The sequence below is a fragment of the Capricornis sumatraensis genome, chromosome 1, assembly GCF_032405125.1.
Source record: "Capricornis sumatraensis isolate serow.1 chromosome 1, serow.2, whole genome shotgun sequence".
In the NCBI taxonomy this organism is placed as follows: Eukaryota; Metazoa; Chordata; class Mammalia; order Artiodactyla; family Bovidae; genus Capricornis; species Capricornis sumatraensis.
Genome location: NC_091069.1, coordinates 61704077 through 61774744, shown reverse-complemented (window position 1 = coordinate 61774744; position 70668 = coordinate 61704077). Strand labels below are relative to the sequence as shown.

The 70668-nt window shown below is 47.6% G+C and overlaps 2 protein-coding genes and 1 pseudogene across 3 annotated transcripts; all 3 read right to left on the bottom strand.

Annotated features, from left to right (window-relative positions):
* Positions 1–3174: 3174 nt before the first annotated feature.
* Positions 3175–11391, bottom strand: LOC138075165 (sulfotransferase 1C4-like; annotated as a pseudogene).
* A 14734-nt stretch (positions 11392–26125) lies between these two features.
* Positions 26126–31061, bottom strand: LOC138080666 (sulfotransferase 1C2-like). 2 transcript variants are annotated; one of them, XM_068973558.1, is made up of 8 exons: positions 30914–31061; positions 30514–30639; positions 30148–30165; positions 29763–29860; positions 29142–29268; positions 28606–28700; positions 28279–28459; positions 26126–26238 (listed from the first exon to the last, which is right to left on the bottom strand). In XM_068973558.1, the coding sequence occupies exons 1-8, from the start codon at positions 31059–31061 to the stop codon at positions 26126–26128; spliced, it is 906 nt and encodes a 301-aa protein (XP_068829659.1). The 2 variants fall into 2 exon arrangements, with proteins under 2 accessions (XP_068829659.1, XP_068829668.1); XM_068973567.1 differs by lacking the exon at positions 30148–30165.
* A 10915-nt stretch (positions 31062–41976) lies between these two features.
* LOC138077544 (sulfotransferase 1C1) lies at positions 41977–55791 on the bottom strand. Its single transcript, XM_068969661.1, has 7 exons — positions 55620–55791; positions 52703–52831; positions 51093–51190; positions 45273–45399; positions 43868–43962; positions 42326–42506; positions 41977–42089 (listed from the first exon to the last, which is right to left on the bottom strand). Exons 1-7 carry the CDS (start codon positions 55789–55791, stop codon positions 41977–41979), a joined length of 915 nt encoding a protein of 304 aa, XP_068825762.1.
* Between the last annotated feature and the right edge of the window lie 14877 nt (positions 55792–70668).

Genomic DNA, 70668 nt, shown 5'->3' with positions numbered 1-70668 from the left:
TGGGCTGAGACAAAATCGAGGGAAGCTGAAGGGGTCACATGACTTGAAAAATTACCATGGCTGCGCAGATGTTTCCTGTTCTCCTTTAATGTTGGTCTGTCGCTAAGTCATGTCTGACCCCTTGTGACCCCATGGAGTGCAGCAATAATACTTTCTCACAAATGCAGGAGAATTAAATAAATGCTGCACTTAGTTATAAAGTCGTCCGGTGCCAAGTCTGTGTATGGCAGACATTGTTTTGGAATTCCAAGCATCTGGGGTTGGACTGGTGCTGTCCCTCAAGAGTTGTGTAAACTTACAATTATTTAATCTCTTCTGGTGTTGGAGAAGACTCTTGAGAGTCCCTTGGACTGCAAGGAGATCCAACCAGTCCATCCTAAAGGAGATCAGCCCTGGGTGTTCTTTGGAAGGAATGATGCTAAAGCTGAAACTCCAGTACTTTGGCCACCTCATGCAAAGAGTTGACTCATTGGAAAAGACTCTGATGCTGGACTGGATTGGGGGCAGGAGGAGAAGGGGATGACAGAGGATGAGATGGTTGGATGGTATTACCAACTTGATGGATGTGAGTCTGACTGAACTCCGGGAGTTGGTGATGGACAGGGAGGCCTAGTGTACTGCGATTCACAGGGTCGCAAAGAGTCAGACACGACTGAGCAACTGAACTGGCTGACTGACTGACTGAGCCCTTTTAGTCTCACAGGATTAATAGGAGAGTTGGAGCGTGTCAGTCCTCCTGCAGTCTTGGCACGCCGCCCTGTCTTCTCTGGTCCTCCCTGGTCCCTGTTTCCCGACCGCCCACTGGGCCTTTGATCCTGCGTGGGCTTTCCCTGGTTGTGGGGATCGGGGGCTACTCTCTAGTCGTGCTCTGAGGGCCTCTCACTGCGGTGGCTTCTCCTTGCAGAGCACTGGCTCCTGAGCTCAAGGACTTCAGTAGCTGCGGCTTGCGGGCTTGGTTGCTTCGCGGCATAAGGGATCTTCCCAGACCGGGGATCAAACCCACATACTCTGCATTGGCAGGCACACTCTTAACCACTGGACCACTAGGGAAGCCCCAAACATAACTTTTTATATGTGCTGAAAAGCCAAAACGTTCAGGTGACTCTATTTGATGTTTTCTTCACTGCCTTGGTCTGGAAGTGAACCCAAAGTACCCCTGGAGTTTGCCTGTCTGTGTCAAAGCACATGACAAGTACTTAACTTATGACACAGTTTTATCAAGAAGCATCCCACACAGTTAATGTGAAACATCTCAGTTTGATCTCGGTCTTCCCAGCTCTTTTTCTCTCATTCCCTCTCTCCTTTCCATGCCTCTGCCTCTAAATGGTGAATCGCATGGCTACTGACCTCTGTTGGGATGTTTACCTGTCTATATGTCTGCTGCTGCTGGTCTCACAGCAATGAGATGAGGTGGAGATTAATCGGGTGTTTGGGGCTGCTCAGTCCCCAGGCATCTCTCATTATCTCCTCAGTCACGTCTGCTGACTGGAGAGGATGTGCAGGGACTCGAGAGAGCAGTAACTGATGTCTAAGCCTGGGAGTGATGCAGCTGAGACCTCTCCTCTGGGTAGCGCTCTGCCCACCCCACCGCACCACCTGTGTGCCAGCCGGGTCCCGGGGAGCAGAGTGGGCATCCTAGGGGGACATCTCAGTGAGATGGACGCTACTCTCAGAAGCAGTATCCAGGGCCGATGTCCTGGATGTGGGGGTGGGGGGCGGGGTGTCCAGGCAAGGGAAGCTTCTTGTTCATTGCTCCTCCTCACCATCCGCTGGTCAGGAAGGAGACTGATGGATGTTCAGATGTTCAGACAGCCTGGTGACTGTCTCTGTACCCACATCTGCCGATGTTGCAATTGTCGTTACATGATCATGTGTCTTCTCTAAGAAGTCTCCTGCCTGTGGTGCTAGGAGTGCGGAAATGTGGTAGAGGCAGGCTGACCTATGCGGGGAGTGGAGAGGATGGAGGCCTGGCTCACGGCATGCCGCCATCACTGGTCCCCGCAGGGCTGCTCTCCTTCCCAGTCCCCTCCTCCACAGAGCCTGTGGTATTTAGCATGCATCTGTTGCTTCGTATGTGTTCTTGCAAAATGAATCTTTTTGGTTTGACTGTGTTTAATTCCTATAAACTATACTGGGTTATTCACTGCCTTTGCTTCCTCACATTTTCCCTCTAAGCACAGCGTTTCAAAGACATCTTCTTGTTGCCACGTGTAAATCTGTTGCTTTCAGTTGATTGCTTTGTGATCAAGATGTGCGTCCACCATATTTTACTTGTTCACACCCTCAGCACAGGGAGGCTGGAGGGATGGGGACGTGAGCATCCTGTCCCATCAGGCCCTTGTTGTGGCATGTGGGATCTTTAGCTGTTGCATCATGTGGGGTCTAGTTCCCTGAGCAGGGGTCGAACCTGTACCCCTTGTGTTGGGAGCATGGAGTCTCAGCCACTGGACCACCAAGAAAGTCACTATCATCTTTTTTTTAAGTTATGTATTTATTTATGGCTGGGCTGGGCCTTCAATGCTTCCTGCAGTCTTTCTCTAGTTGCAGTGAGCGGGGGCTTCTTTCTAATTGTGGTATGCGGGCTTCTCACTATAGTGGCTTTCTCTTGTTGCAGAGAATGGGCTTCAGGGCGCTTGTGGTAAATAATTGTGGCACATGGGCTTAGCTGCCCCATGGCATGTGGAATCTTCCCAGACCTGAGATTGAACCTTTGTTGCCTGCATTGGCAGGTGGATTCTTAACCATTGGACCACCAGGGAAGTCCAATTTTTATCATCTTCTGATGCCCTTTCCTCCCCAGCATGAATAAGGCACTCAGTACACGTTTTATCAAATGAATGGAGCTGGCATTTTTGAAGTGAAAGATTGAAAGAAATGTTTGAATTCAAAGAAAATTATAATAGAAGATAGAAAGAGGATATATAGAAGGAACAGAAGTGATACATGTGTATGAGGCAATATGTTACATGTTGTATCCTGGCATTCACCTAAAGACTGAACTCTGCAGAGGGAGAAGGAAATGATGCATATAGATGCTGGATAACTGACATCATACTGGATTCCAAAAGATGGGTCAGGAATTCAAGGCTGAAGAATGCCCAGGTCATCGTTTAAAGACCCTCGTGTCGGGTCACATGAGCCAGTGGTGGTTTTGGAAACAGATTCTCTCCTGCTTCACATAGGCTGCCTCTTACAGCGCATGTGGAACGACAGAGAGGTGTCAGCCATGTGTTTCCTATAGTCTTCATTAAACTTCTTGGTCTGAGCATCAGTGAACTGACTTTTCCAATCTCTGATGACTCCTGGCAAAAGTGGTAGACAGCACATTCAGAGACATTCTCACAAACTTGAACCACTTTGCGTGTAGGTAAGCCCGTTTCTCTCAGTACTTAAGTTAAGTTTCTGATGCAGACGCTCGCCGGTGGTCCTCCTGACGCTGAGAGAGACTCGAGGCTACAGGTGTGACTAGTACAAGTGAGGCGCCTGTGAATAGTCCTGTCCTGAGACATTCAGGCGAGGAGTAAACCAGGCCTGGTTGCCTAATGCTCCGTGTCGTGCCCTGCAGCCCTCTGACCCACCTGGCCCCCCTGAACCCCGAGTTCACCTAACTTTCTACTTAAGGTCACTGCACCTGAGTTCTCATCTTCTCCTCAGAGATCAGTGGAGGGTTGCAACCTCAAACATCTTCTGTCCTCTGACTGTATCTCAGAGGCCATGTTCAGGCCCTGTGCCTAGTTGAACACAACCAAGGATCCCCCTTCCCAACTTGAATTGTCATTGTATTAACATGTAGTTGAAACAAAGCAACAGAATCTGCAGGAATGGTAGAGTTGGTCAGCTCTATCTCATGCTTCTGCAATGGATCGCATGGACACCCGTGGTGGATTCATGTCAATGTATGGCAAAACCAATACAGTATTGTAAAGTAAAATAAAGTAAAAATAAAAATTAAAAAAAAAAACAAAAACAAACATTTAAAGCTTTAAGAATGAAAACTAGCCGGAGATTCCATACAGAGCTATTCTCTTCTGATTTCTCTGTGTCATCTGCTTCATGAAGACTTTGAGCTCTGTGTAGTGTTATTTTCATGTGAAATGTAGATCTGCTTAATTTTCTAGGGGTAATAAATTATACGGTTCTGTAATTTATCAGTTGGCTTACAAGAAAATTAGATGATTGAGTGACATCAGCAAAAAATGGTGGAGTAGGAGATGGGTGGAGAAGGCGATGGCACCCCACTCCAGCACTCTTGCCTGGAAAATCCCGTGGACGGAGGAGCCTGGTGGACTGCAGTCCATGGGGTTGCGAAGAGTCGGATATGACTGAGCGACTTCACTTTCATTTTCACTTTCATGCATTGGAGAAGGAAATGGCAACCCACTCCAGTGTTTCTGCCTGGAGAATCCCAGGGACGGGGGAGCCTCATGGGCTGCCTTCTACGGGGTCGCACAGAGTCAGACACGACTGAAGCGACTTAGCAGCAGCAGCAACAGGAGGAGATGGGTGTGTGAGTGTGTGTATGTGTGTATGTTAGTTGCTCAGTCATGTCTGACCTTTTGTGACTCCATGGACTGTAGCCTGCTAGGCTCCTCTGTCTACGGGATTTCCCAGGTGAGAATACTGGAGTGGTTGTCATTTCCTTTTCCGGGGGATCTTCCCAACCCAGGGATCAAACCTGGCTCTCCTGCATTGCAGGTGGATTCTTTACCATCTGAAGCAACAGGGAAATCTGGAGTAGGAGATATAAGCCTTCATCTCGCACAAAGAACAACCAGCCATCTGTGAGGAGAAATAGACCTGGGAAGGCTTCAGAGTCTAATTAAGAACCTAAAGCTGCACTGCTGCTGCTGCTAAGTGACTTCAGTCGTGTCCAACTCTGTGCGACCCCATAGATGGCAGCCCACTAGGCTCCCCCGTCCCTGGGATTCTCCAGGCAAGAACACTGGAGTGGGTTGCCATTTCCTTCTCCAATGCATGAAAGTGAAAAGTGAAAGGGAAGTCACTCAGTCGTGTCCGACCCTCAGCGACCCTATGGACTGTAGCCTTCCAGGCTCCTCTGTCCATGGGATTTTCCAGGCAGGAGTACTGGAATGGGGTGCCATCACCTGTGGAGCCCACATGAGGATAAGCACAGAGAGGAAGGATCACATGCTTGTGCAAGGGAATATTTTTCAGGCTTAGTGAAGATGGAAATCCTGACGCGTGTGACAACACAGGTGAGATTGGAGGACATTATACTCAGTGCAACAGCCCGGATATAGAAAGATAAATGCTGAGCAATCTCACTTATATGTGGAATCTAAGAAAATTGAACTCATAGTAACAGTAGAGTGCTGTTATTGGGGGTGTGGGAACAAGGGAGATGTGACCAAAGGTGCAAACTTTACGTGATGAATAAATTCTGGAGACTTCCTGGACAACATGGCGATTGTAAGCAGTAATTTATTGTATACTTGAAATCTGCTAAGAAAGTGGAGCTCAGTTGTTTTCACTCCCCCACCGAATAGGGTAACTATGATGGGTGTGTTGTATTATCAGCTTGGTTGTGGTGATTGTTTCTCAGTGTGTACACACGTCAAAACATCATGCTGCGTACCTTATACTCACTTTTTACTTGTCAATCATTCCTAAATGAAGCTGGGGAAAAAATCTCCACACCTAAAAAAACAGACCTTCTAACATGTACAGTATTTTGCTCTGCCTATAAATACATGTGTCTCTGGACAAATAGACAATACCTTTTTCCCAATAGAAAAAAGAACCAGGTTCATTAATGATCAAATTAGAAAATGTCTCCTCTGAGCCTTAAGTTTTTGCTTATTTTATTAAACAACATGTACTAGGAATTTTTTTTTCCATTTTCCTGAAATAATTATAACTTCATGAAGTCTGTTAAGGATGCAGCAATGTGGTCGCCTAGGATGGGCTCTGGGCTGGGAGCCGGAGGCCCTGGCTCTGGCCAGGCTCCGAGACCCACTGTGCCTCCGCGGTCATTCCTGGGTAAGTGATCTAACTAGAAGACCACCCTTCTAAGTCTGAAGGCCGATTACCTTTGCACCATCCTCCAAAATGTACCGGGAGGAGCGAGAGCTCCCTGGAGACTAGAGGCTTCACTTGAGAAAGAGTTTGGGTCAAATACGTGTTTGAAGCTCTGAGTTAAACAGAACTAAACAAGTTCCTTCTCAGAAACTTATTTATACTCAGGTGCTTCAAAGTGATGGGCTTCCCAGGCAGCGCAGTGGTAAAGAGTCCACCTGCCAGTGCAGGAGATGCTGAAGACACGGGTTCGATCCCTGGATCTGGAAGATCCCCTGGAGGAGGAAATGACAACCCACTCCAGTACTCTTGCCTGGAAAATCCCAAGACAGAGGAGCCTTGCAGGCTACAGTCCATGGGGCTGCAAGAATTGGATATGACACAGTAGGCACCATGCATGGATTCCCACTCCTCTCTGAGGGCGAGGCATAGGCTATCTCAGAAAAAGACTGAGGAACTCACTTCAGAAGACACTGTTGCCATGACTCCTGAGCCTGAAGGGTAGAAAACCACTGTGGATCAGAAAAGTTGTCTGCTGTCAGGGGGCAGACGGGGCAGGTAAACATCACCTTTTCTCATGAATGGAGACAGTTGGTGATTCATTTTGGCATCATTTCTGTGGTTGGTCATGGGGCTATTTTTCATGATGACAAACGAAGTGTTATAGACAATTTTGTCTAAAACTTCTTCTTTCAAGTTCGTCCCCAGGAATTCCATCACTTTCCTAGTTTCACATTTTGGGTCCTGTTGGGGAGAGTGGATGAGAGGTGGCTGATATATTTTTTTTTCATTTAAGGAAAAAATGCAAGCATGGTCAAACCTTAGAGAACTCAGCCCGGGATCGTAAATGTTTAAAAACCATTAAAGGGAGTGTTTTAAAACCTGTTAGTTTATGTTTAAAAGTAATTCTAATAATTTATGCTTATTAATATATGGAGATTTGTGCATGTCAAATCACTAAACATGGCCATTGAAAGTGCAGTTATAGAGACTTCCCTGGCAGTCCAGTGGCTAACAGTCCACGTTCCCAACGCAGGGGGCTGAGGTTTGATCCCTAGTCAAGGAACTAGATCCCACGTGCTGCAAGGAAGAGCTGGCATGGCCCTGGGAAGTGTCTCATCTGAGAAACTACTCACCCAGAAGCAGATAAGATGCTCTTTGGGAGGAGAGGGGTGTCTCTCAAAATAGGCATGCCGCTTTTCCTCTGAGCACGTGTGGAGCCATGTGCCTGATGACTGGACTCTGGGCCTGATGAGGACACTTGTTTGTAGAGGGGCCTTGAGAGAGACCCAGACTCTCTGGGGAAGAGGCTGCAGGTGGGGGTAGAAGTCACCCTGTAAGGGGGTCTCTGGGTCCCTGCAGGGCTCCCCTCCTCCCTGGCCACCCTGGCTGGGGTCACATGTCTGTCCCGACCCTGCTGGCCAGTCTCTTTGGCCCTCAGTCAGGCACAGGGCAGGGGGCTGGGTGGCCGAGGCTATGCTGACACCTGAGAAGGCTGAGAGTGAGGGTGAGTGGAAAGAGCGGTTGGACACCCAACCAAGCAGGAAGATGGAAAGGAGCACGGGGAGGAGGGGAGACTGGGCATGACCACCCGCAGCCAGGGCAACACTGCTCATAGGTTTATTTTACCTATAAACGTACGACGCAGGCTTTGAACTAGGATCACACGTGCGAGAGATGCTACTAATGGGAACCTTGTATTTAAAATGATAAAGCTTTAATATCATAAAAAAGCAAACCAAAATGGCTCTATTCTTCCTCACTGCTGCTGCTGCTAAGTTGCTTCAGTCGTGTCCGACTCTGTGCGACCCCATAGACGGCAGCCCACAGGCTCCCCCGTCCCTGGGATTCTCCAGGCAAGAACACTGGGGTGGGTTGCCATTTCCTTCTCCAATGCATGAAAGTGAAAAGTGAAAGTGAAGTCGCTCAGTCGTGTCTGACTCTTAGCGACCCCATGGACTGCAGCCCACCAGGCTCCTCTGTCCATGGGATTTTCCAGGCAAGAGTACTGGAGTGGGATGCCATCGCCTTCTCCGATTCTTCCTCACTAGTTCTTTCCAATTGAGATCCTTATTCTTTCCCTAGGAAATCAGAGCAGGTAACAGGGAGGTAGTGATCCTGGAAGGAGGATCCTGGAGAGACAGAGGGGGATCTTCTGGCTGAAACAGGAACTTGCGTTGGGAACATGGCAGCCGCAGGCGAGGTGGTGGAGAAGTGGGGCTGGCCTGCAAAATGCTTTGTACAGACAAAAATACATCTCACTTTTCTTAATGTCTCTCCTGGGTCTGTAACTTGGAGAAAAATGCCATGAAGCCAAGATGCAAGGACATTTCTTACTTGCAACATTTTTTCATAGAAAAGGTAGACAGTGGGGTGGCTATCCTTTTTCCTCCACCAGCCCATCACATGGTTGTACCAGGACCCTCAGACCACTGAAAGGAAAACACGAGTTTGGGCTGTGAGAAGGTGGGAGGGGAAGGCGAACTGAGTCCTCAGAACATAGACAGAGCCGCGGGCAGCGCTGGTCCGGAACAACTCTGTCGTACATTTTCTGCAGTACTTTCTTTCAGAAGCTGGTGCAATTAGACCCTCAGGCTCTGGAACCTGCTGGGTTTGGATCCCAGCTCTGACCCAGCTGTGTGACCTGGGCTAGTTACTTAACCTCTCTGAGTCTTGCTTTAAAAAAAAAAAAAATAACACAAAACTTCATCCCTGAAAGAGGGTTCTTAACAGTGCCTACATCATAAGGCAATGTTGGGGTAGGTTAATTTATTCTGGGTTTCCCGGGTGGTGCTAGTGGTAAAGAGCCTACCTGTCAATGCAGGTTGATGTAGGAGACAAGGGTTCAATCCCTGGATTGGTAAGATCTCCTGGAGGAGGGCAGGGCAACCCACTCCAGTATTTTCGCTTGGGAAATCCCACGGACAGAGGAGCCTGGCAGGTTACAGTCCAAGGGGTCACACAGAGTTGGACACGACTGAAGCGACTTAGTACACACAGCTTATTCCACAAGCCTGCTTCGTCCTTAGCTCTGCTCCAGGTACTAGGAGAGAGCAGCGGACACAGCAGGCAGAGGACCTGCTCTAGGCGTGCATCTCAGAGTGGACATAGGAGAGGAAGGTGCGGGCATGCAGCATGGTGACTCACAGAGAAAATAAACAGGGAGGAGAGGCGGGAGGTCAATGCTGGGTGAGACCCAGAAGAAGGAGGAGAGTGCTCCTGGCCTCAGGGACCAGCAGCACGCAGGCAGGGGTAGGGAGCAGGGCAGTTCAGGTGCAGCGAGATGGCTGCTGGGGCGTGGACAGAGCGAGGGGCCCGAGGACAGGGAGGGAACATGCTCAGGACCCTGAACCTGGGCTGTGAGGTTCCAGGAGGGCTCTTGTTTTCACTCTGAGTGGGCTGGGTGGGACTGGGGGCTTTGAGCAGAGGAGTGAGGTGGTCTGACTTCCCTTTTAACAGAATCCCCCCCTTTCTGTGTTGAGAAGAGCCTTGTGTTGCTGAGGGCAGCCAATGAGACACTGGGCTATTCACTGATCAGGGAAGACGTGACAGAAGCGGGAATGGAGAGGGAAAGTGAGGGTCCTGGGGGTCTTCTGAAGGTGAGGTTGGCAGGTCTGTGACTGGGCTGATTGGGAGTGTGAGGAAGGACAGGCTCAGGACAGGCTCAGGGGGTGAGGCCAGAGCCTGCTGCAAGACGTGGGGGCAGCAGTGGGGCAGGTTTGGGAGGAGAGAGGGGAGCTCAGGTTTGGACACATGGACTCCAAGGTGTGAGCCCAGTGGCTGCACTGGGGTGGGATATCCTGGGGCCCGTGAGGAGAGTGCCCCGGGAAGAGCATGGCAGCTGTGGGCGGGGACAACAGGGACCATGGATTGGGCAACACATGGAGGGCATGTGGCCACATACTAGGGGGAATGGAAGTGAGGAGACACCCAGGGGTCAGCCTGATGAGGCATCTGCAGCCAATAGACGGAAGGGACAGGCACATGGTGTGGGGGTCCACAAAGTGGTTTCTAGTTCTGTGTTTAAGGAGAAACAATGGCATGAATCGATGAGCTAAGGCATCTGAAAGTTGTTCTGGTTCTGTCAAGGGACCAATGAGACCGTAAGTACTCAATCAGTCACTTCAGTTCAGTTGCTCAGTCGTGTCCGACTCTTTGCGACCCCATGAATCGCAGCACGCCAGGCCTCCCTGTCCATCACCAACTCCTGGAGTTCACTCAGACTCACGTCCATCAAGTCAGTGATGCCATCCAGCCATCTCATCCTCTGTTGTCCCCTTTTCCTCCTGCCCCCAATCCCTCCCAGCATCAGAGTCTTTTCCAATGAGTCAACTCTTTACATGAGGTGGCCAAAGTACTGGGCTTTCAGCTTTACCATCATTCCTTCCAAAGAACACCCAGGACTGATCTCCTTCAGAATGGACTGGTTGGATCTCCTTGCAGTCCAAGGGACTCTCAAGAGTCTTCTCCAACACCACAGTTCAAAAGCATTAATTCTTCGGCACTCAGCTTTCTTCACAGTCCAACTCTCACATCCATACATGACCACTGGAAAAACCATAGCCTTGACTAGACGGACCTTTGTTGGCAAAGTAATGTCTCTGCTTTTGGAGGTTTATCCAAAAATGAAAGCAGACATTCATCTTCCCCTTGCTTCCATAATCTCATCCCTTCTGTCAAAATCTGCCTCTCCCAGGCTCTGTTTAGAGCTTGAGTTTTAGGAAGAAAGCCTGAACCAGTCTCTTTGATGGCAATGTGACTGACTAAGAACATGGTGCCCCTCCCACCCCTGGGGGATTCTCTAAAGACTGAACAGGTTAATGCATGTTGAACACTTCCCATAGGCCTAGAGGTGGAACCTGCTCTGAATAGAGCTGGCCTTCGGTGATGCTGTGTTGGCCTCATCCTGTGGAGATGTCCCTGGAAGCAGAGCCACTCACCATGGGTGGCCAGCGCCATGCTGTACCTCTTAGGGGCATCACTTGTATTCCTCCCCCCACAGACAATCAGAGCTCCTTCTGCGGGTGAATTTTATTTCCCACAGACAGACAATTTTATAGGGACCCTTATCCTCTGCAGACACGAGTGGATTCTGACTTACTTTTGCCAAACAGGAAGCTTTCAAAGTACTCTTCCCAGGTCCCCGGGTCAGGGAGTCTTTTGTTCATCCTTTGAAAATGTGAGTAGGACACCATGGTGCCCTTGGCATTCCTCGACACATAGATTATCTGGAGTGATGGGAAGAAATGAAGAAACAGTGTAAATAACAGAAGAGTAGGGGGCACTCAGCATGCATCTGTGTTCACAGCTACCAGATCCTCAAAGCCATGGACACACCTGCTCTCTTCCGCCCATCATCCAGCCGCCTATATAATCTTGTTGTTGGTGGTCAGTTGCTCAGTCGTGTCTGACTCTGTGACCCCATGGACTGTAGCCCGACAGGCTCCTCTGTCCGTGGAACTCTCCAGGCAAGAGTACTGGACCAGGTGGCCATGCCCTCCTACAGGGGAATCTTCCCAACCCAGGGATCGAACACTTACCTCCTGCATCTCCTGCATTGCAGGTGGATTCTTTACCCACTGAGCCACCTGGGAAGCCCTCCCATCAGTTGGCCAAAGTATAATCTCGTAAATGTGCAAATCTGATTGGACTGCTGTCTGTACAAATCGTTTCCATGTCTGTGTGTTGTTGTCGCGACTAAGTTTAACCGTCTCACCAGGTGTGCGGGGCCCTGTTTGCAGATCTCCCTTCTCCCCATGGCCACACCTGCCCTTTTCATGTGGGAACACCTGTTTCCAGGTGCCTCTCACCCGTCTGGGCTTCCTTGCTCAGCATGTCCTGCCCCTTTCAGCTCTCCCTCCTTTGAACGAGGTGGTCTTAACTGATGAACCTCACGAGGACAGGCCTCTTGAAATAGTACGAGGATTTGGTATGGATGTGCCCTTTGTCAGGAGCAGAGACACAACTTCCTTCATGTTGTCACCAGGGCTTGGGAGTCACTACATGTTTAAAACCCTTGATTAACTGTTGGTTTACTTAGAGTTTGCCTGGGGCCTGCATTTATTCTCGCTTTGTGGACTTCTTTGTTTTTGTTTTTTCCCATCTTCCTCCACTGCCATAAACTTTACTGGTCTGTGATTCGAAGAGTTGTCCCTGATCCAGGCCCCTCTTCTGAGTCAGAGAGTTGTGTGTCTCCACCAGAATGTCCTGCAGGCATTTCAGGTTCAAAGGCTCAAAATACAATGTCTTCACCCAGACTCAGTCTTCCTCTTTCTGTTTATGCAGGGGTCCCCAACCTCCAATCTAATGCCTTATGAGCTGAAGTGGAGCTGATGCAAAAATAATAGAAATAGGACTTCCCTGGTGGTCCAGTGGTTAAGAATCTGCCTGCCAGTGCAGGGGACATGGGTTCGATCCTTGGTCCGAGAAGATCCCACGTGCCAAAGTGCATCTAAGCCCGTGTGCTATAACAACTGAAGCCCATGCTCTCTAGAGCCCATGCTGGGCAGTGGGAGATCACTGAAGAGAGAAGCCCACACACCACAGTGAAGAGTAGCCCCTGCTCCTTGCAATTAGAGAAAGTCGGCGAACAACAGTGTAAACCCAGGGCAGCCAAAAATAAACTTTTAAAAATTTCAAAAATTCTTATTAAGAAATATAGAAATAAAATACACAATAAATGGAATGTGCTTGAATTGTCCTGAAACCACAACCCCCACCACTTCCACGGAAAAATTGTCTTTCACAAAATTGGTCCCTGGTGCTGAAAAGGCTGGGGATTGCTGGTTTACTGCATGGCCACCAACCCCATTAAAACCACAGCCATGCTGGATGCTTCTTCCTATACCTCTTTCAGAGCTCGCCCTGAGCAGCTCCCAAGGTTCTTTCCCTTCTGTCCGCCTGGAAGTTGCCTCCTCTCTGCCCGAAACTGGTACCATCACCTCCTTCTCACTGATGCCCAGCTTTCATTCTTGCCCAGCTGGGTCACCCCACGCTGCCGTGATCCCAGGAGAGCTTTCCAAAGTGAAACGGCATCATTTCGTTTGTTTAAATTCTTCAGTGGACCAAGGAGCCCGTAGAATAAAGTCCATGTGTGAGCCCGGGAGCGAGCCTGGTTCCTGCCTGCCTCTCAGGCCACATTTCTGGTCTTGCAGGAATTTAGTGCCAGAGCCCTGGTTTCTGCTTCTCTGGTGAAAAGGACACTCTTTCTCTCCATCACTCAGCGAATTCCTGTTTGCTCCCCACGACCAGCCCCTCTGTCACCCTTGTCACCTTCCTTATGAAGGAGCTCTGAGCACCCACCCTTGTGCTCCAGGAACACTTCATCTGCTTCCTCCTGGTTGGTGGTGTAATTATTCTTTATTTTTTTACCATCACCCCTGGCCCAGGCCTGGCTCTGTCTGCACTAACAGTGTATTGACAGTGTCTTCAGTCTTTTTCCTTTTCCTGGACTCCTAATCCTTGTGGGAAAGTCTTGGGTGGAGGGATGGAGGCACTGAGGGCCTGGAGAGCCAAGGGGTGTGAGATGGGGATCCTGACCAGACCATCAGAGGGCCCAGAGCCCTCCCTGCCATCCCCCCAGGAAAGGGAAGACTGGGGCTCAGCTTGGTGGTGCTGGCCCATCTGAGACTCTCCCTGCATGCTGGCATGCCTGGAGACCACGTGGGCATCAGTGGTCTCTTGGACTCTGAGAAATGAAACAAGTCCTTTGTGACCAACTCAGGATGTTTGTGAAAATCATCTGCATCCCATAGGCCTCAACATGGAAAATAGTCTTGATGTTTGCAAAGTTATTACACAACCATCTGCTTTTTAATCAGGTCTCAGAAGGACTAGAACTTGCAGGCACCCTTTGGTGCTTTAAAGAGGTAGTTTAGCAGCAAGAGAAATGGGATGAGAGGGTGGTATCTACCCTTCCTTCCTCATGGCCTTCTGCTCCCTCAGTGCCCACCACCTACGGCCATGGGCAGGCCAGCCATGCAGACGCTCAGGCAGAATTTTGTGGCTGTGGGAGGCTTGGGGTGGGTGATGTGGCTGGTGGGACCATCAGGGTCGTGGGGTCAGGAGGACCTGGGTTCACACCCATCTCAGTCCCCTTCCCCCATGGGTGTCATCAGGCAGCTCATGTAACATCTCCACCCATAGCATCGCTGAGGGGCTGGGAGTGCCATGCTGTCCCGCCTCCTGGCAGGGGCGGGTGTGCACCCACTAGCCCAGGGAAGATGGTCTCTGCCCCCACCTGCTTTGGTGTTCCCATGGACCCGCACGGGGGTGACGCAGTAGGATACGCCCCATGTTCTCACGTGCTCTCTGCCCTGACTTCACCTCCCACAAGGACAGAGGCAGCGGCTGCACCGGAAGGTGCGTCTTCAGAATCCTCAGGGAAGACATTGCCTTTGCCTAGTGGACTCCTGAAAGAGTTTTATTTTTAGGAATTGATTCTGTCAATTTTCTTCACTCATGGCTTCTGGGTTTTAGGTCATGGTCAGCCCTTTTTCACGCCTGGGTGTTGGAAACCACTCCTGTTCTCTGCTGGCACTCAGCCCCCATGGTTCACTGTGGGTAAGAGTCTGACATGGGGCCTTCCCTGGGCTCTCACTTACTGTTGAGGACCACCCCCCGTCCTTGCCCCGGCTCCTTTTCTCATCCCATCAGCCTTCAGTAATTACAGTAGAACCACCTGACACCAAACCATTGCGTGCAGAGGAGGTCTCCTGATCGCGAGGTAGGACGGGATGACCTACGACAGGCCTATGTTATGTTTTTAAATCACCGCACTAAAACAATGACGGTGAAGTTATTGAAGAGGCCACAGACATGTCTGCAGGAGGCCCTAAGATCAGACCTGAATTACTTAGAGTAACCTAAAGCACTCTCAAAATCTATCCCTGCTTATTGTTTTTCTTTAATCATACATTTTTAATTACTTTAAAAAATATCTATTTGGCTGTGTCGGGTCTTAGTTGTGGCACTCAGGATCTTTAGTTGTGGCATGTGGGATCTAGTTTCCTTACCAGGGATTGAACCCGAGCCCCCTGCACTGGGAGGGCCACTGGACCACCAGGGAAGTCTCTGTCCCCAGTAATTTTTAACCCTCATTTCTGCCCCTTTCTCCCTCAAGCACCCTGGTGTGACTCTGAGTATTTTAGAAAAAAAAGCCCAAGTTAGGCTGGGTCAAAAAAGAAAAAAGAAACACAAGATAGGACAATTAATTTGTTAATCCATTTTCTGGAGGTGAGTCCCTGGTGCTCATAACTTGGCAACACTTCATTTAACAGGGAAGTTGTGCCCCTCTGTTGGGCATCCCAGCTGGCTCAGTGATAAGGAATCCGCCTGCAATTCAGGAGACACAAGCAGACCAGGGTTTGATCCCTGGGTCAGGAAGATCCCCTGGAGGAAGGCATGGCAACCCACTCCAGTATTCTTGCCTGGAGAACCCCATGGACAGAGGAGCCTGATGGGCTGCAGTCCATGGGGTCGCAAAGAATCAGATGTGACTTAAATGACTGAGTACACACTTCATATACCATACTCACTACGTTGAATTGAGCCCGGAGGGGCCCCCAACTTCAGAGCATCTGAACCACAGTTGTCTGAGGATTTGCTGGGACTGAATGGATGCTCGAGCCCTGCCTCCTTTCCTGCCTCCTAGCACTGGCTGTTAAACCTCCCATATCTTCATATCTGACTGAGTCTGCCTCCTGAGAGAGCAGGTCTGTGATGTGGACAAAAAGGAGATGGTTTCAGAGTGAGGCTGAGGACTTAGGGTGACGAGTGGCCTTAGTTGGGGTTTGGGTCTTTACAGCAGTGAACTTAAAATGAGGTCATTATGGTGGTCCCTGATCCAGTGTGCCTGGTGTCCTCATAAAAAGGGGACATTTGGAGACAGGCATGCATGTGGGAAGAACAACCCAGGTGACCGTGAAGATGGCCCTCCATCCACAAGCTGAGGAGGTGGCGTGGGCAGTGCCTTCCCACAGTCCCTGGGGGAACCAGCTCTGGTGACACTTGATCTCTGAGCTTTGATCCCTCAGACCATGGGGTACACTTTGCTAAGTCCCTTGGGTTATGGTCTTGGTCACAGTGGCTGAAGCAGATGAAACAGTCACAGTAGCTCCAAGCTCCTCCAGGAGATCTGCCTCCTTCTAAGTTAAGCCCCACCACTGGCTTCCCATCAAGCCCCTGGCTTCCTCCAGGGCCCTAATCACGTGCTGTAATCAAGGACCTGAGTGAAGGTCTGTCCAGGGGCCCACGTCCTGCTTCAGACTGGACCCCAAGTGCCAGCAGGATAGAGACCACAGGGCACTGTGGCAGCACGCCCGGGGGTTGTCCCTGGTGTTTAGAAGAGCCTTGATAAAGCAAAAAAGATTAGCATGAATGCTCTGAGCTGAAGACTCTGCTTTTACTAGTTGTACATTTTTTTTCCTTAAAATTTTTTTTTTAAATTATGAAATATGATAATACACATTTATAGAAGACTTAGAAAATACAGAACAAAGTTACATAGAATTACACTATGTATTACAATTGTTTAAGTAGATAGGGCTTGCCTGGTAGCTCAGCTGGTAAAGAATCTACCTGCAATGCAGGAGACCTGGGTTTGATCTCTGGGTTGGGAAGATCCCCTGGAGAAGGGAAAGACGACCTACTCCAGTATTCTGGCCTGAAGAATTCCATGGACTATGTAGTCCACGGGGTTGCAAAGAGTCAGACATGACTAAGCAACTTTCACTCAAGTAGATAAGTTTTTAGCTGGGATTTCAATATCAGAAATATCACTCTCAGAAATTAATACAATGAATGTACAGAGAAGTAGAAGAATATAGTAGAAAAGCATTATGAACCAATGAGACCTAATGAAGATTTCTACAGTTTTCACACAAGAGTAGGATACAAATTCAAGTTCCCATAGACTATAAACTAGGAGACACTGAAACACATTCAGAGACCTAAGACCAGGTGCAGAAATTTCATGGTCTAAAAGTATTGAAATCATATAGAACCTGTTCTCTTATTACTGTGGAATTATGTTAGAGATCAATATCAAAAGGTATTTGAAATTAATCTACATATTTTCAAGTGAAGTGTGACATTTATGAGAGATATTTGACTAATTACTTATTTTTAATAAATCGATGGCTCTAGCTCTTTATTTTTTATTTATTTTTTTAATTCGGTTTCAAAGAACTCAGTCTTTTCTTTTCTTTTTTTTTTTAATTTTTATTTTTACTTTATTTTACTTTACAATACTGTATTGGTTTTGCCATACATTGACATGAATCCACCACGGGTGTCCATGCATTCCCAAACATGAACCCCTCTCTCACCTCCTACCTCTTTAAAATCTTTAGCATTTCATAGACAAATGTCAGATCCTCTGCCTCCTGTCTGGTTTGCAGACAAGGGCCTCCCCCGACCCCACCACCACCACTGGCCTCTGCATTGTCCACTCAGAGTAGCACCTGCCCATGCCTGCTCCCCCTTGTCCACGGCGTATCTGCTTTGGGGTAGGATTCAATGACCAGGTCGTTGGGCCTGGCTGGGAGGCCCATACTTCATCCCAGATCCTGCATGTGTCCTTCTGCAGGATAATCCCCTCGATCTGGATAGCCTCCCCTGGGGGAAGCTGGGACCATGCCGCATCCCCCATCTTTCCCACCATGTCCATCTCCATTCCCTCTGTCTGGATTTGTGCATCAGCTGCAGGCTGTGAATAGTGAGTAAAGGCAGCACCTACATGGGTGTTATATCCTTGGTGCCCTGGCACAGGCCCCACTCACCCAAGGGCTTGTGTGTCAGGCAAATAGGAGAGAACATTTGCTTGGCTCAGTACCATCCTGTGAAATAGGATCAGAATCCTGAACCCTGTGCCAGACCAGGCTTTCCTTGCAGTGAGCCTCCGTGGGCCCACCTGGACACTGTCAGGAGGGAGGAAGGGCCCTGGGGGCAGTGTGTCAGGGGGCCGCCTGTGTCCATCCCCCCGAGTTGTTTCCTGGACCTGTGGATGCCCGTGGAGGTGGAGAGTCCAGTGATATCACGGAAGGAACGTCTGCAACAGTTGTCCAGGCACCTGGAGGCATGACCCTGTGTCCTGGGGATGGGGAGAAACTGCCTCCCAGACTGAGTGGAGACAGACGTCAGGTCACCAGCTGGACAGGAGGATTCTGTCCTGGCTTCTGAGGCCAGATGAATTCTCCAGGCTCTGGTCTTGTCTGTGAATATGACAGACTGTCATATCTGAGGACTAGCACCAGATGGACTTCTAAAATTAATTTTTATTGTAGTATATGTGTGTATGTGTGCGTGCTCAGTTGTGTCTGACTCTTTGCAACCTCATGGACTGTCACGCACTAGGCGCCTCTGTCAGCGGAGTATAGCTGCTTTAAAATGTTGTGCTAGTTTCTGTCGTACAGCAAAGTGAATCGGCTCTGCACGTATGCATATATCCCCTCTTGTTTGGGTTTCTCTCCCATTTAGGTCACTACAGAACACTGACTTCCTTGTGCTCTACAGTGGGTTCTCATTAGTTGTCTATTTTAGACACAGTATCAATAGCATATATATGTCAATCCCGATCTCCCAATTCATCCCATTCCCACCTTTCCCCCTTGGTGTCCATGTGTTTATTCTCTCTATCTGTGTCTCTATTTCCCTTTTGCATGTAAGTTCATCTATACCATTTTTCTAGGTTCCACATGTATTCATTAATATATGATATTTGTTTTTCTCTGACTTTACTCTGAAGGACAGTCACTAGGTCCAATCATGTCTCTACAAATGGCACTATTTCATCCCTTTTTGTGACTGAGTAATATTCCTTTGTATATTCCTCTCCACATCTTCTTTGTCTATCCCTCTCTTGATGGACATTTAGGCTGCTTCCACGTCCTGGCTATTGTAAATAGTGCTGCAATGAACATGGCTTTTGAATTACGATTTTCATGCATCCTTTTGAATTATGGTTTTCTCTGGGTATATGCCCAGGAGTGGGATTTCTGGGTCATATTATATTTCTATTTTTAGTTTTTTTTTAAAGATATATCCATACTGTTTTCCATAGTGGCTGTATCAATTTACATTCCCACCAACAGTGTAGGAGGATTCCATTTTCTCTATACACTCTCCAACATTTATTGTTTGTAAGCTTTTTCTGGTGATGGCCATTCTGACTGGTGTGAGGTGATACCTCATTGTAGTTTTTATTTGCATTTCTCTAATAATTCCATCTAGTCAAGGCTATGGTTTTTCCTGTGGTCATGTATGGATGTGAGAGTTGGACTCTGAAGAAGGCTGAGCGCCGAAGAATTGATGCTTTTGAAGTGTGGCATTCGAAAAGACTCTTGAGAGTCCCTTGGACTGCAAGGAGATCCAACCAGTCCATTCTGAAGGAGATCAGCCCTGGGATTTCTTTGGAAGGAATGATGCTAAAGCTGAAACTCCAGTACTTTGGCCACCTCATGCAAAGAGTTGACTCATTGGAAAAGACTCTGATGCTGGGAGGGATTGGGGGCAGGAGGAGAAGGGGAAGACAGAGGATGAGATGGCTGGATGGCATCACTGACTCGATGGACGTGAGTCTGAGTGAACTCCGGGAGTTGGTGATGGACAGGGAGGCCTGGCGTGCTGCGATTCATGGGGTCGCAAAGAGTTGGACACGACTGAGCAACTGAACTGAACTGAACTGAACTGAATAATTAGTGATACTGAGCGTCTTTTCTTGTGCCTCTTGGCCATCTGTATGTCTTTGTAGAAATGTCTGCTTGGGTCTTCTGACCATTTTTTGATTTTTTTTTTGATACTGAGCTGCATGAGCTGTTGGTGTATTTCGTCAGTTGATGGGTTTGCAAATAGTTTCTCCCATTCTGAGGGCTGTCTTTTCATTTTGTTTATGGTTTCTTCTGCTGTGCAAAAGCATTAAAGTTTAATTAGGTCCCATTTGCTTATTTTTATTTTTATTTTCATTATCCTAAGCAGGGGATTGGGGAAAGATCTTGTTGTCATTTATATCAAAGTATGTCCTGCCTATATTTTCCTTTAAGAGTTTTGCGGTGTCCTTACAGATAGACTTGTAAATATCAAGGCATAATTAACAGACAGTAAGAAGCACAGAGCTTCAGCGTACAAATTGATGGATTCTCCCTCCTGCACACGTGCTGTGACCTCCCCCAGGTCAACATGCAGAGCACCTCCACCACCTGCCCTCCTTTCCGTCCAAACCCTTACCACCTGTTCTGACTTCTGTTCCCACGGGTGAGTGTCTCCCTGCAGAAACCTCCCCTTGGTTGCATCACACATTATCCTCGGTCCCTGATTGCCCCCTGGGCTCACCTTCCCCACTGCCACCTCTTTCTCTTTCCTACAGACTCTTTCTCATCCTCCATTCCACACTGGATGCCCCTACTTTGGGAAGATATCCTCTCCCCCTACCTAAGTGTTCTCCCACCTTATGGGTATGTCCTTGCATCTTTATTTTAGCTTCCAAGAAGGGTGAGTGCTACAAACAGTAAAAACCACAGAGGCAGATGACCTCTGCTTCTGAATTTTTGAAATTGGAGAAAACAAAGCAGTGAAGTAATCTCGGGGCAGGAATTTTTATAATCCAAGGAGGATAATGCAAGTATTAGGCAGTGTTTGTTTGCACCAAAGACACACAGAACCTTGCAGGGTGTTGAACAAATACCCGGGGGGGTTTGAGCCAAGTAGAGCAACAACAGGTAGAGAAGAAACTGTTTTGTGTGGTGATAAGTACTTGGAGGTAGTAATATTACATTGGTCTCATAAAGCAAGAAGCAAATCATGTCCGAGACCCAAAGAGGCTGTAGAGCCAGTTGCATAATTCTTGCCTCTGGGACAGGAAGAACACTGTTTTTCTTGGACTTTTCCGGCCATTGTGGTTTAGCTGGCTTGTCTAAACCCAAGGGTCCAGGAGCCCCAGTGTAGCTGCCATGGCCTGCAGAACGTGGGAATGTGTTTTGCGGACACGTGTGCAGGGTCACGTCCTCGCAGCAGAGGGAGAGGATTCAAGTGGGCTTGCCTGTCTCTTTCTTCACCCTTTTATGTGTTCGTGTTAGAACCCGTACACAAGGGTGGGCCTGGACTGACTTGCCTAAGAGCTGGTACACAAAGGCTCCCTGGGCGGGGCTGGGGCCTTGTGTCTGGATGGGTCTGGCCGACTTTCCTCCCCTGAAGAGGAGACTCTGTTGAGGTGTGGGACCCTCCCTGTTCACAGAAGCTTCTAAGGGCCGACTCCATGTTCCAGGCCAGGGGGACCAGTGTCATCCTGTGGAGTGGTCTGCAGGGGAGGGGAGGGGAGGGTGAGCCAGGGGGGCAAGAGAGAAAACCCTGCTGTACCCTCCAGAGTCCGCAGGTGAGAGCAGGTCCCTGGAGTGCCCTCTGGCAGATCCGAGGAGACCTGGGGCCAGGAAGCCCTATTCCTGGTTTGCACAAGCTCAGGACTTTTCTTCTTTGTTCAGTAAATAGAAGTGTTGATTCCTCCAGGTGCATCCTGGGTCCTCTAACTGTAGAGATTTGCTCAGGTCTCCTTTTTCTCCTAGCCTTTAGATCCAAGAACTCTATCTGCTTCATTCCTTCCTTAAACTCGACTTTGCCCAAATTAACTCCTTGACCTCCTGGGTTCCCCAATCCAGAAGGTCTCCAAACCTCTCCCTTTGGGCTCACGCAGGTTTCCCTGGTGGCTCACATGGTGAGCTCACAATGCAGGAGATGCAGGTTTGACCCCTGGATCAGGAAGACCCCTTGGAGAAGGAAAAGGCAACCCATTCCAGTATTCTTGCCTGGGAAATTCCATGGACAGAGGAGCCTGGAGGGCTACAGTCCACGGGGTCTCAAAGAGTTGGTCATGACTGAGCGACTGACTCTAACTAACTGGCTACATAGAGGCTGCATCACGGCTGGTCGATTATATCACTGACCACCGGTGCCTGAACTCAGTTTGCAGCCACCCCTCCCCTCCCCAGAGGTCCAGGGCTGGGCTCAAAGTTCTCACTCCTGATCACCCTTGTGTGGACTTTCCAAAAGTCAACACATTAATATAACAAAAGGCTCCTTTGCTGCTAGGAAACCCCAGGGTTTTAGGAGATCTATGCTAGGAACGAGATAAAGATCAAATATATGTATTTCTTATTATAAACCGCAACATCACAGTAGCTATGATCATGGACCCCATTTTCCAGATGAGGAAGCTGAGGCAAGAGAGTGAGGCAGTGAGCACAGGCAAGTGACCGGCAGGGTCAGCTCAGCTCTGATCTGTGGCTCCCGGGCTTGTCCAGTGCATCAGGTTACTACTCCACCATACCTCCCAACCCGGTCATGAAGACAAGCACAGGATGCCTTTCAGTTAAGGGTTATATTACCGACAGAACTAGGGTCTGTTCATCTGTCTGCCAATCTGCTGACACCAGGTTGTGGTGAAGGAAAGTGCAGGGTTTACTGTAGCAGAACATCAAGCAAGGAGAACAGGCAGCTCATCCTCAATGCCCTGGGCCTGGTCTGCTCCCACCCCTCCACCCACAGAGCACATGCTGAAACGTTGGTCCATCTGTCACCTTCTTTCTCAGAGGCTCGGGCGGTTCTCAAGGCTCTTGGATTATGAAGAGCATCTTGGGCACTGTGGTCAAGACCCATCTTCTTCTCACCTCATCTGTGGGCCCTGAGCTCAGGTTCTTCCCTCTGTCCTGGAACAGGCGTGGCACCCCCTCCACCACGAGTCTCTCCCCATGTCCCCTCCCTTGGCTTGTCCTCTTTTCCTGCTCAAGGCCATCGCTGCAGCTTCTGGGGAGGCTAAACCCTCAGACCCAACCACAGTTGGTGAGCTCTGTGCTCCGAGAACCATGGCCACCCGCCTCTCACATGTGAGGGTCCTCACTATCCTGACCTTGGTTTCACTTCCCATCCAGCGGCCTCTGGGAGGGGTCCTCCTCACCACTGTGTCATCGGCATTCACGAAGCTGCTGTCCAGTCGTGAACCAATGAAGCGTGGATGGAACTCTTTCTCAGATGAAATGTCTTCTTAAAATCACCCTTTCTGGCTGTTGACAAGTCCAGGCGTCCAGCCAGAGGACATGCTACAGCCTCCTCATCTTGGCTTGTTGCTTAAATACTCAACCCTGGGACGGGTGTTATTTCTACCTCTCTGCTCCTGTGAGCTCTCCCTAGTGAGCTGTTGAGAGCTGGTCCAATTACAGACATTGTGTTTTTACCTGCAAGTCTGCATTCTGTTAGGACCTTGGTTAGAATGTGCTCCAGTCAGCATGGGGTTTCCCTGGGGTTGTTGGAAGGGTGGATATAGAGGTGATTTGCAGGTATTTTAAAAACCTGCAGCCCATCTAAGGACTTCCCAGGTGGCTCAGTGGTAAAGAACTTGCCTACCAATGCAGGAGACCTAAGAGACATGGGTTTGATTCCTGGGTGGGGAAGATCTCCTAGAGGAAGGCGTGGCAACACACTCTAGTATTCTTGCCTGGAGAATCCCATGGACAGAGGAGCCTGGCGGAGTACAGTCCATGGGCACAAAGAGTCTGATGTGACTGAAGTGACATAGCACATGTGCATGCCCAGGTCATCTAATCTCCCAGAACAGATTTTTAGACCCTCTGATTCTCTAAGACTGAAGTCATGTGCTTGGTTCCTAGTTGTCGAGGAATAGGAACGAGTTTAACTTAACAAACAAACCACAATGCAGTTTATGGGTTGGACTGTATCTGACTCTGGAACAAATCATTTGTTTTTAAAAACCACTTCCTTCCCATATACAAATAATTATTTTCTGTATTAATCATGTGTAGAAACAAATAATAAAACATCAGTAAGAAAACATAGTCAAACTTTTATTCCACTCTGTGTATAGACTCATTCCAGTTAAAAAGAAATCACAAGTTTATTTTACTAAAACGAAAGTGTCCAGAAAAAGTTCAATTCAGACAGTGACTAAATCATAGCACTGATGTAATTTTTCATTTTCTTGATTCATTCTTGAGTTTTCAAGCAAATAACTGACTATTAGAAAAGTAAATTTCAATTTTAAAGTTATTCAAAATCAGTAAACTATTTTCTGTGTGAACAAAACTTTGAACTCACTAAACGAAAATTTTATACATAACAATTCACATCCATTTAAATTTTACCATTTTAAAATCAGAATACAAGCACAAATTCCAAGGAGTCATGCAATTGACAGAGGTGAGCAAATAGGTTCTGCGTCTCTGTCTTTAAACCAACTGTGTATCATTATTCATTCTGAATCCACCACTGTTTAGATACAGAAACACTTCAGTATTGAAGGTTCCCTGATTGTACCTGAAGTAAGCCTGAAGAGATCTGAACTGTTACAAACTCATCCGGCTGGGGGCTGGGGGGTCCTCTGGAGTTATCAATAATCTTCACAAAGGGGAGTAAGATGTGGAACCAAACAGCAAAACATTTATAATCTAAAATCTCAATCTGTGGGGGATAGAGACAACTTTTTAATGTAATAAAAAGCTGCTACTTTGAAGTTTACGTACCCGTGATTAAAACTCAGTTGCTGCTGTTGTTGGGTTGTGTCTGACTTTGTGACCCCATGGACTGCAGCACGCCAGGCTCGCGTGTCCTTCTTTATCTCCTGGAGTTTGCTCAAACTCAAGTCCATCGAATTGGAGATGCCATCTAACCATCTTATCTTCTCGTAGTTCTTTTTCTAGTTGCTTTAGGTGTAAGTTTAGATTGTTTATTTTGCATTTTTCTCTTTTCTTGAGGTAAACTTGTATTGCTATAAACGTCCCTTTTAGAACTACATTTGCTGCGTCCCATAGGTTTTGGGTTGTTGTATTTTTGTTGTCATCTGTTTCCAGGTATTTTTTACTTTCTTTTCTGACTCTTCAGTGCTGCTGCTGCTGCTGCTAAGTCACTTCAGTCGTGTGCAACTCTGTGTGACCCCATAGACGGCAGCCCACCAGGCTCCCCCGTCCCTGGGATTTTCCAGGCAAGAACACTGGAGTGGGTTGCCATTTCCTTCTCCAATGCATGAAAGTGAAAAGTGAAAGAGAAGTTGCTCAGTCGTGTCTGACTCTTCGAGACCCCCATGGACTGCAGCCCACTAGGCTCTTCTGTCCATAGCATTTTCCAGGCAAGAATACTGGAGTGGGGTGCCATTGCCTTCTCTGAAAGTTGGGACTTTTAGTTCCAACTTCTCTGGAAGCTGGAAACTGGTGACCTGCCATGTACCTATTTTCCTGTGGTCATTCACCCTCATGCCATCCACTGGCCCTCAAGCACTTTCTGCACACACGTTCCAGGCCAGGTGCTGCCTTAAGTGCTGGAGTGAATGTTGACTAAGATGTGGGACCAGACACAAAAGACTTTACGATCTAGTGTGGGTGCAGACAAGTGAATTGCTGAGTGTGGACAGAGCAGCAGAGCTAATGTGGGAGCAAGAAGGGCCCAGCTGCTGACGGGGTCCCTGGAGGGCCCGGCACTTGGAGTGAGACTCTGGTGCCTCCAAATCTGACCACCGTGTCTGGGCTGACACTTGATGCCACTCCCCTGTCTCCTAGGTCCCTCTTCCATTAAAATTCACTGCCTGAGCTTTCTGTTTCCTAGGCAACTCAGCACCAGGACTCTTCAGGTCAGGCATTAGTATCTGGTCCCTCCCCTTTGCCCCTTCCCCTTTGTCCCAGGGAAGGACATCAGAACGTGAACCCTCAGGACTGCGCACTGGCCCCATCCTCCAAGTGTCCCTTCCCGCAGTGACCAGGTGGGACCCGGGACCAAGCACAGCTGGAGTTCCTGACGTCAGAGGTTTCATACTCTCAGTAGAGATGTAGCCAACTATTTGCATATGGACACTGAAGATATAATTATGTCACAGACTAGAGAACTAGGATGCACTTTTCAGAATAATGGAAAATTTAAAAGTCCTTGCAGTATTCAAGTCTTGTATTTGACTTAGTTTATAAATCCATCTAGTTTCTTACTTTGGAAAGAATGGTTGAGATAAGCGCAGAGTTGGTGGACAGCCTGCTTTCCGAGGCTCTTGGGTCAGGATGAAGGATGAGGCTGTATCCTGATAGCTGCCTCTTTATTGCTATTTGACTCAGAGCTCCGTGCAAAAGTTGATTGAGGTTCCTTCCATCTTTTGCCTGTAGATTTCATCAAATCTCTCATTCTGAGCCACCGTGAAGTGGTTTTTCCAATCCCCCACGATTCCTGGAAGGGGAAAGCCCAGATGAGCATCACTGCTTGGGAGTCCTGGTGACCCAAGTGAAGAAGGGATGTGTGCCTGCATAATGCCTCATCCACGTCCCTGGCGGTACCCCTCTTCTGGCTGCTCTTGGCTGAGATGTGCCCCAGAGCACCTGATCAGAGGTCAGAGCCCCTAAATCAGAGGATGATCGACCCAAAGGAGCTGCAACTGGGCCCCACCCGAGGTCTGTTCACATGAAGGGCGACCACAGAGAAGTGAGAAAGTGTGTGCTTCTAACACTCGGCCACTTGTGAGAATCTCAAAATGTCCACTGAGTAAAAGACTCCAGATACAAGACAGTCTGCTGCCTGATTTGTTCAAGGGAGCCTAGGATCAGGCACAATGGGTGTGGGGATAGGGACAAGCACAGGGAGCGTCTCCGGGGGCAGAGGGCCTGGAGAGGGGCTGGAGAAGCGACTTGGTGGGCAGGAAGATGTTTAAGGCTTGATTAGGGTGCTGGTTGCGTGTGTGCACTCATCTATCAAGTCTTATTAATTGTATGCTGCAGTTCACTGGAGGTAAGTTCCAGCCCAAAGGAAAAAGATTTGGGGGAAAAATATGAATGAGGTACTATTTTTCACCCAACAGTAACTATGAAAATAACTTCAAAAGAGGGAAATACTCCTTGCCCCACCAGTGCCTCTTCTGGAAAATTATGCAAGAGAAGGAAGAGTATCAGGATGTGAGAACATAGGCACAGAGCAGTTTGCTGGAGTGTGATTCCCAAAGACAAGGACTGAAAACAGCCAGAGCTGAGAGTCTGACTCCTGGGGAAGAGTTGATGAGTTATGATGCATCTGGACATGAGCCCCCAAAGAGAGCTTCATGGTCGCACTGTGCCCTGCCCTTGTGGTGCATTTGAGACTCTAGTGAGGAATGTGTGTGGGGGACTTGCCTGAATTTTGTGGGGTTGGCTCTCACCGTGGTGCCTGTATTTCTGCAGAGCTGAGGGGAGGGGCTGTGGAGAGCCGGGCAGCTCACCAGATCCTTACCCGAGACTACCCAGGGAGAGAAGTGGATTTGCTTGGCTTGTTTCAGTAATAGGGAAGCTGTTGTGGACTGGAAAATGCAGCAAAAGAAATCCAGCTGGGTGAAGAAAGAAGAAAAGAAGTTGCAGAACAATGGCCCCCACAGCTGAGACTGTGTCGATAAAACTGCTACAGAGGGGCTTTGGGGAGCAGGCTTTTGGTAAAGAGAACTTTTAAAATGCGAACTTATGTTTTTATAATCACATATACTACTTTTAAAATTAAACAGTGATAAAGGGTTTTATTTTTTTCCCTTTGAAAATATTGTGGCGTGGCTGTTGTTCAATTGCTAAGTCATGTTCGACTCTTATGACCCCATGGACTGTAGCCCGCCAGGCTCCTCTGTCCATGGGGATACTCAAGGCAAGAATGCTGGAGTGGGTTGCCATTTCCCTCTCCAGGGGATCTTCCTGACCCAGAGATTGAACCCAGGTCTCCTGTACTGGCAGGTGGGTTCTTTGCCACTGAGCCTCCTGGGAAGCCCCCATAAAAAACATGAGCTGGGCCAATTAGGATCCCTCTCTTAGGAACTGGAATGAAGAAGTATGACTGAAGGAGGTAGGTCTGAGCAGTAGTTGCCATTGAAAGTCATGCTGTTCAGCCATGATGAGACTGGCTGATGAGCAGAGACTGCGAAGCAGGAAGAAGGAGCAACGGGCAGTAAGGCAGGAAGCTGGTTGGTGGAGAAAAGCCCTCATCTTGTGTGTGTAGAACCTCGGAGCAAAGACCCAGACCTTGCTACTGCCGGGGTCCCAGGTCTCAGGCCAGGCGTCCCCAGGATGTCTGGACTAGCCCCCGAAGGAGCAGTGAGCTCTCCTCTCTGAGGGCCTCCAGCAGCAGGCATGATGCATGATGCACTGTCCTGGGACTGGTAAAGCCCAGGGCTCTCCTATCAGCAGGGCAGGAGCCATGCTACTGGGCAGATAGAATACTTGGTTTACACACGTCTCTGTGGAGTCTGTGCAGCCCACCCACCTTTCCTCATGAAGGGGGAGATGGACTGGTCCAGGATGGTCTTGGGAGCCGTGGAACGGTTGGTCATGGGGTTTGCCTTCATCTTCTCAAATGTCGTCTCCTGGACAATGGTGTCCAGCACGGCTCCATCCAAGTTCTTCTCCATGAACTTCATCACCTTCTGAATTTCCTGCTTTGGGTCCTGTGGGGAGGGTAACATGGCAATGGAAGGGCGCATCATGTCAGAAGGTCACACTTGTTCCCTTGCAAGACGTGCAGCCTGGAAGCAGCCCAGGGTCTCTCAGAGCTGGGTCTGATGTGATCTCTACCCACGTGGCCTCTACTTACCCTCTTGATGTCCTCATAGAAGAGAAAGAGCATCCGGACGTTGTTTCTCAGCTCCCACCAGCCTCTCACATGCTCGAACCAGGACCCCCACGCGACTGTAAGACACAGAGAACACAGCAGAGAGCCCATGCAGGGCCCTGCAAAGCCTTCCAATCCTCAGGGATGTGATTGACCTCAAGTGCATTGGAGAGAGAGGGAAACAGATTACCAGCCAGATACATCCATGAGTTGTGACCTGTTTGACGTGGGGGGTGAGGCGGAATGGGGCAGCCTCAGGGGAATTTATCTCAACCTGCCTACCAATGCGGCTTCACATATATTATCTGTCATCACAATGCCCTTATGATGGGACAGGGATGCTTTTGGAAAGGGGAGACCCTGCCAGTCAGGTGGCCAGGAATAAAAGCTTCCAGATCTGGTGGGGTTGTCTGCTGTGGCCATGGGAGGACTCAGTGTCCTGGGGGGTCATGTGGTGTGTGGGGACCTGGCTGAGCCTCATGGCCGTGGTGGTGGAGAGATGGGAGGGGGCCCCCTACCTTTTCCACTGATGAAGGTTTCAAAGTACTGGTCCCAGGTGCCCGGGTCGGGAAGTGTCCGGTTCATCCTCTGGAAGTGGTAGTAGGAAACCAGACAGTCTTTGGCATTTCGAGCAACATAGAGGAACTTGAAGGAAAGAGCGTAGAGAGGGGGTGAAGTGGCATAGAGGGTGGTTTTCACAGGGTCACCAATGCTGAGCTGTCCCAGGGGGCCTGTGCCTGCTGCTCACCTGGCCTGTGCCGCTCACACTCCCCAGGGTCCCCGCCTTCCTTCCTGGCTCCTCCCCACAAGGCAGCTGATTCCTTGTGGCCCCCTTGATCTCCTAGAACAATCTTTATCCAGAAACCAGGACCTCCCGACAGACAGAAGCTGTGATGGCCCCCGAATGCCTTCATCCTGTTCTCCCTGGAGGTCAGCTTCATGGTAACAGCGTGGATATGTTCTAGGCCTCACGGGCTCTATTGTTCCTTCGCTCAGTACCTCTGCTGTCTCCACCAAGCATCCCGTGGGTTTCATCTCAACCATGACCCTGGATCCTCAGCCGGGGAGGTGGAGAAGCACACATGACGGAGGATGTTTGGGGTTGGAGCATTCGCCCCCCTGTCCTGAGATGTTGGTACCTTGCAGTTGCTTTCCCAGAAGGATGGAGGCAGCAGCTGGGCGGGGAGGTGGGTCCTCAGCACCCGGGGCCGGGGCATCGCTCTGGCCTTCTCCACACCTTTAAAGAAGTCGAGAGGAGGACCTTATCCCACAAGCATCACAGGGGGACTTCTGTCCAGGGCTCTATCCAGAGTGTTGGTCACCCGCCTACCTTTCTGCTCTTGGGGGCTTCCGTGGGGGGACCATGACCTTTACCTGTGGGTGGCGCACACACTCTACAGCTGCAGGAGCTCAGTTTGGGGATGAGGAGCTGAGTTCCAGGGGAGAGGGGTCCCAGAGCACAGGCCCCCATCCCCACTGACCTGCCCAGTGTGCTGGCTGTTTCCTTCCTCTGAGAACCATGACCCTGATGGCCTATGGGTCCTGACTCCTACTCGCTCCCTGGAGACACCAACCCGGCACATGCCTCTGTGTGATCAACATGTTATGGGTGGGGGGAGAGTGTGTCTCTGAGATCAAGAAGGCACGACCTTCTCCCTAGAAGTAGCTGCTCCTGTGTGGGAATCAGATCCTGATGCAAATACCTCCGCATCCTTAAACTGACCAGATGATACTGTGATGAGGACACATGTCCTGGCACCTGTGTCCAAACCCCCAGGAGGAGCTGGCAGCTGACCCTGGGCTCTGGAAGATGACCTATTGGTCAATGCAGGGTCACTAGTCATAACCAGGGCCCTGGCTGGGGGTGGGGCAGCAGGAAGGAGCATTCACCGGAGGGCTGGGGTGGCCGGGCCCACTCGAGGAATGGGTGGCGGTGTTGGATGGCCGCCCGCTGACACTTGTCCACATCCCCGCACTGCTCAATCAAGTCCACAATTTCCTGGATCCACGTGGTCCCTGTGGCCAGATGGAGAGATGAGAGGCAGGAACTGGTCAGACAACTGCCTCCTGCACCCTGGTAGACTGACGGGTGTTCAGGTCAACCTCTCCCCCACCCAAGGGCCCACAGCCCAGCAGGTGGGCCCCCAAAGCTGTAAGCCCATAAACCCAGGGGCTCAAGCTCCCCAAGGAGCCTGTCCTTGGGGCAGGAGAGCAGTGCCCTCTGACCCCCACAGACATCCCTCCAGAGACTGTGATCCCGAGGGAGCCTGGTGACCAAGCCCACAGCTACCTGACTTAGGGTAGGTACAGATGAGGAGGTCGTCTGACTGGGCCTTGAAGCCCTGGATCTGGTGCCAGTTGTCCACGGTGGTGGCCGGCAGGGGGATCCCCGCCACCTCCCCTAGTGAGGGCTGTGTCCCCACCGTGGTCAGGGCCATGGGGTCTGGGAATGAGACGGCAGTCCCTATGGGCAGAGAATAGAGGAGGTTTTTGAAAAATTGTGGTTGAATATTCATAACATGACACTTATACCGTTTTATCCACTTGTAGGTGCAAGCTCATTGTTGTGCAACCATCACCACCATCTCCAGAATGTCTTATCTTCCCAAAGTGAAACCACTCATTGAACACTAATTCCTCATCCCCTCCCCTGTCCCCAGCCTCCACTATTCTATGCTCTGTCTCTGTGGATCTGACTCCTCCAGGGACCTCACACAAGGGGAATCAGACAGTGCTTGTCCATTGAGGACCTGCAATAATGTCCTCAAGATCCATCCATGTTGTAGCAGGTGTCAGAATTTTCTTCCTTTCTGAGAGTGAATTCACCCTCAAAAAGCACTGCATTTCATTTATTTATTTATTTTTGGCTGAGTACCAATTTATTATGTAAAACATGAACATTGTTCATGTACAAGCTCAACAGATGAAGATATGGTGGTAGAAAGGATCTTGTTTACAACAGCAAAAAAGAAAAATCCAAATATAAATATAAATATATATATAAATATAGTATGTATATAAACACAGGTATAGAGTTTCACAAAGAATCTATAAGATATAAATTTTTTTATGTGGATCTTTTTAAAGATGTCTATTGAATTTGTTACAATATTGCTGTTGTTTCATATTTTGTCTTTTTCTTTTGGCTGAGAGGCATGTGAAATCTTAGTTCTCTGACCAGAGATTGAACTCGAACCCACATCAAAGGTGAAGTCTTCATCACTGGACTATCAGGGAAGTCACTATAAATCTTTATTCATATAAATAAATGAAAATTTTCATTCCTGTGAGGTGCAGAGGAAAAAAAAGAAAAGACGTAAGTAAGTGGAAAAACAATTGTATAGAAAATCTCAATATCAGAGATTTAACACATTCCCAGTAAAAATAACAACAGAACTGTTTGTAAAAAAACAAGCTGATGAGGACTGAATTTTATTCATTCATTCATGCATGGACCCTTCCAACTTTTAATTGTTGAGAATGAAGCTGCTATGAACATGGGTGTACAAATATCTCTTCACCACCCTGCTTTCAGTTCTTTTGGGTAAATACTCAAAAGTGGGATTGCTGGACCTTTTATGAGCTCACTCTTCTGAGGACTTGCCATCCCGTCGCCCACAGTGAGTACACTTTTACATCCCCACTGGTGGTATATGAGGTTTCTGGTTTCTTTTCATTCTTACCAACACTTGTTATTTATTCTCTGTTGTTGTTGTTGTTTTTTGTTTTAAATTTAATAGTAGCCATCTTAAAGAGAGTGAGGTGACATCTCATTGTGCTTTTGAGTTTCATTTCCCCCCAAATGTGCTCATTGGTCATTTGTATGTTTCCTCTGGAGAATGTCTATTTAAATTCTTTGTCCGATTTAGAATCAGGTTGTTTGTTTTTGTTGTTCTGTTGAAAGAGTCTTAAATGCATGAAATGAGAAAGGCAGGAGGAGCTGCCACTATTTCCTAGGATAGCTGGCTACTGTGATTCCAGAGGTGTTGTCTGCTGCCACTAGGGACACTGGCAATAGTCAGAATCTTACAGTCACTGGATACTTGGATTCACATGTGCTCGGCTGAATACCCTATACTTGTTAACTCATTCTGACTCTTGAATAAAATGAAAGGGTCCTTCCAGGATAGTTAGGGAATTTGGAATGGAAATGTATACTGCTGCTGCTGCTGCTGCTAAGTCGCTTCAGTTGTGTCCGACTCTGTGCGACCCCATAGACGGCAGCCCACCAGGCTCCCCTGTCCCTGGGATTCTCCAGGCAAGAACACTGGAGTGGGTTGCCATTTCCTTCTCCAACACAGGAAAGTGAAAAGTGAAAATGAAGTCGCTCAGTCCTACCATGCAGCCTACCAGGCAAGCTCCTCCACCCATGGGATTTTCCAGGCAAGAGTACTGGAGTGGATTGCCGTTGCCTTCTCCGGAAATGTACACACTGCCATATTTAGAATGGATGACCAACAAGGGCACACTGTATAGCACCTGGAACTCTGCTCAATGTTATGCGGCAGCCTGGATGGGAGGGGAGTCTGGGGAGAATAGGTACATGTGTATGTGTGACTAAGTCCCTTTGCTGTTCACCTGAAACAATCACATTTTTAATCCACTATACCCCAGTACAAAATAAAAAGTTTGGTGGATTCATGTCAATGTATGGCAAAACCAATACAGTATTGTAAAGTAAAATAAAGTAAAAATGAAAATTAAAAAAAAAATAAAAGAAAAGAAATGAAAGGCAGGAGAAGCTGCCTTCTCTTCCTGCCATCTTCTTCCTGAAGATGAGCCTATAAACAGTTACTGGAAATTGAGTTGGGGGCTGGTGCAGCCCCTCCGGGGAGCTGATGGGAGGCTAGTGCTCACCACACCTAGGCGTGTCATTAAGGGGTTCCTGATCTCAGAGCAAGTCCAGCCATTAAGAATGGAGACTGAGGGCAGCTGTGTTTGCAAAGGGTCAGAGAAGGTAGAGTTTGGACAAAAGTCCTGAGATTATGGTGGGTTTCAGGAGGGTGGAGGGAAGAGAACAAAGCTTCTAATGGGGCCTTTCACTGTAGGTCTTCTACAAACTTTTCTCTTTTAATTTGTAAATGAATCAAGGATTTATTAGGAAGGAGTGTTAACACCCTCACACAAGTGAGGCTTCTCAGAGCCCCTTGAACAACAATACTTGCTCAGGAATGCAGCCAAAGCCTGCCTGGTAATTCCACATTCCTTCATTAAGAATTACCTCTTACATGAAAAAAAAAAAAAAGTACGTATACATATGCTTTACAGTATCACTTTGCTGTGCAGCAGAAATTAACACATTGTAAATCAATTACACTTCAGTTATGAAGAAGAATTACTAGGATATCCCTGGTGATCCAGTGGTTAAGAATCCACCTGCCAATGCATGGGACTCAAGTTCAATCCCTGGTCCAGGAAGATTCAACATACTACGAGGCAACTAAGCCCACTTGCAGCTACTGAAGCCCATGTGCTCTACAGCCTGTGCTTTGCAACAAAAGGGGCCGCTACCATGATAAGCCTGCACACAGCAACTAAAGAGGAGCCCCCGCTCGCCACAACTAGAGAAAGCCTGTGCACAGCAACGAAGACTAGTGTGACCAAAAATAAATTAAAAAAAAGAATTACTGTTTTCATTATGAATGGAAACATATATGTTACATAAAATTTAAAATAATCCCAGATACACAAGGAAAAAAAAACCTATTGCATGAGTTGTTATTATTTTGATGTATTTCTTTTTAAAATATATATTGTGTTAGGTAGAATAATAGCCCCAAAGGTATCCAAGTCTTAATTTCTGCTCCTTCCACTGTCTGGTGAAGGGACTTTGCAGATGGAATTAGGGTTAAGGATATGAAGGCCATAGGCTCGTCCTGGATTATCTGGGGGAGAGGGGCTAACATGACCCCCAAGGACGGGTAGAAGAGAGCAGGAGGCATGGAAAAGCCAGTTGAGGAATGCAGTAGCTCAAGAGGCCAGAGGGACACCCAGGCCACCACTGACTAAAGTGGGAGGGGACAGGAGCCCAGGGATGGTCCCAGGGAGCTGAGAAGGACCCCCAGCTGATAGTGCAGGGACGCAGACCTTGGCCCAAGGTCAGAGGGGCTGAATTCTGCTGACAGAAAGCATGAGTCCCGAGCCAGTGCCCTGAGATGCCTGTTTGGAGCTCTCACTCCCAAAATCATCAGATGAATAGTGTGCGTCCTCTCAAGTGGCCGAGTTTGTGGTGCTCTGTCCCTGTGGCAAAGGCATGCACTCACTGGTCACCTTTATAGACGGGTGCCGTCCCTACCAGGTTCATATGCTAAAGCCCTAATCTCGAGGGCTTCAGTGTGTAACTGCATTTGCAAACAAGACTTTAAGGGGGTGACTGAGTTAAGGTGAGGCCAGGGTGGCCCTTATCCAACCTGGATGTGTTCTTGTTAGAGCTGGAGATTAAAGCCAGGGTGGCTGCTGCACAGAGTGATGGCTGGGTGAGGAACAGCCTGCGCACCTAGGAGAGAGACCACGGGAGAGACCAGGCCGGCCACACCCAGGCCCTCCATCTCCAGAGCTGTGACAAAACACCTTTTTGTTGTGTAACCTGCTTAGTCTGTGGTGTGTGGTTATGACAGCTGAAGGGGACTATGACAAAGGTCTTTGCTGAAGCTTAGAAACCAATTCTTTAGTTTGAAATCATAAATGGAGGGAAAGAGTAAATGGTTCTTCCTGACTTCTCTATATGACTGTTCTGCTGAATAGCTAAGAGCAGATAAAAGAAGTTTCTCTTCATAGAATCATTCTGGCCAATAGATGAATAATAAATCATAGAATTGTAATGTTGCCTTGCAGCCCAAAGTGGTGAAAGAAGCTAGGCATTTAACATTCGTGGCTTCTGACATCCCGGAAAGAAAGACAAGCAGACACGGCACCCCTGGTGACGGACATGCATCCTACGATGTGGTTCTGCCCCAAACATGAACCTGACTAAGCCTCAAAATCCAGCACCAAAAATATCTCTCTTTTTTAGGTTTGTGAAAACTCTTTCTGGCTTGAGCTAGTCAGTCCTGTCTACATAGCCACACCTACATTACTAACAGTAAAGATTAGAAAAGTAAACCAATGAGTTAAGTAAAGGATTTCTTTTAAGCCATATCCTTACCTTCAAGTCTCAGCTGAAAATCAGACCCCAGAGGCTGGACCAAAGGTCAGTGAGCTCAGAGGGCACTTTCCAAGGATGTGGCCAGCTGCCCGGATGGCAACTGCCAAGGCTCAAATTACCTGAGTCAGGGGTCCTAGGGCCTGTGGGAAGTGGGGACCTTGTGGGGGTTCGTGTCCCCTACGTGGTAATCCGGAACTTTTTGCTGTCGGGGGCACAAGCAGCTGCCCCAGAATTTTTTAGTCAAAGTTACTTAAGAAATAGGTGATATAAGAAAGAGACTGAATCACTCTGTCCGCCTTAGAGATAAATCTCCTGGGTGAAGGGCCCTCCACTTCCCCATATAAGAGGAAAAAGCACCCTTACTTCCAGAGACCTGGATTCAGGGCCAAGAAGGCTGGGTAAATAAACCTATTTCCTTCTTCCTGATGGTGATACTTTCTCATTAATTTACCCATGCCCCAAACTCTTTCTCTGTCAGTTATTCCCAAATTTGTTTGTTATTCACAAATTTATTTCTTTGTCTAAAGGTGTAAAAGCTGTCTATTTGTCACTTCTTCGGGTCTCATATTTCTATGGGATCCTGTGTGTAAAAATTAAATTAGTTTTTTCTCCTGTTAACCTGTCTTATGGGCTTCCCTGCTGGCTTAGATGGTAAAGAATCTGTCTGCACTGTGGGAGACCTGGATTCCATCCCTGGTTTGGGAAGATCCCCTGGAGGAGGGCATGGCAACCCACTCCAGTATTCTTGCCTGGAGAATCTCCATGGACAGAGGAGCCTGGCGGGCTACAGTCCATGGGGTTACAAAGAGTTGGATATGACTAAACGACTAAGCTCACGGCACACAATATATCTTATGTCAAGTGAGTGATGAGACTGGCTCCTGTTCTTCAGTTGGAATTATTTTACCTTATTCCTGGATGGGATGGGGGCCGTTTGGCATGATTTTTCTGCTCCCTTTTAGTTAATTGACAGGATTCTTATTACCTTAACTGAGAACTCTGCAATTCCATAATTGGACTTTTCAGATTGAAGTATAATTGACATGCAATGTTATATTAGTTTCATCGTAATTGTATTTTGATTTTGGGTCAATGCTCCAGGATAGCAGTGGCTCTGTGATGGAGCGGAGGAAAGCACAACCTTTCCAGTGAGCAGAACTGTTGCCCAGGATGTATGGCTCCTCATTCTACGCCATAACCTACATGTTCACAACATTGTACAACGTGGGTGCACCTTGAGGGCATTGTGTGAAGTCAGGTAAGACACACAAAGACAAATGCTGTATTGAATCACTTCATGTGGAATCTTCATGTCGAACTCACAACAGAGTCAAAGTGTAAAACGGTGGTGCCAGGAGGAATAGGGAGATGCTGGTCAAAAGATACAAACTCCCAGTTAAAAGAGGAATGTGTGTACCAAGTCGTGCCACTTGTGTTCGACTCTTTGCAACCCCAGGACTGTAGCCTGCCAGGCTCCTCTGGCCATGAGATTTCCTAGGCAAGAATACTGGAGTGGTTTGCCGTGCCCTCCTCCGGGGGCTCTTCCCAACCCAGGTATCAAAGCCGCGGCTCTTATATCTCCTGTACTGACAGGCCGGTTCTTTATCACTAGTACTACCTGGGAAGCCCATAAACTGTGGGATTTAATGCACAGCATGGTGACTAGAGTTAACAATACTTGTCATATACTTGAAAGTATATAATAAACATTCCCACTGCAAAGAAGTAATTGTAATTATGTGACACTTTGGTGGGAGTCATTTTGTGATGTGTACTTGTGTCAAATGGACACATTCTATACCTTAAAGTTACACCATGTAACATACTAATTATATAGGAACACATCTAGACAATAAGTTTAAAAAAACATCTTTCATTAGTCAAGATCATCTAAATGTGTTCTTGCTTTTTAAGGGCTAACAATCCCACCCCCATCCAAATTAATACCATTTTGTTTTCAATGTTTTAATCCATTTCATCTAAAGGACTAACTGAAGGAAGAGTCATAAGTCCATCCTCTCTGCATTTTTATTACTCACAGTTGGTGTCTCCAGGTGAGCAGACTGGGGACTGGGTCCTGGTTTGGCAGAGGAAGACTTGAGTGCCCCGCAGGCCATCTGAGCTCAGCTGAGGACGGGCAGCAGGAGGTCCGGTGACCTTGGGCTGCCCCTCGAGGCACGTGGCCCCACGCTCAGCGCTGCTACTGCCTGGGCCTGACACAGCTTCCTTGTCCAGGGACTGGCCTCCTCTCATCAGGGCTCTGACTCAGCGTTTACTCTCGATAGCACTGACACACCTGGTACAGAGCCGGGCTTCTGTCCTCCGGGGACCAGTGGCCACTAGGTGCCTTGTCTCCAGGGTGGGGGTATGGGACTGAGAGCACAGTCTTGTGCACATCAGGCCACAGCAAGAGGATGAGCCATCTCTCCACTTCTTGGGAGACTTAAGGGGCCATTGGGGATGACTGTTAGCTTGACTACCTGCTCCTGGAATCTCTATAAAGTTTTAGAAAGATGCCAAGTGCTGGGGAGGTGGCAGGGGAAGCTGGAGATTCTGTACAAAGATGAGGGGCCCTTAGAAACCAAGGAGAGAGAACAAAAAGAGGTACTGAGATTCTGTAGTAGACTGGGGGCTGCCATCACCATCAGTCCATCATCCATCCATCCATCAGCCATTCATGCACCCATCTATCATCCATCCACCCGTCCATCAATCTGTTCATCTATCATTTATCTACCCACCCATCTGTCCATCATCTGCCCATCCATCCATCATCCATCCATTCATTCTTGCACCCATCTATCATCCACCCATCCACCGATCTGTCCATCCATCCATCCATTCATGTACTCATCTATCAGCCATCTGTCCATCCATCCATCCCTCCATCCATCCACATGGAAGGTGAGGAAGAGGGAGTCTGGATCCAGGAGGCCCTGTGGGGTGTCTCAATGTCACCACGCCCCATGCTCAAGGTCAATGGAAAACAACAGCAACCCCTCCCAGGAGGACAGTTCATGACCCAGACATTTCAGCATGGAACCCTGAGGCCCCAGGTCAGAATCATGGCAGCGAACTCCTCACTGGAGGCAAAGGGGCATCAGAGTGGGTGGTGGGAGAGGCAGTTACAGAGACAAGGGCTGTGGTCAGCAGACGAGTTCCTCCTTATCGTATTATGTGTGTGTTTACATACAAATATCTTTATTTCCTTCCCTATTGTGTCCTTTATCATGTAACATACGATGCATTAACTTTTTATCATATTATTTAAGTATTAATTTTATATTATAACATCAGTTTGAGCAAGCTCCAGAGTTGGTGATGGACAGGAAAGCCTGGTGTGCTGCAATCCGTGGGGTCACAAGGATTCGGACACAACTGAGAGACTGAACTGAACTGAACATCAGAGTATATAAGTTATGAGAGATCAAGGAGAAAAATGTCCAGGAAAGCCATGCTTCCATGAACAGAGGTAGACCTGAGGGGCAGTCGATGGTATGTGAGGATGGGGTGGGGTCGAGGCCGAAGGGACTCAGGCTATAAACATCTCTAAGTCTGAGGGGCCAGAGATCGGACAGTGGGACTGTCTCCCTAGAAGCTGGAAACACACTGTCTCCCTAGAAGCTCTGGAGAAGGTTGGGGGTATGAGAGCGATCCACAGAGATGGTATTTAGAGTTTCAGAAGAGAGTGGAGTGTGTATTCACGTTGCATTCCAAATCTATAGGCTCCAGGTGCAGGAAGCTTAGACAGGTTGGCTGCCTATAGTCTTTGGTCTCCTCCTGACAAAAGAGCCCAGTGTCTCAAAAAGAAATGTACTAATCAACATATTAATGTATTAATCACATGTGCATGCATGGTCACTCAATCAGTGGTGTCTGACTCTTTGGACTGTAGCTCCTTCGTCCAGGGGATTCTTTAGGCAAGAATACTGGAGTGGGTTGCTGTGCCCTCCTCCAGGGGATCTTCCTGACCCAGGGATCAAACCTGTGCCTCTTATGACTCCTGCATTGGCTGGTGGGTTCTTTACCACTAGCAGTACTTGAGAAGCCTCATTAATCAACTCCAATATAAAATAAAAAGGTAAGCAAAATAAATGTTTGGTGGAATTCACCTGTGGAGAATAGAAAAGCAAATGCCTGGGGACTAGTTGACGGTGGTTCCTGCCCTCATAAGCTTGCAGGAGAAGCAGAGTCAGGCTCTGCCTGAGCACTCGAGATACAGAGGAACCTAGCCCTGCTGACGGCTGACACACTGGTCACGATTTCCAGAAACAATGCTGACATCCAAGGCCTCTCACTGGAAGTGGACAGCCTTCCTGTGTGAAGATTGTTCAGATTGCTTCACGATTTCAAAGTGGTTTTTCCAATTTTAGATTCATGTAGAGAAAACTGTTTTCCCAGGTGGCTCATTGGTAAAGAACCTGCCCTCCAATACAGGAGACACAGAACACGTGGGTTCAAACCCTGCTTTGGGAAGATCCCCTGGAGGAAGGCATGACAACCCAGTCCAATATTCTTACCTGGAGAATCCCATGGACAGAGAAGTCTGGTGGGGTGTAGTCCATGGGGTTGCAAAGTCGGACATGACTGAGAAACTAACACTTTCACAGACATAACTGCATACCAACCTGAATGCCCCAGGACTGTTTATAAAGGAACATCTTCAGAAAACTAAACATGCTTCTGGGGGCTGAGAGGCTCGGCAGACCTCAGTGTGAATTCTCATGGCATGGGGGCATTCACCTCTGTCTTTTCTAGGTGCTGTATCTCAGTCCCTCGGCTCAGACCTAACCCGAGTCTGTGCCCCTCCCCCCATCACAGAAGGATTTGTGCCCTGAGTAGGGAATGTGCTATCCTGGGACCCCCACCGCCTGGGCCCCCTCCCTCTGCCCCACAGGGAGTGGGTTCCCCGTGGTTCCACCCGAGAGGTCATGTGTCGGGGAGCAGGCATGCACACGCACACACAGGATTATCTGTCCTGTGGTTAATGATTTGCATGCTTGCTTAGAAGGTGAAAGATCACAGGCTGCAGACAGGGCTGACTCAGGTCCTTGGAGGAGGAGGTGGCATCTGGCATGAAAGTGGCATGCCTACAGAGGGAAACTTCCCAACTTTCTTTCTTTTCTTTACTTGTTTTTTGACACATCTATTTTTAAAAAATTTTTTATTGAGGTCTAGTTGATTTGCAATGTTGGGTTAATTTCAGGTGCAAAACAAAGTGAATATATCCACTCTTTTTAGATTATATTCCCATATAGGCTATTACAGAGTACTGAGTAGAGCTCCCTGAGCTGTAGAGTAGGTTCTCGTTAGTCATCTATTTCCTGACTCTCTTTTAAAACAAAGCACTGACCTTAGTACAACCTGTGTGAATGAGGGTGGATGCTTCCTTGAGTAGGCTTTAACAAGGAGAATCAGGACACATGAAACTAAACGACTCAGCCTTCCTGACAATTCTAAGAGCATCTGTCTACAGGGAATAACACGGTGCTGATTCCTCCAGAGACAGGACAGTCACCTTGTCCTGGAGGTAGGTGCCCATGGTGCTGGCTGTTCTCTTCTATTTCATTTCTCTTGGGCTAATTCGGGGCTTCTTTCTTCTCTCCAAGAAGTCTACCTGGAATTTATTAATTAAGCTGCCCTGGCTTTCTGGCCTATATCTGCTCTGAGATCCTAATGGTTTGGTCCCTGGACTTGAGACCATCCGTGTCTCAGTCTGAGCCTCAGACCCTACTCCCCCCCACCCCTCCAGACCCTGAGCCTCGAGGCCTGGAGTCTCTGTGAGTGAGGCCTTCTCAGTCTCTCGCTGAGGACCTCAGGGGATAAGACGGTCTCTCTCACGTTCTCCAGGGCCCACTCCTCATCTCTTTGCGTCTCTCTTGTGTTGGAGGTCTGGGCTGACCCTTTCTTCTCTTTCCTCCAGCCTTGACCCCAGGAGGCTCACCAGGTGCTGTGCTCTAATGTTGGGATCAAGTCGTGTATTTACTTTGCTCCAGCTCCTCACATGGCTGGGCCTCTGTGAACCACTGAGCAATTTACCTTGAAACTTCTTTCTGCTCAGGGTTTGATTGTATTTTGTGTATCTTGGGACATGGGGTCTACAGCATGCAAAGCTCAGGATGAAAGGGAGGGAGTCATTGTTTTCGGCATCCTGATGGTGAGGCTCACATGTCTAAAGTCAGTGAGCAGGCCTCGCTGGGCCCCAAGACTCAGAGGGCCATGCGGAAAGTCAGGGTGCTCCCAGCCATCTTCCTCTCATAGTCCTTGTCAAAGTCCTCATTCTGAGCCACCGTGAAGTAGTTCTTCCAGTCCCCAGGCATTCCTGCAAGGAGGTGAAACCTCAGTGAGTCCGGGGAGGGGATTGAGTGAGGATGCACCCAGGGGCTGGCACAGGGCGGATTATGGGGTCTGCTCCTCAGACACTGTTGGGAGTGTCGCCAACAGCACAGGTGCGGGAGCCAGAAGCATGACTGGGAAACGGAAAGGGGCTGGAGTCCTGTGCAACCTCTGAGCGCGTGGGCCTCCCTCGCTCCCTCTCTCCATGCCTCCCTTGTGCACCTCGCCTCATGAAGGGGGAGATGGAGTGGTCCATGATGCTGGTGGGCAGTGTGGTGTAGTTGGCCATCGGGTTCTCTTTCATGACCTCAAAGGACGTGTGATGGATGATTTTGTCCAGAACTTCCTCCGACACCTCTTTCTCCAGGAACTTCAGGATCTTCCGAATTTCCCGCCTTGGATCCTGTATGTGGAACAGTCACAAAAAGTCAGGTAGTTGGGGGTTTCCCATGAAGGGGTGATGTTCTGTTAGACAAACTGTGTTTGGGGAGGGACGACTTAAGGGAGCAGTTCAATTACAGTCAATGTGTCTTCCCTGGGGGATGACTGGGGATGGCGCTGGACGGTCTTGGGAAGGAAGGACATAGACATGAGGGCTCTCCTAGCCCCAGGGAGGCTGACCGAGAAGGAGGGGAGAGAAACATGAGCACAGCTCTGCGACACCCATCCGGAAACGTGCTGCCCGCATGCACACATGCAGGGTGAGGACAGACTTCAGGGCAGGGAGCGTGTCCCCTGGAGGAAGAGACGCAGAGGCACAGAAAGAGGGGAGTGACTCTAGGACCAGAGATGGCACAGTGCCTGCAAGTTAAACACAAGGTCTGTCAGAGGCTGAATCAGGGGACCTCACACTGACCCAGAAACGAAAGCCCTTGTGGCCTGTTCTTTCTGATCACAGACATGTAGAGGAAGGACCTTTGGAGTCTGACCAGATTTCAGAGAACCTCTCAGCAAGGGCCCAGGGGTGGTTTTGTAATTCTAGGGCACTGATGCCTGGGTGTGAGAGTGACCGTGTGTTGCCCTGGACACTCAATGAGTGGGACCATGTGGGACCAGGCCTGCCAGCATCTGTGTGGACTAAACTTCAGTGTGTGGAGTGGGTTTGGGGTGTGGATGCCAGGAGCTTTACAAGTCATCTTCTAAATCTTCAAGGTAATATCCTGAGACAGACAAAAAAGAGCTGATTTGCATTTTGTAGGTGAAGAAACATGGTTCCTAAGTGGCAGGATTAATCAGATTGTAAAAGTGCGTGAGATTTCCCGAGTGGAGAATCATCTAAAACTTGTGATCAGAAGCAAAGTTGGAAGACTTTTTAGGAAAAATGTATGACATTTTGATTCCACTTATTTGACTTAGTATGAATAGAATGCTAGATTTCTAATTAAAAAACAGAGATGCAATGAGCAACAAAGGTATAGCACAGGGAACTATAGTCAATATCTTGTCATAACCTATAATGGAAAATAATCTGAAAATAATGTATGTGTATATGTATAACTGAATCACCTTGTGGTGCACTTGAAACATTGTCAACTATACTTCAATAAAATAAATATATTAAGGAAAAAATAAAGATTGGAGAAAGAAAAAAGAAAACAAGAGAGGAAAAAAAAGAAAATGTAGTTGCATCATTTGAGGATAAAGCTGAGCTGGACAGGGCATCAGGGAGAGAGGCCTGGTGTGGTCAGTTCGCGTGCAGGTGTGACTATAGTTTGATCCCCTCAAGGACACGGCGGGAAGCAGCGGTGGCCGCGTGCTCCTCACCTCCTTCATGTCCTCGTAGAAGAGGTAGAGGATGCGATGCTGGTCCTTGGCGTGCCACCAGCCCTTCACGTGGTCGTACCAGGAGCCCCACAGCACTGACGGGAGGGAGAAAGGAGGGGGTGTCAGTATTAACCTGAAGCTTCTGAAATGAGCACTGGCATCTCAAATAAAAGAGGATATTTGAAAAATACAACTAGAATTCTTATTTGCAGAGACAGGGATTTTTCTTTTTTTAATATTTAGGGAGTTGATAAAAAGTATCCTGGATTTCGTGGCTCCTGTTCCCACCCTTGAATTTATTCCCTTATGAGAAACTGTCCTGAGGGCAGGGGGCAGGTCTGTGTTCCCCTTACATCACCGCATGGGGCGAGACCAGCGTTTTGAGATAAATACTGTTCCCCAACATGCTGATTAAGGGAACAAAGGCCCATATAGTCAAAGCTATGGTTTTTCCATTAGTCATGTACAGATGTGAGAGTTGGACCATAAAGAAGGCTGAGGGCTGAAGAATTGATGTTCTCCAACTGTGGTGTTGGAGAAGACTCTTGAGAGTCCATTGGACTTCAAAGGGATCAAACCTGTCAATTCTAAAGGAAATCAATTCTGAATATTCATTGGAAGGACTGATGTTGAACCTGAAGCTCCAATACTTTGGCCACATGATGCAAAGAGCTGATGCACTGGAAAAGACCCTGAATCTGGGATAGATTTAGGGCAGGAGGAGAAGATGGTGACAGAGGATAAGACGGTTGGATGGCATCACCAACTGAATGGACATGAATTTGAACAAACTGTGGGATGGTGAGGGACAGGGAAGCCTGGTGTGCTGCAGTCCACAGGATCGCAAAGAGTCAGACACGACTGAGCAACTGAACAACAACACAGGCTGACTGTGAAGAGAAGCTGTGAATCCATTCTGAAGAATCCCAGTGACCAGATGTTTGGGCCCCTTCACCCTCTTGATGGAGAATGGGGGAGCGGGTGCACAGTGTCCTCCCCTGGCCCCCAAGCCACCCGCACCCTCCTCCCGCCGCGAGGTTGACCCTGAGGTCAGTGTCACTGGACCCTCTGTCTTCTGGGTCCCACCCGGGGCCAGGGCTGTGCAGGGCGATTCTTTCCCTGCAACTCCCTGTGGCGGACTGTCTCCCTAGGAACTGCCTCAGCACCCGGCCATGCCCCTGGGTCCTGCACCATCACCTGTGAGTTTGTGACCCTCCACCCACAGTGTTCTAAGTAGCATCTTATTGTGACCTCTGGACAGTGAACCCTGAACAGTAACCCTGCCTGGGCGACACCTTTGTCCTCCCAGAACCTCGAGCAGCTCAGCCGCTCAGCAGAAGCCATGCCTCTCTGATATGCGGGTGAGTTATAACGGAGGTGTGGACCTCAGTTTCCTTTCGCTCACCTTTCCCAGCTTTGAAGGTCTCGACATACTCCTCCCAGGAGCCAGGGTCTGGCACCATCCTATTCATTCTTGAGAAATGGTAATAGGATACCAGGCAGTCCTTGGCGTTCCTGGCCACGTAGATGATCTGCAATCAGCCGGGAAAGTGATGGTCACAGAGGAAACAAGATGGGAAAGATTATTGTTCAGGAAGAGCCCATGTTGTTTGAAGGACTTAGACCTTAGCCCGTGTTGTTAGACGGACCCTGGGTTGGGAAGATCCCTTGGAAAAGGGAATGGCTACCCATTCCAGTATTCTTGGGGCTTCCCTGGTGGCTCAGATGGTAAAGAATCTGCCTGAAATGTGGGAGACTCAGGTTCAGTCCCTGGGTCAGAAACAGCCTCTGGAGAAGGGAATGAATACCCACTCCTGTATTCTTGCCTGGAGACTCTCATGGACAGAGGAGCCTGGGGGATATAGTCCATAGAGTCGCAAAGAGCTGGACACTGAGCAATTAACACTTTCACTTTCCCCAACCTCAGATCTTCAGACTGGTATCTCCTGTCAGATATGTAGCATTAGATTAGAAATAAGGTGAACAAAAATGTAATGCACTTGAATCGCCCCCAAACCATTGTCCCTGCTCCCTGCCCTGGTCCATGGAAAAATTGTCTTCCATGAAATGGGTGCCTGGTTCCAGAAAGGCTGGGGACTGCTGTCTTGGACCATCCTGTCTGAGTGACTAGACCTATGTTATCTGCCACTGTCTCCAGTTTGCCTGGCACAGTTCTGATTACAGCTGTGGTCTTAGCAGAGTCAGGGACAACACACCCTTTCTCTCAGGTGTCCTGCTTAGCATGACAGGTGCTGCAGTCACCCTACCTCTGCTATTTCTGGGGCGGGGGAGGCCCCGAGGTGTTACTCAGGTGAGGAGAGGAAGGTCCCGTTGGCTGTCACTGAGCAGGGTGTCTACCCTACTTGTAGGGCAGGGCTGCCTCTGCCTTCTGAGCACCCGAGGAGTTGCCTCCTCACAGTGACCATCATCCCTGATAAGATTGCAGGACCCCAGTGCAGTGGTACATCTACCGCTGGAGCTGCTGGTGACCTGACCCCTCCCGGGAGAGGCAGAGCTGCTTCTGGGCTTGTCCCACTCCGCTTCCTCCCACCCCCCACTCAGGCTGCCCTGTGCTGTAAAGGCCTTTTTTTTCGTAAAGGTGTTTTGGAAAATTTTGTGACCAAGTCTGCTCTGTGAATTGCAGGACAGAGGAAGGTATGTTTACAATTTTGATAGAGCCACAAATTGCTTGTTTTTTTTCTTTTTTCCTTCTGTGTTGAGTGAGTTCTCCATATACTTTGTATATTTCCCCTTTATCAGATGTAGGATTTGCAAGTATTTCCTCCCATTCAGTTCAGTTCAGTTCAGTCGCTCAGTCACGTCCGACTCTTTGCGACCATGAATCTCAGCACGCCAGGCCTCCCTGCCCATCACCCACTCCCGGAGTTCACTCAGACTCACGTCCATTGAGTCGGTGATGCCATCCAGCCATCTCATCCTCTGTCGTCCCCTTCTCTTCCTGCCCCTAATCCCTCTCAGCGTCAGGGTCTTTTGCAATGAGTCAACTCTTCGCATGAGGTGGCCAAAGTATTGGAGTTTCAGCTTCAGCATCATTCCTTCCAATGAACACTCAGGACTGATTTCCTTTAGGATGGACTGGTTGGATCTCCTTGCAGTCCAAGGGACTCTCAAGAGTTCTCCAACACCACAGTTCAAAGGCATCAATTCTTTGGCGCTCATCTTTCTTCACAATCCAACTCTCACATCCATACATGACCACTGGAAAAACCATAGCCTTGACTAGATAGAACTTTGTTGGCAAAGTAATGTCTCTGCTTTTTAATATGCTATCTAGGTTGGTCATAACTTTCCTTCCAAGGAGTAAGCATCTTTTAATTTCATGGCTGCAGTCACCATCTGCAGTGATTTTGGAGCCCCCAAATTAAAATCTGACACTGTTTCCACTGTTTCCCCATCTATTTCCCATGAAGTGATGGGACCAGATGCCATGATCTTAGTTTTCCGAATGTTGAGCTTTAAGCCAACTTTTTCACTCTCCTCTTTCACTTTCATCAAGAGGCTTTTTAGTTCCTCTTCACTTTCTGCCATAGGGGTGGTGTCATCTGCATATCTGAGGTTATTGATATTTCTCCCGGCAATCTTGATTCCAGCTTGTGCTTCTTCCAGCCCAGCATTTCTCATTATATACTACACACATAATTTAAATAAGCAGGGTGATAATATACAGACTTGACATACTCCTTTTCCTATTTGGAACCAGTCTGTTGTTCCATGTCCAGTTCTAACTGTTGCTTCCTGACCTGTATATAGGTTTCTCAACAGGCAGGTCAGGTGGTCTGGTATTCCCATCTCTTTCAGAATTTTCCACAGTTTATTGTGATCCACACAGTCAAAGGCTTTGGCATAGTCAATAAAGCAGAAATAGATGTTTTTCTGGAACTCTCTTGCTTTTTCCATGATCCAGGAGATGTTGGCAATTTGATCTCTGGTTCCTCTGCCTCTTCTAAAATCAGCTTGAACTTCTGGAAGTTCATGGCTCATGTACTGCTGAAGCCTGGCTTGGAGAATTTTGAGCATTACTTTACTAGCATGTGAGATGAGTGCAATTGTGTGGTAGTTTGAGCATTCTTTGGCATTGCTTTTCTTTGGGATTGGAATGAAAACTGACCTTTTGCTGTCCTGTGGCCACTGCTGAGTTTTCCAAATTTGCTGGCATATTGAGTGCAGCACTTTCACACCATCATCTTTCAGGATTTGAAATAGCTCAACTGGAATTCCGTCACCTCCACTAGCTTTGTTCGTAGTGATGATTTCTAAGGCCCACTTGACTTCACATTCCAGGATGTCTGGCTCTAGGTGAGTGATCACACTATCGTGATTATCTGGGTTGTGAAGCTCTTTTTTGTACAGTTCTTCTGTGTATTCTTGCCACCTCTTCTTAATATCTTCTGCTTCTGTGAGGTCCATACCATTTCTGTCCTTTATCGAGCCCATCTTTGCATGAAACGTTGGTGTCTCTAATTTTCTTGAGGAGATCTCTAGTCTTTCCCATTCTATTGTTTTCCTCTATTTGTTTGCATTGATCACTGAGGAAGGCTTTCCTATCTCTCCTTGTTATTCTTCGGAACTCTGCATTCAGATGCTTGTATCTTTCCTTTTCTCCTTTGCTTTTCACTTCTCTTCTTTTCACAGCTATTTGTAAGGCCTCCTCAGACAGCCATTTTGCTTTTTTGCATTTCTTTTCCATGGGGATGGTCTTGATCTCTGTCTCCTGCACAATGTCTTTTTCTTATGTTGGTGGTTTCCTTCGCTGTGAAGAAACTTTTTAGTTTGATGTAGTCTCACTTGTTTATTTTTGCTTTTTATGTCAAATCCAAGAAAATCATTGTTGAGACTGATATCAAAGAGTGTATTACCTGTATTCTTTACTAGGGGTCCTGTGGTTCCAGGTCTTCCATTCAGATCTTTGATCCATCTTGAGTTAATTTTTGTCTGGTGTGAGAGAGTGGTCCCATTTTATTCCTTTGCATGTGGGATCAACTGTCAGATGCAGAAGTAGAGACATAAAGTAGGCAGGGGGCTCTGGAGGAGGAGCCCATGGATGGTTTCTCAAGCGTGTTCCCTGTGCTGTGCGTACTCAGCAGACCAGTCCCCCTGGGTAGGGGATGGGGGGAGGTGTTTCCATCTGATCAAATTAGCACAGGTCCTGCAGCCTCGGCTCCTCCTGTGAGCCCAGCACTGCAGGAACCCTGCCCTTTGCCTCTTTCCTCCCACTGGACAGCCCTCCAGTGTCCATGAACATTCTCAGAAAACCCAAAGGGATGCTCAGCATCAAGGTCTTAGGATCAAGTAAACACATTTCTCAATGCTTATGTTGGTTCTCACTTTTTTTTTTTTTAAAGCAAATTGAAGCTGAGTAATCAGAGTTGGGGAAGCTCCAGCTGGATGGGGACCTGCTGAAATGCCTCCAGTCTGGAGTCAGATGTCCGAGTGGGAGCGAAGGCCACATGCTCACATGTTCTGAGTCCACGATCCATCTGTGCAAGTCTCTGGCTGCTGCTGTGACAAATTGCCACAGGTAGAGAGCCTTAAAACAGCAAGAGGTTGGCTCTCTTACAGTCTGGAGCTCGGGGTCACTGGACTGGATTCCAGCTGGCCGTGGGGCTGGCTCCAGGGCAGGGGACAAACTTCCCTGCAGTTCCTGGAACCTGAGGCCATCTGTGCGCCTTGGCATGAACTCTTCCCTGGAATCGCCCCCACTTCTGCGTCAAGTGTCACATCCTTCATGTTGTCCTTCCACCTTCTCGCCTCCTTACCATCAGGATCCTTGTGATGATGCTCAGGGCTGTCCAGGTAACCAGAAGATCTTCGGTCTCAAGATGCTCGACTTAATCACACCTGCCAAGTGCACTCTACAGGTGAGGTGCATTTGCAGGGCTTGGGAGGGGCTGGGATGCAGGTGTCTTTGGGGAACTTCATTTAGCTCACTGCCCCATCATAACAGGAAAAGCTGGGACTAAGCTCGCCCAAACCTTCTCCTACTCAAACAATCCACTCTTTTATCAGCAGATAAAAGAATGTGCTGTCATGGAGATTGTGACATTTTAGAAGGCCTGGTTTCAAAAAAAAGCCGTTAATCTGATGACAAAATACATGTTAGCGTGTCTTCTGACTTTGAGTCTAAAAACATAATTTGGAAATAAGATTAGTTCTAGAGCACCAAAATTACATTAACTGTCTGTAGGAATAAATCAAGATGTTTTCAAAGTCATGGTAATCTGGGTGTAATCTCAGGGCAGCAAATAAGGTGATACCATTTGATATATGGAAACCAATGGCACCTCTGATGGGAGATGGATGAGATGAGGTGATGGAGTGCCACGGAAACCAGAGTAGAGAAACCAAAAGCAGGCACTCACATTGCATCTCTGAGCTTTGCACTAAGTAGAGAGTGTCTTGGCTAAACATCCTTGACAGTGTAGCTCCCCTTGAAAGGGCTCAGCCCAGAGCATGGAAGGGTCTGTGGTTGGGTCTGCAAAGTAGCCTACCCACAGAGAGATGGACGGTCCAGCCGAGACAAGCATTTGACTCTGCAAATGTTTGGTACACTTTTCTTTGCAAATCTCTAAGCTGATATTTGTGGTATATTCTGTATTTCATTGACTTCCAGACTCACTGATGAAGCTGACATCAAAAACAAAACAAAACACTAGTACATTCAGTGTACACTGCATTTATAGGATCTCAATTTGCTAAAACAAAAATTTGAAAATAGAGGACAGAGGCATGGCTGTTGCTGGGAGCTTATCCATGATGGAGATGATTTCCAGACACCACACGTGGCCCTGGGCCCCCTAGGACCCCCTCTGGAGACCCCCTCTGGGGTCTCCCTCCTCCCTCATGGGTTTTCCCTAAATAAACCCCCTTCACATCTTACTCAGCCCTGTCTTGGCTCCTGGAGGATTCACACTGATATGACTGCCTCTCCAGGAAGCAGGGGCCCTGCCTCATTGCTCACTGTCTGTGAACGTGGCTCAGCTGATGGTTGATGAGGATGGCACTGCCTGGAGTCTAGTCTACTGGTACCCAGAAGGAATATTCTGAGAGAAAGATGGATCCAGGCTGGAGTGGTGGGTACGGGGAGGGGTCTCAGCTCACTGCCCAGCTGGAACCTGCAACAGGCACTTATCTTTGGAGGTCCATGGTTGTTTCCTCTTAGATGGAGACAGTCTGTGAGTATGGGATCAAGCTTAGCTGTCCTTACCTTTGCGTTCTCTTTCCAGAAGGAAGGGGGGAGCATCTGAACAGGCAGGTGAGTCTTCAGAGTCCTTGGAGAAGGCATCTTGTTGGCGAGATCCAGACCTGCAACAAGGCTGCTGCTCAACTAACACTTCTCATTCGCATCTCCATTGTTTTGCCAGCATCTGGAGTCACACTCACCGCGTGCTCGGTACCCCTCACCCAACTCCACATTGCAAATTACATCCTAGGCTGGTGGCCCACCCCGTGTCACCAAGTTACATGTTTTCATATACAGCTACAGTCATCAAACAGTGTGGTACTGGCACGAAGAGGGACACATAAAGGAACAGAGCAGAACAGAAAATCCAGAATGCACCCCTATGCGTGTGTGTGTTAGTCATTCAGTCGTCTCATTCTTTTGCGACCCCTGCCAGGCTCCTCTGTCCATGGAATTCTCCAGGCAAGAATACTGGAGTGGGTTGTCATTCCCTTCTCCAGCAGATCTTCCCAACCCAGAGATCTACACCGGGTCTCCTGCATTGCAGGTAGATACTTTACCACGTGAGCCACCAGGGGAGCCCATACGTAGAAGGCAAAATTCAAGTTTTGTGAAGGGGCCATGGCAATTCGATGTGAGAAAAGATAAATTTTTTTTTGCCTGATGGTGCTGGAATAACTGGCTCGATCAGTCATGGGTTTTCAACAGGCAGTATTTTTAGAAATGAGGGATGATTAGAGTTTGAGAGGTTTAATAATGTGCTCAAGGTTGTCCAGATAAGAATCCAAACCAGAACTGTTTGAGTCCAAAGTCTCTGTCTCTTCACCATCAGGTTGGGTCCTCCTGCAAAGCTACTCTTTGCTGCTATTTACTCTATAAAAACATTCCCTTGAAGACTTATGGCCACAGCGAGGGAAGGAGAGGATGGCACTAAGTGAAAGAGCATTGACATGTATACACGACCATGTGTGAAATAGCTAGCTAGTGGGAAGCTACTGAGTAGCACAGGGAACTCAGCACCAGGCTCCATGATGACCTAGAGGGGTGGGATCTAGGGCTGGGAGAGAGGTTCAAGAAGGAGGGGACATACATATACCTATAGCTGATTCAGGCTGATATATGACAGAAACCAACACAAAACTGTAAAGCAATTATGCTCCAATTAGAAAAAAAATCTAAAAAAACACACCCCTCATTCCTAATTGGTTGCCAGCTCTTCAAGGGTGCACTCTCCTATATTTCTTAGTATCTTTGATGTGAAGTGCATCATTTGTTGATATTAATAACAAAAGGACTATGTATAATTTAACTTGGATCCCTGGCAGACAGGTTGGAGATGAAACACAGCAGAAGCCAGTCCTCCTGGAGTGGGCAGACCTGACCCAGGGGTGAGGTTTCTGGTCACTGGAGGCCAGCTGTCCTCAACCCTACCTCCCCTGCGTGGAACGTTCCTGCCTGCTCTTGAGTCCTCGAGAAATCGCAGGAGATGTGCTGTCTGAAGCTGCCCAGTCCCGTATTTCAGCAGAGGGACTGAGGGGTCTTTTCTCACAGCTGACGGAGGTATGTTGACCTGAACCATCCTCAGACTCCTTCCCAGCAGAGGCCACAGCTCCACAGGCCCAAGCGGCACATACCTGAGTTGAGGGGCGGGGGGAGCGCCCACTCAATGAAAGGGTGCCGATCAAAGGTGTTGGCCCGCTGGCACTTCTGCAGATCCCCGTCGTTCTGGATCATGTCCACGATCTCCTGGGTCCAGGTGGTGCCTGGAAGGGTTACTTAACCTCAGCTCTGCCTGCTCTCTGGGCAACTCCATTCTATGTCAATTATCCCCATATTCAGTAAAACCTACCTCTGCTTACATTGAGCACCTGCATGACCCCCAGGGTGGATGGGCCTCTACTCTGAGCCCCTGTCCTCACTGCCAAGGTCTCCCCAGTACCTGCCTTCTCGTGAGACTGAGAGCTCCACTGAGTAGGGGCTGGCCTTTTGTCCCTCTGTCCCTCAGACCTCATACCTGGCATAGGGTTTTGAACCTAATAAGTGTAGCCTGAGAGAAAGAATATTGACTCAAAGGAATGTCAGGAGATACAAAGTTGAGGCAGATACTGTCCATGCTCCAACAAGCTTCCAGTCTTGTTGGAAGAGATAACGATATACTGAAGACTGCTTCTTGCCTAGTTAATATCCATTCTCCCCATCTTTCTCAAGTTAATAGATCCTTAATTTTTAGCAGGGCATATAGCTAAAGGCTGGACTGCCCAGATGGTCCTAGTCGTAAAGAACCTGCCTTCCAATGCAGGAGACTCAAGAGACGTGGGTTTGATCCCTTAGTTGAGAAGGTCCCCTAGAGGAGGGCATGGCAACCCACTCCAGTATTCTTGCCTGGAGAATCCCATGGACAGAGGAGCTGACAGGCTATAGTCCATGGGGTCACAAAGAGTTGGACATGACTGAAACCACTTAGCACGCATGCAAGCACATAGCCAAAGGCTATATAAAAAGATTATTTTCTCAAACTTTCTTAGTGCTAAAGGTGGCCATGCCATTACATTTTGGGAAGCTGTCTTTAAAGGGCAGGAACATGACCTCATTCCCTTCTTCCTGCCTCTTGTTGCTGTTTGGAACATGCACGTGATGGCTGGAGCTCTAGCAGTCATACTGGACTATGAAGTCAAAAGCTAAGCCTATAGATAGTGGAGCAGAAAGTTCAAAGACCCAGGGTTTCTAAGGATCAGCACAGCCACCATTTTAGCTCTGGACTTTTAACCTCCAGGGTGCTTTTACTTTTGAGTTTCCTGATACATATAGCCAAACTGAATCCTAAGGATGGAGACGTGTGGGTGGGCAAAGAGCTAGCCCATGTGCCCTACCCACCAACATGTCCATTTTCCTTTTCACACCAAAGGCATTTATTGCCCCTGACTCAGCCTAGCCTGGCCCTCACTGATGCATAAGACAATACACGGATAACTGAGAGGTCTTCAGTAAGAGCCATGAAGACCGTACAAAGGGCCCTGGGAGCTCAGAGGAGGAGGGGAGTCCACTGTGGATGGGTAGGTGGGCTCAGCTGAGCTGGTCTTTTGGAGAGGAACAGTCAGAGGGGGTGGAGAGCGTCCACTTGTGTTAATAAGACAGAGCATCTGAGGGAGGGACCCTCGGAGCTAGGGTTAAGGTGGGCATATTCACATGCTAGAAAGCTTAAGCAGGACTCTCGGGGATGGGGGATGGGGTGTGGGTGTAGGGAGGATTGAGAGGCCGTGGGGGAGGTGGGAGAACACAGCTACACAGAGTTCTGGGAGAGTCTGGGGGGGTTGACTGCATAATTTCCAAGGTGAAGGGAGAGCAAATTTCTGCTCTGAGGTGCAGTGCCAATTTGAATTCAGATCTGAGCAAGAGACGTGCAAGCCAGACAAAGATGATTTTTGAGAAACTGAGAGCTTCCAACAGGAGTAAGCAGGAGCAACTCCCCCGTCTTGGTCCCCTGCCCGCCCCTCCCCCTGCCATCTAGTTTTCTGAGCAGGCCTGGCTGGCAAGGCTGTGTGATAGGAGCAGTGTGAGGCTAGGGAAGGCATCCTGAGCTATGGAGGAGAGACACGCACGGTGACATGACATGGCCAGTTAGGAACTGTGGGGCAGGGGCACCCCGTGTGATCTTCCTGGTTCTGAGCATCTCAGACTCCTCTTGCAGCATCTACTTGGCCACCGAGAGACATTCTCAGGCTGGTTACAGCTGAAAAATTCTCTGCCTTCCTTGGCCCTCCTGCTTGAACGATACATACATAACTGAGGGGCTTCCATCTCACCCTCCATCCAGCCCTCTGGGTTCTGAGGTCTCTGCTCCTCCAGCTGCAGAGCCTGGCCTCTCTGCTTCTTCCCTTCTGGTTCTTCCCACAAGCTTCTCTCCCTTTTGTAGGATTCTGTAAGTGTCACCCCACCCACCTCCACCCCCATTCCTTCCCTCTGTACTCATGCAGGTTTGGACTAACACCACTTGCACTTTTCCCATTGGGGCAAAACGCTCAGTTCCAGCTCCATCTCCATGTGCAGGAGAGCCTGGAGAGGAGCACAGGCTTCCCCTAGGAGCTTCCTGCTGTTCCTAAGACTCTGCACTTTCATGTGATTCTGTGGAAGGCTGGCCTTCTCTTGCTCCATCAGGGACCGAAATAAAAAGGAGGCTCGTGGACTCTGGGGGTTTGGAGTGCATCAGTAAGAGCGGTTTTCATTTTTCCAGAAACTGTGTGCTAAGTCACTTTAGTTGTGTCCAACTCTGCAACCCTTGGATTGTAGCCCCCCAGGCTCTTCTGTCCATGGGATTCTCCAGGCAAGAATACTGGAGTGGGTTGCCCTGCCCTCCTCCAGGGGATCTTCCTCACCCAGGGATTGGACCCACGTCTCCTTTGTCTCCTGCATTGGCAGGTGGGTTCTTTACCACTAGTGCCACCTGGGAAGCCAGGGTCTGGCCCTGGTGAAAACCTGCAATTTTAAAATCTGAGGAATCCCCAGGCATCCCGGCTCTGCTGAAGCCCCCCACCTTAACTTTCTTCAACCTACCTGCTTTTGCGTAAGTTGCAATGAGAAGGTCATCAGGCTTGGCTTGAAAATTCCAGATTTTGTCCCAGTTATCACTTATCATCTTGGTCATGAGGATTCCATTCACTTCCTTGGTTTCCGGTTGCAGGTATTTCTCCTCCAGGTGGAGATCTTTCATCTCCTCCAAAGACATCTTTGTCGGTGAGACTGTTTCACTGGCACATAAAAGAAAGGGGGGTGGTTATGTCATTTCTAAAGCTTTGAATAGTCATTCTTTTTTTTTAAATTTAAGATTCTCTGAGAAACTTAGGAGAGATGTGTTGGAAATTCATTATTATGTTTAATGTTAACCTAAGAAGTGAGAGAAGTAAAAACTATGGGACCTTGAGCATTTTAAATAACTTCATTATTTAAAACATATAAATTGGAAAGAACAGAATGTTTTGTTTAAAGCTGATTCTTCACATCTTCCCCCAAATATAAAACAAACAATCTTCTTCATTAGGAAGAAATTAGGAAATTAAAAAAATAATTTTGAAAAGATGGTTGTAGGCAACAGGCTATCAAACAGTATTGTGTGATTCTGTTTCCATACCTGCTATCTTTCTGTTACTCTGTGCCCCATGGCCTTGGGATGTCTACCATGGAAAAATCTGACTTGCTAAAGAATAATGTCAGTTTTCTGAGTTCAAATGGGTTTCTAATTTTTTCAGTCTATTTACAAATAGAAGCTATTTTTTGAATGACAGTATCCATTAGCATATTTTGTTGTTTTGTTTTTCTGCCAATATTTTTATTTTTATCTTGCTCGTTTTTTCCATTTACACCCAGGTGGATTTGGTGGACTAAAGGCATAGCCAGTATCGAATATTCTGTCTTAAAATATAATGATTGTTAGAGAACAAAAGACAAGCCACAGGCTAAGGAAGAATATTTGCAGCAGGCACATCTGATAAAGTTCTGTTATCCGAACTATGCAGGGAACTCCTAAAACACAACAGAAAGAAAACAAACAACACGATCTAAAAGTGAGCAAAAGATCTAAGCCACACCCCACCAAAGATACAGAAGACACATGAGCATGTGTTGAAAGCTTGTGTCCATACAGAACGTGAACACAGACATCCATGGCACTTTATTCACAAGTGCTCAAACCTGGAATCCAAGCCCTTATAGGGAATGGATAATAAGCCATGGTGCATTCACACAAGGGACTGTTACTCAGCACCAAAAAGAAATGAGCTGTCAAGCCATGAAAGGACATGGAGGAAGCTTTGATGAATATGCCAAGCAAAACAAGCCAGTCTGAGAAATGTTGGTCACTCAGTCATGTCCGACTCTTTGTGACCCCATAGTCTGTAGCCTGCCAGTCTCCTCTGTCTGTGGGATTTTCCAGACAAGAATACTGGAATAGGTTGCCATTCCCTTCTTCAGGGGATCTTCCTGACCCTGGGATTGAACCCACATCTCTTGGACTGGCAGACAGGTTCTTTACCACTGAGCCACGTGGAGAGTCAGTATGTATGGGTATATTGTTCCCCTATTGATGGACCCACATGGCTCTTAGATATGTTGACAGGTATACATTTTGCTCTCCTTTTATTGTCAGCCTAATTATCCCATTGTTTTCTGGCCTCTTTCTGTTAATGAGAATTTTGCTCTCAGTTCTTTTTTTAAGTAGAATGTCTTTCTTCTCTAGTTTTAAAAACAGTATTTTCTCTTTGTTGTTTATGGATTTATAGGATGATATCTAGGCTGGTGTAAGTTTTTATTTACCTTCTTGGAACTTGCACTTTTGGTTTCAGGATCACGGGTGTCATAGATTTGGAACACTCTCAGCCTTTCTTCCGCTTCTCTCTGTTCTTTCCTTGGAACTCCAGCCAGCTCTGTGTCTGACCTTCAGTTTCTGTCCTCAGATCTCCTAGCCTTTCCTCGCTCTCTCTCTGGCTACAGTCAATGTCATTCTTTTCAGCCTGCCTCTATGGTATGAATTGTATTGAATCTGTTAACTTATTCTTAGTTTCAATTATTGTCATTATTTTTTACTCGTAGATATTTTGTCTGTTTCTTATTTCCCACAGGTTATGACTTCATTCTTACACATCTTAGTGGACCTTTTACATGTTGCTGGCGTTTCTGACTTCAGAACTTTGCAGGTGGCACTCAGCCGGCTCTGCTCCATTTGCTCTTTCCCCAGGTGCCCTGTAGTTTCTCGTCCTTCGCTCGTGACTGACAGCCCTTTACTCATGGGAGCTCTTTGCTCATTCCGATAGTGGGTCCTTCCCGGCTCAGTGACTGCTTTTGAAGACTCTCAGCTGACCTCTGTGTAGAATGCCTGCTAACAAACGGGGGAGGAGTGATAGAAAAAACCCCACCCGTGGATGCTGACCACCACTGGATAAACTAGGGGCAGAAATAGGCTATTCACAGACTCAGAGTCTCAGCCCAGAGGTTTCAGATGGACAATGTGCCTTCATGATGGAGTGATGTGCAGGCGACACCTGGACCAAGAGCTGTCACTGAGCACATGAGGGGTCATCCTGTCCCCACACCACATGTGGCTGCACATTTAAAGGGCTTGTTATCTGCATCTAGAACTTTCTGCTGTTTCTATTGGGAAGGTTTTCAAGTAATCTGGTTTTGTCAGTAGAACTGGAAGTTCCTTAAGCTATCATTTTTGGCTTAAAGTAAAACTTCTTTATCCTGTAACTTGGCAGAAAGGACCTCCCAGGATATGTTTTAAACTTTGTAAACTTCTTCTAGTCAAGAGAGAAAAATATTAACCTAAAAACCACATTCTTTCTTAAACTAAAAGATAATCTACACATATTCAGTTTGCTGCTGCTGCTGCTGCTGCTAAGTTGCTTCAGTCGTGTCCGACTCTGCGACCCCATAGATGGCAGCCCACTAGGCTCCCCCGTCCCTGGGATTCTCCAGGCAAGAATACTGGAATGGGTTGCCATTTCCTTCTCCAATGCGTGAAAGTGAACTTGCTCAGTCCTACCAGGCAGCCTACCAGGCAGGCTCCTCCGCCCATGGGATTTTCCAGGCAAGAGTACTGGAGTGGGTTGCCATTGCCTTCTCCCATATTCAGTTTAGTAAAAAGCAATTTCAGTGGCATACAGAAATAGCGGAACTTGAGCAAACCTTGCTCTGGAAATCTAGAAATCCAGAAACAAACTAGTTTGAGCTTCTGTGTGAGGAGCCCCGTCCCGTTCACCTGGGGCCTCCCATGCTGGTCTGAGGACTCACGCGATGGGAGTCTGACTTGGTTACGGCTGTTAAACCACTGCCTCAGCCTCCTTCTCTCCTGAGGCCTTGGTCAATCCGTCGCCTTGGGCTGAGGCTTGGGGATCCTGGGATACCCTCCTGCTGGCCATCCTCGCCATCGCCCCATAAAGGGCTCTCCTGACCTTCTGGGTCTGCAACTGCCCAGCCCTTTCTTGGCCCGGGGTGTGGGGCCCCTTCCTGCAGCCACAAGCAAAGCCGAGAAGGCCTCTGGTCCCCCGGCTCTGTGGACTGCCCGCCTGGGCCCTGGATCTGCTGTCCGTTTGTCTGTTTGTTCTTTTCAAAACACTTCCAGTGAACAGCAGGGGCCTGAGTTTGGGGTAAGACCCTGGGCAAAGAGCCTGGCCCAACTTCCTGGGGGATCTGGGCCCACACTGGAAACACCTCCGTGTTCACTGGGGACTTGCTTTGATGGGTGGAGGTGGCAGCCTGGCCCCTTGCAGGGAGGGATAGACCTGGAATTTGCTCAGGGGATCCCAGGTGAACCCCTAGGAAGGCTGCCTGGGATCCAGGGACAGAGGCTTCAGGAAAGTCTGGGATGAGGGGTGGAAAGTAATTTTCTGCCTCCTATCTTTGAGAAAAATGTTATTTCTGTATGAGCAGGCGCAAGCGGCCAGCCCATCCCTCTCCTGGCCGCTTGCTCGTCCTCCTCCAACAGGCTGAGCTGACGGGGAAGGACCCCAGGCAGGTGGCTCACCAACCTTGATCTTTGCTCCTGTGTGCTGGCCCCGAGGACTGCTTCTTGCAGGCTCTTCTTCCACCTGCGTCCTGAAGCCCGGACCTATGCCTGTGGAGGAGGCTGGGGAGCAGCTCCTCTCTGGTCCTGCCCCTTGGTTCCCTTGAAATAGGACCTGCTTAAGGTGGGCGGGGATGTGGCTTCGCTCAGGGTTCAGGCAGAGGGAGGGAGATGAGGGAAGTGGCCAATGGGCACCCTGATCATCCCCTCTGGTCCGTCTTCCCAGACCACAGCCTGGCCCATGGTTCCTCTGTTTCAGCCCATGGCTGCCTATTTCCTGGTCCTGGCAAGCCATTTTGAATTACAAGGACAAAGAGCAGTGGCTCTGTGGCAGCTGCAGTAGCTTCTCCTATTCCTGGAGTCACCTCAGTAACTGCCCGGACATCTTCCCAATGCTCCCAGATGAGTCCTAGGAATTCTTTCAACCTTTTTCCAGAGCATCACCCCTCACTGAAAAGTGTTTGCTAAAAGAGCCTGGTGGCCATCCCTGGTCTAGAGTGTACATAGAATTCCGATGGGATAAAAGTCAAAAGGTTAAGAAAGCAATGGGATTTATTTTGTTTGCTTAGGATTCCATCTACTTACTATTGTTAACCAAGCCTTTTTGTTTCCTTTTGCTAGTTTTATTGAACTACCTGGGTGCTTACACCAAACTGCTGTATAAAATGTTCTTGCAGGAACTTCCCTGGTGGTCCAGTGGCTAAGACTCTGCACACCCAAAGCAGGGGGTCCCCGGTTCAATCCCTGGTCAGGGGACAAGATCCCGCATTCCACAATTAAGACCTGGCACACCCAAATAAATAAATAAATATCTAAAAATTGTCCTTGCAGTCAGACTGCCTGTGCCCTTGCACATTTGCTAAAATCTGTTTGTTTTATTTATTTTTAAGTGCTTTACTTGTATCACTATGATTTAAAAATCCTCCTCTCAGTCCTGCCAGATAGCTGCCATCATTACCTGTTTTACAGGGAAGAAATAAGAATCCTGGAGAGTAACCCACCAGAGCCCAGAATAACTCAGGGCTTTGAATCCAGCTGGTCAAGGTTCAAAACCTCATAGCCACTACTTTGTTCTTCCCATGATGAGGTGAGGGCAGGTAAGTCCCAAGATGCTCACTTTGAATATACAGAATCAGGTCTATAGATTGACTAGATCCTCCCTATTTTATAGCAATGATTTTAGATTATGAAATTAGATCAGATTATGAATTGGAGGAACCAGAGATCAAATTGCCGTTGGATCATTGAAAAAGCAAGAGAGTTCCAGAAAAACGTCTACTTCTGCCTTATTGATTATACCAAAGCCTTTGTGTGGATCACAATAAACTGTGGAAAATTCTTTAAGAGATGGGAATACCAGACCACCTAACCTGCCTCTTGAGAAACCTGTAGGCAGGTCAGGAAGCAACAGTTAGAACTGGACATGGGACAAAAGATTGGTTCCAAATAGGAAAAGGAGTACGTCAAGGCTGTATATTGTCACCCTCCTTATTTAACTTATATGCAGAGTACATCATGAGAAACGCTGGGCTGGAAGAAGCACAAGCTGGAATCAAGATTGCTGGGAGAAATATCAATCACCTCAGATATGCAGATGACACCATCCTTATGGCAGAAAGTGAAGAAGAACTAAAGAGCCTCTTGATGAAAGTGAAAGAGGAGAGTGAAAAAGTTGACTTAAAGCTCAACATTCAGAAAACGAAGATCATGGCATCTGGTCCCATCACTTCATGGTGAATAGATGGAGAAACAGTGGAAACAGTGTCAGACTTTATTTTTTTGGGCTCCAAAATCACTGCAGATGGTGATTGCAGCCATGAAATAAAGACCCTTACTCTTTGGAAGAAAAGTTATGACCAACCGAGACAGCATATTAAAAAGCAGAGACATTATTTTGCCAACAAAGGTCCATCTAGTCAAGGCTATGGTTTTTCCAGTAGTCATGTTTGGATGCGAGAGTTGGACTATAAAGAAAGCTGAGTGCCAAAGAATTGATGCTTTGGAAGTGTGGTGTTGGAGAAGACTCTTGAGAGTCCCTTGGACTGCAAGGAGATCCAACCAGTCCATTCTAAAGGAGATCAGTCCTGGGTGTTCATTGGAAGGACTGATGTTGAAGCTGAAACTCCAATACTTTGGCTACCTGATGTGAAGAGCTGAGTCATTTGAAAAGATCCTTATGCTGGGAAAGATTGAAGGCAGGAGGAGAAGGGTTTGACAGAGGATGAGATGGTTGGATGGTATTACTGACTCAATGGACATGAGTTTGAGTAAATTCCAGGAGTTGGTGATGGACAGGGAAGCCTGGGGTGCCGCAGTCCATGGGGTCTCAAAGAGTCTGACATGACTGAGCAACTGATGAATTGGATTATGAAATTAGATTAGCAAATTTTTAACTGTCCAAATAAGCTATAACATTATTGTATGTTAAAATGGTCATCTAAAAAGTGTACCAAGTTACATATGTGTATGTTACTACATTAAAAAAAAATGTTAAACCAAGTGTCTCCTTGGGTTTCCCTGGTGGCTCAGATGGTAAAGAATCTGCCTGCAATGCAGAGACCTGGGTTCCACCCCTGTGTCAGGAAGATCCCCTGGAGAAGGGAATGGCTATCCACTCCAGTATTCTTGCCTGGAGAATTCCATGGACAGAGGAGCCTGGCTGTCTACAGTCCATGGGACCGCACAGAGTTGAATACCAGCGATCAACACTTTCACTTTCAAGTGTCTTCCAAAGATGCTTGCTCTAATCTGCAGCATTAAACTTAAAGTTTATGAGGTCTGTTTGCTTCTGTTTGTTCTGGAGGAAAAGAGTGAGATGCAAGAAACATTCCTTTACAAGGAATGATAATTTCTGAAATTTTGATTTGGACTTTCAGTGACACTTAATGTTCATGACCTCCTGAGGAGCACACCCAGAACTTAAATCATGATTATCTGCATGATGTGTGTTTAATTGTTAATCACAGCTAAAATGTTAAATAGTTATATTGCTTCTGTTACTGATGTTCAAATGCCTCAGGATTTCTAGCTGGACTAGTCAATGGGAAGGATGGTGAATCCCCCAGGAGGAAGTGGCCAGAGAAGGCTGGACTGCTGTTCATGTCTGGATTGCATTTGAAAATGGTGGTGGGTTTGTGGATCCACTGGAGTGAAATACAGGGTACAAGCACTTAGATAGTTGAGGACTAGGTCACAATGGAGCTTTTTATCTGAATGCACTAGGTAGCTAGATGGTACTTATTTGTTCATGTGTGAATTCCATCCATGCATCTGTGCATCCACCTATGCCTCCATCCATCCCTCCATCCTTCTATCCATTTATCCATCCATCATCCATCCATTCATCCCTCCACCCATCCATCCTTGTACAAATCCATCTACGCATGCATGCTTCCATCCTTCTACCCATTCATCTATCCATTGTCCAAAGCAGAGTCACTGAGCACCTCCCATGTGCTAGGCTCTGCTGAAGAGGTGGTGCTGTAGGATGAAGCTTTCTGGTACGGTGACACAGATAGTAACAAAACAGGACGCAAGGTTACAGAAGGTGCTCTGTCATGAGGAAGACCAGGAGAGTTAGTGGTGGGATGCAGCAGGATGCTGGCCAAGAAACAATTCACAAGCACGCTCTCCAAGGGAGTGGGTTTAGACCCGAAGGAGCCAGGTTGGCTTGGAGACTTGGCAGTGGAATTCTGGGCAGAAGGAGCTGCAGGTCCTAAGACTAGGGGCTGGAGTAGCTCTTGGAACTATACGAGCCTGAGCCTCCGAGCTTGATGATCAGGGGCAAGGTCAGACAGGTAGGCGAGGGTCAGGTCAAGATGCTTTGGGTCTGGAAGTGAGTTTGGGTTTTGTTCTAACGTGAGGGGGCCTCTCTGGGGGGCTTACATCTCCTGTTCACATCAGGCTCTGATTGACATGGGCAGAGAGCACACTGGCTAGTCCTAGAGGGTGGTTTGTGGGGGGCAGGATGCCAACAGCAGGAGCAGCTCAGAAACTCTTCTGCACTCAAACCACTGCCCACTGGGATTTATTCAGCCTTGGAACAGTGCTAGAAAGGTGTGCGCTTTATACGCACGTCCTGGGTGGTAGATTTTGGCAGTGGCTGTGGGAATGTGGGCCCTGGCTGATATTATTACAGACCTGTGTTGTCCTTGGAGAAAGAACCAGTCCCAAGGCCAGCTCCCTACCCCCTGAACACCTGTTGGGTGTATTTGTTTACCGTTTGGACCCCTGCAGCAGGCATTCATTTCTCTCCACAATAGAAATCTTTTCAGGGAAAGCCTGACTCACTGCTCAGTTTCCCTGGGGACATAACAGAATCTCATCATTGGTGGACATAAGCTCAATCGTGTGCAGTCACAAAAGGATTAGGAGTGTGTTTACTCTTTCGAAGGGGCCAAGTGCACGCAGGGCCTGAGAGCAGGTGTGTGGGCCATGGGGAGAGGGCTTGTCTGGACCAACCCTCAGCTTCCTCCTTCCTTGCCAGGTGAGGAGGAAGAATGCAGTGAAATTCATCTCTCACAAAGGCCAGGACTATAATTTTGGGTAAGTCTGTATCTGAAAACAAAACAGAATAAAAAATATTCCAGGGGAGAAAAATAAACTTGTTCTGAGACACAGAGTCCCACCCTCTGGAAATTCACTCCCCCAGGGTCAAATTCCCTTGGTAGATTCTTTCAGAATTACTGAAGTTTCTGGGACACAGGAAAAAAAGTGGGCACAGTTAAATGGTTTGATGAACTTGCTGGCATTAATTGAAAATTGAAAGTAAGAAAAAATTTAAAAGCACAGAGGCATATAGGATGGAAAATAAAGTCTTTCTCCCTTCCTTTCCTACTATCAGCTCTTCTCTCTTAAGGGAAAAAAGTTGTTAGATTTCTAGTATATCTTTCCTTTAAAAAGTTATGCATGTTTATGCATAGGTCTACTGTCTGTCTATTGACCTATCATCCATCTATCATCTATCCTCTTACTATTTTATTTACTCAAAGAGTTCATTCTAAACACACTACTCTGTAACTTGCTTTTTTATTTTTTGGTTTTTCACCTCACTGTTCTTCGCAATCTATCCATCTATCTATCCACAATCTATTCCTTCTCACCCCTTCTTTTGGACGATGACTCTTTATTTCATTGCATAGATTCACCATAATTAAGGAGCCTCCTCTGCTATAAAGTCTTTATTTTTTTTTGGGGGGGGGGAATTGTTTTGGAAAATTTTGTAAATTGGTCTGCCCTATGAATTGCAGGCTACAGGAAGGTATGTTCACAATTTTGATAGACAGAGCCATAAATTGCTTGTTTTTTTTTTTTTTTCCTGTTGAGTTAAATGAGTTCTCCATATACTTTGGATATTAACCCCTTATCAGATATAGGATTTGAAAATATTTCCTTCTATTAGGTTGCCATTTTCTTATGTTGGTGGTTTTTGCACCACAGCTTTGCTGTGCAGAAGCTATTTAGTTTGATGTAGCCCCACTTGTTTATTTTTGTTTTTGATGTAAAATCCAAAAAAAAAAAAAAATCATTGCTGAAACTGATATTAAAGAGTGTACTGCCTGTGTTCTCTTCTAGGGGTCCTATGGTTCCAGGTCTTCCATTCCAGTCTTTAAAATCCGTTTGAAGTTGATTTTTGTCCAGTGCGGGAAAGTGGTCCCGTTTCATTCCTTTGCCTATGGGGTCAACTGTCAGATGTAGAAGCGGAGACCTCAGTAGGCAGTTAGATTGACAATTCAGAATTTCAGCGCTCAAGTCTGGGATGGCGGCCAGCAGAGGGCAGTGATGAGCTTTCTGGGCAGAAATGTCCCCAGTGAGTCTAAAACCTGAAGAGGAGGACAGAGACTGCACAGTGAGGATGGAGTTCAAAGGGCAAGTTTTGAAGAAGTCCTGAGCTGAATTGAGACACTGGTTTGAAGCTAAAACTCTCCATCAGATGAAACAAAGGGAATGGAGATGAGGTTCAGGGGGACGGATGTAGGAGCGGTTCCCCAAGGACTGAGGTCGCCGGCTCGGTTCCCTGGACCGCACTCTCCGCTCTTCTCCTGGAAAGGTCTGTTTGGGGGTCTTGGAGCCCCTCCCCTCTGTACTCTTTGGCTGCATAACTGCTCTTTGCGCATGCCCTCTTGGGGTTCCCTCCACTCACCCCCACTGTTGTGAACAGGCATGTGGAAAACAACCCACTTGTCTCTAATTCAAGGGTGCACTCTCATTCTTTTTGGGGGTGTCTTGCCTAATACACAGGACTGTTATTACCTGCAGCATGAAACACCTAGGCGTGATTTAATAAAAGACATGCAGGACTAATGTTAATTTCTATAAGACATTTTGAGAGAATTAAAGAGACCTAAACAAATGGGAAAATACACCACGTTCATAATTTGAAAGATGAAATATTGAGACGTCAGTTCCTCAGAACTGGTCTATAGACTCAGTGCTGTCCTGATCAAAATCTTGGCAGAGGCTCACGTGCATGTGCATGCACGTGTGGGTGTGTAAAAGCGTTTGCAAGGATGGAGTGGGGTGACTGGAATTTTTATATACTTCTTGTCAGAAAATGCAGAGTTCACTAAATTTCAGCATTTGCATAATTCAGATTTCAGCATTTCCATTCCTAAGAATATAAACAACAGAAAGGCACACACATTCATCAAAAGTATCCATATATTTATAGGAATGATCACAGCAGTGCAGTAGCTGTGCAGTAGCCAAAATCAAGAAACCACGTAAATATCCATCAACAGTAGAATGTGTGAAGTTGGTTATATTTACCCAATGGAATAATAGCCATCATTGAGGATGAATGGGCCATGCAACCATATAGATGAATCTCATGTATGTTATGTTGGGTGATATTATGCTGAAGCCAGACACAAATGGGTATATCTTTTGTAATTCTATACAAAAGATAATAATTTAATGCCAAATAGGGGTAAAAAACCTAATGCACAGTGTCAGGAGAGTGGGGAATATTGAAGAGGATGGTGGTTTCTGATGTGGTAGAAATATTCTCTCTCTTGATCTGGGTGCTGATGATGAGGATGTATTCCCTTAAGATTCATTATCTTACACTTACGATTTGTGTGTCTTTGTTTCTTTTCTTCTTGTTAAATCGTTGTCTTTCAGTCGCTCAGTCCTGTCTGACTCTTTGCGATCCCATGGACTGCAGCACACCAGGCTTCCCTGTCCTTCACTGTCTCCCAGCGTTTGCTCAGACTCATGTCCATTGAGTCAATGATGCCACCCAACTTTTATCCTTTGTTGCCCCCCTCTCCTCCTGCCCCCAATCTTTCCCAGTATAGGGTCTTTTCCAGTGAGTTGGCTCTTCAAGTCAGGTGTCCAAAGGATTGGAGGTTCAGCTCCAGCATCAGTATTTCCAATGACTATTCAGGGCTGATTTCCTTTAGGATTGACTGCTTTGGTCTCCTTGCAGTCCAAGGAGTCTTCTCCAGCACCACAGTTCAAAGACATCAATACTTTGGTGTCAATTCTTCAGTGTGCAGCCATTTTTAAGTAGTAGTTAATTAAGACATACAGTTGACCTTTGAACCACACAGGTTTGGGGGATGGTCCTTTTATTCCTGGATTTTGTTTAATAGTAAGTAAGGCAGCACCACATGACCAGTAGGTGTGAAACTTTGTCAGGAAGCAATGGCAGGAAGTGAACAGGGAAGAACCTTCATACCCATTACAGGTTAGTCACTAAAGAGACACTGCCTGTCAGCCTAAATTCTACACAGTGGCCATCTTGGGGACCCTTGCCTCCCAGGTAGTGAGCATTAAGCTAAAACACCTCTGTTTAGCTCCCAAGAATCCTCCGAGGATGAGGCCCACCTGTGAGTGCCTGCAGGTGGAAGAAATTAACCTGTTCTCCTGGAGGCTGATGGGAACCCAGAAGTGTCTGACTTTCCTCCCTCTCCTTTAGGCTCTGAATCCTAACTCAGACATGATGGTTCTGACGCACAAGCCCACCATCTCCTGGGTCTACTGGTCTTCTGGATAATGTCACTATTCCTTGTCCCAACAACTCATCTCAATTTATTGCCCTGTCGTGGGCTGACCAGAATGAGCCTGGACTCAGTAGCAAAAGGAGAGCTGACCGTAAAGTTATACTCAGTTTTTGACTAGATGCTGGGGAGGAGGTGGTTGATGTCCTCAACCATCATATTGTTTAAAGATCAACTGTACTTCATGTTTCATAAAATCCACCATTTTAAAGGTACAATCCAGTGTTTTTAAAGCATTCACAGAATTGTACAACCACTATTACCATCTGATACAGGATGGTTCATCATCCCAGAAAGAAACCCTGTAGACACCAGCAGTCACTACACTTGGCCCCTCATCCCAGAAACCCTGAACCTACCTTCTATCAATATCTCTGTGGACTTGCCTGTTTGGAACATTGCACACAAAGGGAGCGTGTGTTCTCTCACTGATCACAATGCTGACCAAGCTCATCTGTACTTCCCTCCTCTTCATGGCTCAGTAATAGTCCCTGCACACACTTTGTTAATCCATTTGTCAGTAGATTTGGGTGGTTTCCACTTTTTAGCTATTGTGAATAGTGCTGTGTGTAAGTATTTGTATCTCCAAAGAGCAGAATTGCCACATGTAGATTAAAATTTTAAATAAATTTCAACAGGCTGTGTAATTCAAAAACAGTTAGCACCATCTGGCTATAAGGCAGGAAGTCTTAAAAAGAAGTCTAATGGAAACATTCTGGTTAGAGCTAAAAGACCTTCTTTTTAGGGAAATTTTGCTAAGAATTTCTGCTCTGAGACATAGGCTCTTCTAAATCTTGGAAATCTACCAAAATACCATGATTCTTCTTCAGAATGCTAACACAAGCATAAACATTATAAATTAATACTTGCAAAGCATTTGGCATTATATATGTTTCCCTTTAAAGACAAACTGTATCAGTGTTATAAGCATATGTATATAAAACATATAATGCATTAACTATTTATTATAAACATATAAAATAAATAATTATATCTTTTAATAATAGGAGGCACCTCTACTGGGGATCAGCAAGCAGTAAACCAGGTGTGATCTGCTTTTGTGTGGTCAATGAAGTGACAGTAATTTTTATGTTTTTAAAGGGTTGTTAAAGCAAAACAAAAAACAGAGGAAAACATATAACAGACTGCATGTTCTCTGAACACCTAACTATTTACCCTCTGCCCTTACAGAAAATGTTCACTGTCCCTGCCTTACATTAAACAACTCATCATCACCCAGAAACTTGAAATTTTTTCTCTAGAAGATTAAACAATACTCTGCCATCTGATTTTATTTCTCCACTTAATATCCAACAGAATCATGAGATAGCAGTTTGGACGCTAGAGGGAGACTTTAATTTTGTTTCTGTTTTTTGATTTTTTTCACACAAAAAGAATGCTCAGATGAAACCCACCCAGACTTGAGATAAATCTGCACGGACTGAATGTTACATTTTCTAGGACAAGATTTAGCAGATGGTGCTGATATTTAAATGTGTCCTTGACTTTGCCTTCAAGAGTTGCAGGAACCACATGTTCTTTTCTAGACCTGGCAAGTGGCTTGGATCAGATTCCGCTGGATCTCCTTGGACCCTCCCAGTCTCTGGTTCCAGCTCTGCCTTCTTGCAGGTCCCATCCGGCCGTCCCTCAGCTGCAGCCCTGCTGTACACCTCTGCGTCCTGGCCCAGGTGTGTAGCCTGGAAGCATGGGAAGCTGATCTTGTAGGAGGTAGACCTCCAGCCAGAGGGAGTGGGAAAACCGTGGATGAACTGTCCTCCTTCTGCCCCATCGGAGGGCCCCTCCCACATGTTATAAGTGAGGCTTTTTCCAGTGTGTCTCCCCGGATCAAGCTGTCAGTCACATTCAGGGAGGAGAGCTGGGTGGGCTCATTGTGTTGACTCTGCCACCCTGACAGGATTATCCTTTCAATAAAACAGTGACTCATAAACTATCCACTTAAGGCTCAGGTTTTTGAGAAACACAGGCTCAGAGGCTGATGAATGAAAACAGAAAAATAAAGAATCCGTTTCATTTTCTGAAATCAGTCTGGTTGCTTGGGTTTTGGCATTAGAACACAAAATATACTCTTTCTTCATATTTATTTGGCTGCAGTGGGTCTTAGGTGCTGCACACGGGATCTTTAGTTGGGGCACATGGGACCTAGCTTCCTGATCAGGGATCGAACCCAAGCCCCCAGCATTGGCAGCTTGGAGTCTCAGCCACTGAACCACCAGGGAAGTCCCCACAGAATATTCCAGTTTCTCCGTATAGCTGGGAAAGTGTGTTTCACACATATTGATTTTCTTAATATAGTCACTGAGGTTAATGAAGCTATCAAGTTAACGTCCATGTAACCCAAATGATTCAGTTCTCCAGCTGTCCTCTCCCATCCTGCTTCTTGCTGGGAATCGTCTTGCTTCTATTCTTCCCGTTCCCAGAAGGAGGAACAGTGATTACAAATCAAGAGCCTGATCCCCGGCCAGAGCAGCCTCCTGAATCTGAGCCAGTCGGGGTCCTTCCCCAAGAGTGTGGACTTGGGACGAAGAGATGCTGACTTTGCACCTGTTCTGCACTCAGGGGGAGCACCTGTGCCTCCCTCCAAAGTCAACACTACTCTTGTTATCATGGATGGCGGCAGGTGGACAAAGGAGTCAAGGATTTGGGCCTGACCATCTTGGATGGTCAGCCTGCCAATGGAGGAGACGTGGATTCAATCCCTGGGTCAGTAAGTTCCCCTGGAGGATGGAATGGCAACCCACACCAATATTATTGCCTAGAGAATCCCATGGACAGAGGAGCCTGGCAGGCTACAGTCCACGGGGTTGCAAAAGAGTCAGACATGACTTGGTGACTAAACAACAAAACAAGAGAACATATTTAGTTTAACTCTTTTACCCGGAGAAACTGCTGTGCATGGGGTCACAAAGGGTCAGACAAGACTGAGCATGAACACTCTTCATTATGTTGGTTTATCATTTTTCTAACCTTACTATGTATACTTCTGCAAAACAAGGGAGGTATGTTAAAAACATACATATGAGAA

Excerpts from the sequence above, each read along its gene's own strand:
- LOC138080666 (XM_068973558.1), bottom strand. The coding sequence starts at position 31,061 with ATGGCCCTGACCACGGTGGGGACACAGCCCTCACTAGGGGAGGTGGCG. Across the intron at positions 29,269-29,762 it reads TCTGGGAAAGCAACTGCAAG|TTCCTCTATGTTGCTCGAAA; the intron begins GTACCAACATCT and ends CTTTCCTTCAAG. Across the intron at positions 28,460-28,605 it reads TCTATGAGGACATCAAGAGG|GACCCAAAGCAGGAAATTCA; the intron begins GTAAGTAGAGGC and ends CCCTCCCCACAG.
- LOC138077544 (XM_068969661.1), bottom strand. The coding sequence starts at position 55,791 with ATGTCTTTGGAGGAGATGAAAGATCTCCACCTGGAGGAGAAATACCTG. Across the intron at positions 45,400-51,092 it reads TCTGGAAAGAGAACGCAAAG|ATCATCTACGTGGCCAGGAA; the intron begins GTAAGGACAGCT and ends GGCTGATTGCAG. Across the intron at positions 43,963-45,272 it reads GACCTTCAAAGCTGGGAAAG|TGCTGTGGGGCTCCTGGTAC; the intron begins GTGAGCGAAAGG and ends CCCTCCCGTCAG.